We start from the raw sequence: 64,661 nt of genomic DNA, 5'->3' as shown, positions 1-64,661 counted from the left end.
TCGGTTTCCCATTAAGAAGCACCGCAAAATTCACCGAGCTAATACACCCTATAATCAGTCGACACCACCTAGGATAAAAACCAAGCTTTTCCATTACAACATTAAGGAAATCCCACTCCACACGGTCATAAGCGTTACGCATGTCAAGTTTAAGCGCCAATTCATAATGACACCGGGTTTTCCTAAGTTTGAGGAAATGGAACACTTCATGTGCAATCCCAATATTATCGTGAATTTGCCGACCCCCAACAAAGGCATTTTGCATAGGAGAAATTAGATTGGGCAACATCGGTCTTAATCTGTTCGCCAATAGCTTTGCCAAATCTTATAAGAATAATTACATAAACTAATTGGTCTAAATTGAGAAATGGACTTTGGATTGGGAACTTTAGGAACAAGCACTATATGAGTGGCATTAAGACTGCTAGGATTGACCTCACTAGTTTCAAAACAACGCATTAGGGCTTGAACCTCTACTTTAATGGTATCCCAAAAGGATTGATAGAAAATACCTTGAAAGCCATTAAGTCTTGGAGCTTTGAGGTTACCCATTTGAACTACCGTTGCATGAATTTCTTCATCCGAGAAAGGTTCCACTAGCGACATGTTTATACCTTTAGTCACTTGATGAGGAACGCACTCTAAAATGCCTCCCAATCTCTGCTTCCCGTGGAGGAAAACAGGGAAATAAAATACTCATCAATCAACTTTTTAATTCCATATGGATTGTCCTCCCATGTACTTGCATCATTTTTTAGCTTCAACACTTGACTTCGCTAGCGTCTTTGCATGGTAGATTGGTGAAAAACTTTGTATTTGCATCGCCCTCTTTGAGCCATTGTACTCGGGATCTTTGACACCAAAAACTTTCCTCTTGAGCCATGAGCTGGTCAACTAATTTATCTTTCTCAGAAATCTCTTTAATATGCAGTTCCGCTATAAGTCATCCAGCTGAGACATAAGCTCTGTGATTACCTGTGTTCGGCAATGAAAGGTATGTTTACTCCACTTGATGAGTTGAGACCTACAATCATGAAGTCTTTTATTCCATCGAGCTAAGACATTACCATCATAATGCTTATTTTAACAATCTGTCATCACCTGCCTACAAGCCTCATCCTTCGCCCAAAATGACTTGAACTAGAATAAAGACCTCACACCAACCTGTCTGGGGTCACACTGAACTATAAACGGGCAATGATCTGATCCTAATACAGTTTCATGAGTAACACACGTGTTTGGCCACATAAACTGCCATAACTGATTAGCAAGCGCTTTGTCTAATCTTTCTTCCACCAATTCACCATTTCGAGACCCACGCCAAGTAAAAGCCAACCCATTAAAATCAAGATCAATCAGCTGCGCTAAACTCATAAAATCAGCAAGATACTGAGGACGATTGTACAGGATAGCCAAACCCCTCGATTTCTCTGAGTCCTATAGATACTCATTAAAATCTCCAGCACATAACCAAAGAATAGCAGAAGAACGAATATGTGTTCCCATCCACCGCCAAAATTTTACTTTCTCAGCTCGATACGCAGTACCATATACACCGGTTAGCTGCCTCCAACTGGACTCTCCCAAGTATCGAACATGAGCATCAATAATATTCTTGGAAGATAGATAGATTTGAACTTGCAGTGTAGTATCCCACCAAAGGCTCAAGCATCCCGACTTACCAAATGAAGAAACATTAAACCCATAAGGAAAACCCATACGTCTTCTCACTTCGTCAATGCGATGATCTTTCATCTTAGTCTTAGAAAGAAAGATCAGATTAGGTCTATATTTTCGTATGAGCCCATGAAGGGCTCGAACCATTGTGTCCGACCCAAGGCCACGACAGTTCCAAAATATATAACTTATGGTGAGCTTGCGGCTGTTAAAGGATAACCGCCACCACCCTGAGAAGACCTACCTTCCTTACGTGCCAACAATGCTACCCATTCAGGCTCAGACTTTGCCTCCAATAACTGCCACATATCTTGGTACTCCTCTGAAAGATCCTCATATTCATATTTCGCATAAATAACCCATTCAATCAGTAAACATCTTTCTTTAATACTCATACCTCTCAATCTTTCCTCCATTCGTCTATTCTGCTCTTCATAACTTCCAATATTCTTTAACTTTTTCTGTGGGGATGAAGCAAATTCCTAACCCACATCAACAGCCGGACGTTTTAGGCTTCTAGCACATCCTGTAATTCACTTTCACTCTGTCTCCTCAATGCATGCCTTTCCAGGAGCTCTTCTATAATAACTGTTGAAGTGTGCCCCTCCCATCGAGAAGGTGGAGAGCTGGAAGTAGTCTTTAAAGAATCAACCTTGCAGTCTGTCTGATCCGCTAGGGGAATAAGAGCAAACGACCTATTTTCCTGAAAAGTTGGAGTATCATCAGTCTCCCGAGAACAAGGAATCCGATGCTAGTGCTTACGATCACGAATTGTAATCTGCGTTATATCACTTTGGAGTCTCGCACCAAAATGCTTCCACCTGCTTCTTGATAAGGTGAATCATGAACATGCCTTCGTGATGACCCCTCTCCCTTCCTGGCCCTTCGAATAGCTCCCGCATATCTCCGTTCTCCCATCCCTAGAGTAAGAGGTCTATTAGGAGCCATAACATCTCTAACAAGAGCCGTTTTTGTCCATTCTCTAAACCCAGCTGTATCGCCCCTTGAAGGCTCAAAGATGCACTCTGTATTTACATGTCCAATGCGCCCACATCTGTAGCAAAAATCTTGCAATCTTTCATAACGAAATTCCACCCACGTCTCTGTATCTTGCCCTCTGAACAACCAGCAACCAGTTACAAGAGGATTAGTTGTGTTAACAATAACCTTTGTTTAAAGGAAACCCCTAGCCAAGGATGGGTCTTCCAATTCCAGAAAGTCTCATACTTCTTGTACAATGCGTCTAACATTAGCTTCAGATATGAATCCTAGAGGTAAGCCTCGGATTTGAACCCAAAAGGGAACCAACTCCAATCTAAGCTCTTCTAAAGCAAATTCCTGAGGCCATCTGGTAACGGAGAAATTTTGCTTCATGACTACCTAAGGAACCTAACTCAAGATCTTATCAGCGATTGTCTCATCCGGAACAGTAATAATATACAGGTTATCCCGCACCCATTTGATTTCGATGTCTCCAAACTCTTTCTATGAGACGTAGAATATTTCGCACTTCCCATCGATTTAATTGTCTGTTTACCAAAACAGCCTTCATTAATTTAATCCCCTGTTCTATACACGACAAATCCATGGTGTTCTCCAAATGAACCACCAATTCCTCTATTTTCTACTACCCCATATAATCCACTCTAGACCTTTTCATAAGAATGAATTGGATTGAAGGATAAACTAGATAGAGCTTGGAAGTTGCTATCAAACACTCCGTAATATGATAAAGATACCTTTGTATTTGACCTTCACCCTGGATACTAAGCAGTTTATAGAACACAGCAACATAAGCCCATAACGCAGAAATTTGAAAAAAGTACATGGGAATAATAAAATTGAGTGTTGGAGGCAATTAATGCCTGAATTGGTAGGTTGGACTTCCAATTCGACTAAACTGACTAAGTCGGTGGGAGTGCAATTACTACCCATCTTAACTGATATGCCTTCAAAAGCCCCATAAACTTCTGAAAGGAGTATTAATGAGCAAAGGTCTAAATAACCTAACCGACTCACACCAACCGAAACCAAAGTCCCCTCAGCGAACTTCTGCAGTCTAATCAAAGTATCAACTGCAAATCGCTTGGTCAAACCGAAGCCCCACTCAGATTCCCAATCACACCGACTCAACAAATCCTTAAAGAAAGACCGACAGAGCGAGATCAGAAAGATGAAAGACGCAAACACTCAACGATAACAGACCCTTCAAATCCAATCGCCTTCCAGATGATATGAGAAAAGATAGAAACTCCTCCCCAACCAAGAATCGATCAGATTCCTAACTCTCACACAGAAGAGAAAAGCACTCACCACGGAGGTCTCTCACACATGAGAGAAAAATATTACTAGTATTAGACCCTTGTCGTTTTTGCTAGACCTTTATAATATAGATCATGTTTTTATATGGACATGGCATGAGAAGAAGTTATGGTCCTCAAAGCATGTTAGGCCAAACATATATATTAAGTATTTGTCCACGTCATTGCCTAACACTGTTAGTTTCATCACTTGAGGGTTTAGGGTTTTGGTGCCTCACATAAGTCTAATAATTTATTTATGAAATAACCGAAATCGAATATGCAACATTTTTTTAATAAAATGTTGAATTTCATTCCAAACAAAAAGATTACATAGTACGTTAATCAACAACAAGTAGAAAGCGGGATGATAAGCTTGGGCCTTTAGAAAAACCTCTGGTTGAAAACTCCCAAAGCAGGAAATATCAACCAAAGGAAAAAGAGCACCTTGCACTTGTCATCGCTTAATATAACATCGAACTCGATGGATCAACTTTCGAAAGACACATCGACCATGGAGGAGCCTTCTCAGTTCAAAAGACAACCTCCGGTTGAAAACTCCCAAAAGGAGGAAATATCCACCAAAGGAAAATGAGCTCCTCCCATTTGTCATGACTTTTTTTTTTTTTGGACAGAACTTGTCATCGCTTAATATTACATCGAACTCTGATGGATCAACTTCCAAAAGAAACATTGACCATGGAGGAGCCTCCTCAATTTGAAGGACAAAATCATTCTCAGCCACCTTACTTGAAGAGCAGGAGAGACTTTACCGCCATGTAGCATCACATGTCAAGAATATAATGATATATGCTATAGTTAATTTACGTATCTTTATGTTATTGGCATAGGACACAATTGTGACAGCTAAACATACAAATTGTTCTTGAGAGCAGAGGCGGTATTACTGTAGATAAACTTTTTAGTGTGCCGAACACACATGCCGGTACACTAAGAAGCATAATACAACGATGAATTTTTCTTTTTTCTAAGTTTTCAATTAATTATATTATTATATTTAGCATTCTTGATCATGTTCCGGCACATTAATAAATCATGTAACCGTGGCCACCAAATTGCCACAAATATTAGGCATACAAAGTGCCGCATCATAAAAGATGTTAGACTCACAAAGTGCCACGTCATCAGAAACGAAAAAGCGAAAAAAAAAAAAAAAACAAAAATACTGATAGGATATTACGGTTGGTGAGGAAGGGATAGAGCAGGGAGAAGTTATGGCGGGAGCTTCAGTGCATATGCAGCATTTGAACAGCAGAGTCGGTGTTACTATGGCCACCGCGACTACTCCTACAGACACCCAAATCGGGACTCGGGTTCAACTCCCAGAGAAGACCCGCAATTCTCGGGTGTTGGTGCTCGGCGGAACGGGTCGGGTCGGAGGCTCCACTGCCATTGCTCTCTCCAAGCTATGCCCCGACCTCCAAATTGTCGTCGGCGGTCGAAACAGGTAATGAAATTTACCATTATACCCAACACGTACTCACTGTTTGGTTGCCGAGAAAAAAAATATGGGAAATGAAGAGAAAATTACTCCTTTGGGTTCTGTTAGAGGTGAAATTTTCTATTGGCTGGTAGAATTAGAAATGCAAGGAAATCTGGGATTGAATTATTGTAAAATTTATGTTTTTTGAACAAGAATTGTGTCACTGTCTAAATCTGCACTCCAAATTTATAAAAACGCGGGGGAATTTGTAAAAAGAGGAGTGCATGATGAAATTTTTGGAGTGCGGATAACGGTACTCAAATAATTAATTAACTTGTTAAGAAGGCTTCCCTGTCCTGCATTGCCTTATCTAGACCTGGTTAGAATAACAAAGTTTTCCCGTCCAAGCGTCGAGAACCTTAGTAACTCTAATTCTAATGGTGCACAAGCAGTAAATGTCCGTTATCAATTTCTAGATGACATAAAGTTAAACAAAATGAATAGGCAGGTAAAATGCATAGCTGAGAAGATAAACCCGATAAAGAGCAGGACTTGGTGCATTTTGATAATGTTGCAGTGGTCTTGAAAATGCATTACCTTTTAGCATCTTCTTGAGTTCTTTCTCATGTGTGATTACGAACGTTTGCTTTTTGAGATGCTAAAGTTTGCTGGAATTGGGTTCCATTACAGGGAAAAAGGTGTTAATATGGTAGCTACACTTGGGAGAAACTCAGAGTTCTCAGAAGTAGACATTAACAATGTAAAATCATTGGAAGCAGCTCTGAAAGGTGATCGATTCTTCTACTTTCTTTTCAACATTTATTGTCCGTGAATTTACGTTTCAGTATGCTGCTACCCCTACTGGGGTATTGAATGGCTTCACCAAAAAGTTTCGGTATTATACTTGACTGATTCGTTATGTATCATGTAGGGAATATTAAGTATTGGAGATGTGTATACCGTATATATTCTTATGTTTAAGTAAGTATTTATTTTAGTTTTTATTGTCTTCTTAATATGATCCAGTTTGACTCAACAGTTCATACCAATAATTATTTATTCCTTTCTAATGTAGGAATAACTAACTAATCCGATTTCATATGAAAACTTTTAGATTGTCTGTCATAGTCTGTGTATCATGATGAAACCTGTCTTTGGGCCTAGTTTAAAGAAAAAATGATAAACGGACAAATATGTAATTTCTTACTTATACATACTTGACCTCAGTAATTATTTTTTGTTTTGCTTCTTGGTTTAAGACTAAGTCATTGAACATGAATGTAGGGACAAGCGTCCCAAAAAAGAAAGGTTGGAACAAAAAGAAACATCATTTATCTCACCAGTTCCACTTTTTGCTTTTCACTTAACCAATGCTTCTGTAATACTGAACAGCTATGCAATGACATCTGGGATTTCATGTCTTTCTGTTACAATCCTTTCATATTTTATTAACTCAATTTTCAAAATGTGCTGACATGCTCTTCATCCTCACTGGCCTTTTCTATTTTCACTACAGGCCATAATTGTCACATCTCACAATTTTATTTGTGTGTAAGTAGAACAGGCAGATTTTTAACACTGCACTGTTTGTTTCTATTTCATACTGGAAATTGAGAGAAACCCGGAATTTCATTTTATTGGTTTACCGTTTCTGATATAATGGGGATCATAATTGATATGCATGCAGAAGCGTGTAATCCTAATGTGGGTTTCGTAATATTGTATCCAATTTCATTTGAGCAAGTAGCTTCATCTTGTCCTTAAAGTGCAGTTATGAAATTTCATAACAGTGCATAAATATTCATTACGACTTCTCTCTGTAGATGTAGATCTCGTAGTTCATGCTGCAGGGCCATTTCAACAAGCAGAGAAGTGCACTGTATTGGAAGCTGCCTTAGAGACAAAGGTTAGTGAGTGAGTGTGTGTATCTTGGATAATGTATCTTATAAGTTTACTAAAAAGTTGTATGACTTTGATAATGTCTTTCATCTCCCTACAGACAGCCTACGTTGATGTTTGTGATGACACAGCCTATTCACAACGTGCAAAATCCTTCAAGAACAGCGCTATAGCTGCAAATATTCCGGCTATAACAACTGGTGGAATTTATCCAGGAGTGAGCAATGGTCTATCATCAGCACATTTTGTTCTGTAATCCACAAGTTTGGTGGTACACTTTGCTTGTGCATATATTTGATCTGTGTTCAAACAAAAATTTTGCTTGTCCAAGATAAAAACTCAAATACCAGGCTCTTTTTTATAGGGCCCGTAGCAAGATACGTTACTCTCTTTCTGTAGACCTACATGCACGAGCTGAGAAACCCCAAGTACCTATGGTTTTTTGAGTTCATATGAGTTGTACCTTACATGTATAATATAACAGTGAAACCTCATGATGTGTTATCTTACTTTTGAGTTTGTTGATGTGAGTTTTGGAATATCTCGAGGACTACGATACATGATGCCTAGGGTTTTGTTCCACCAAAAACATAAAGCAATTTGTAAGCACGCCAATGGAAAACCATTGGAGTAGTCATAGATTAGAGTTGTGATCAGATGATATTCTTGTGTTAAAAACTGAATCATAGCTACCATTTGTTTTTACTTCGATGCTGACTCCTATTTGTTATAATGGCAGTGATGGCTGCAGAACTAGTTCGTGCAGCTAGAAGTGAAAGCAAAGGCACACCCGAAAGGCTAAGGTAAACCATTCCCAGTACCTTCATATTTTAAGTCCAATCAATTGGCATCGAATTGGATTTTTTCTTGCTAGTATAGATTCTTTATGTAGTTCAAATGGTGCCTTCTACTTACATTGTCTTTCATATTAGTTCGAAATAAATCTTTCCATGGCCACACGTCTCAAGCTGCAACTCTAATTATAAGAACACATAAACTTTAACCAAAATTATAATTAATAATCTATACCCAATGTGTTGTGGAGCTTTCGGCCGTGAGAGGGGAGTGTCTTTTGGCTTCCTTGGGGCGCTGTGAAGCTTAGCTTGCTTTAGCTGCCATGTGATGATTCAAGTTCATGGTAGGCATAGGGTCTGGGCAAAGCAGTAGCGAAGCTCAGGTGGTGATGCAAGTGCGTGGTGAGCGTAGTAGCCCCCTTGGGCATGTTCCTTGTATAACCAAGTGAAGAGCTAGTGAGGGCCAGAATGGAATATATGGGACCAACATTTGCCTCAACTGGCCTCTCATGTCTTTGTTATTTTATCAAACTTGATTGCATGCTTTGGTTAGGAGTTTGTTCAGATACTTCTTGATTGAAGTGAACATATTGATCTAATGCATAGTCACACATATCATAACACGGAGTATTCGTAGTTTTTACTATGCCTAACAAATTATTGCAAATTCCTCGTATCAGATTCTATTACTACACAGCAGGAACTGGCGGCGCTGGTCCAACTATCTTAGCCACTAGCTTTTTGCTTCTGGGAGAGGAGGTTGTTGCATTTAATAAAGGTTAGTTTCAATAGTGTTTAGGAATTGTTATTAGCACTCCAAAAATCTCATTTGGCACTCCAGACTTTCTATAATTAGAAAGAAAAATACACTTGTGAGGAGTGTAGAATGTGATTTTTGGAGTGCTAATAACAATTCCCTTTCTTTTCCCCCCTTTCTATTTGTGCTTCTTTTGAATTCCGTATATTATGCCTAACTGTGATAACGGACTTCTTGACCAGGAGAAAAGATCAAACTAAAGCCATATAGTGGAATGCTGGAGATTGACTTTGGAAAAGGCATTGGAAAGAAAGATGTTTATCTGTTGTAAGTTCTGGGAGAAAGATATTGATGTTAAACGAGCTGCAATTTTATGCATGAGTTTGGAGTCACCAAACCATATGATCAATAAATTATACACAAAAGAAAGCTGTAGTACTAAGATTACCAACAATTCGGTTAGTATGTAAGGTGATGCCAACGGATTTGGATCCTCTCCTGAGTAGAGGGTCCGAATCCTGCTGACCAAGCAACACGGACTGTTGGATCAAAATCCAACGGCTACAAACAGGGGGGCCCTCTAAAGTTATAATAATTGTAGTCATTGGATTTTGATCCAACGTACCGTGTTGCTTGGTCAGCAGGATTCGGACCCTCTGCTCAGGAGAGGATCCAAATCCAGAAACAAGTCTCATACAGTAGTATACACCACTCACCCACATTTTTCCGAAAGGGTGGGAAATCACATTTGAGATTTGTTGATCAATTCTGGTGTCAGTTTCTTTCTTGTTGTCATTGTAATATTTCAATCACCATCTTAACACCTCCTTTTCAGCACAAACGCACTGAAATGGATGATAATCTGCTGGAACTGATAAAATACCCTACTGGAATTCACAAAAGATGGTTAACAAGATTGAAGAAGTTTCATTCAACATGTTTCTTTCAATTTTATCTTCTGGTCGTTGGAAGAAATAGAAACATATGTATGTTTTATGAACCGTAAGAGTCTGATGGGGCCACAGAGTAGTTGATAGATTGCAGAATAGCTCTTAGAATGCACAGTGTTTTGTCCTTGAGATGTTTTTGCATCGGAGTGGGGTTTATTTTTCTTCTTTTCAAGCTTGGTAATTTCTCTTCAGATGAACCAGTTGGTTTCTGTCTAAATGCTCAATTTGGTTCGATTACTATGAGGGTTGATGAACAATTTCTTATTTTCAGGAATCTACCGGAGGTAAGAAGTACTCATGAGGTCCTAGGAGTACCTACTGTCAGTGCTCGATTTGGAACTTCACCCTTCTTTTGGAATTGGGGAATGGCAATCATGACTAGTCTTCTTCCACCGGTACATTATGACTTTAGTATTGCATGCATGTGCTCTGATTATTTAGACTGAAACTGTAGCCTTGGCGTTCGAAATTTTCACCGCTATTATAAGAAATGAGATTAGATGATGATTAAGTAACATGCTTTAACAAAATGACCCTGCATTAATTTTGAGTAACTAAATGTGCTTTTAGCTTCTATAATAAGCCTAAGTAATATAGATAAACTTTGCAGGAGCTATTGAGAGACAGAAGCAAAGTCCAACAGATGGTTGAACTGTTTGACCCCGTTGTCCGACAAGTTGATTCTTTTGCTGGGGAGCGTGTATCAATGAGGGTGAGACAATTGGATGAGGGGAAGAATTATAATTCACACGATCTTTGTCATTGCAATTCACATTTCTTTTTCCTTTTTCTGTTTTTTTTTTTTCTTTTTTTCTGGGTTTGTGGTGTGTTGGGGATGACAGGTTGATTTGGAGTGCTCTGATGGGCGCAATACAGTTGGTATATTCAGTCACAAGAGACTCTCTGTGTAAGTTTTGAACCATCCATAGGTCTATTTAATTTCCTTTCCAAAACTGATCAGGAACCCCATTTTTTCAACATCTGTAAATGTAACAAGGTAGTTGATGTTAGAATTTGTGTTCCAGATCTGTGGGATATGCAGCAGCTGCATTTGTTATGGCAATTCTTGAGGGAAGCACAAAGCCTGGGGTTTGGTTTCCGGAGGAGGTATGTACAAGGGATGAGTAATTTACAAACCTAAAGGCTATACTTTGATGCAATAAGCCTCTTATCAAAGTCTCCCTGTATATAGAATGAAGGCATTGCAATTGAGGCAAGGGAACTCCTCCTCGAACGTGCTGCGCAAGGAACATTCAATTTCGTAATGAACAAGTAAAATATCCGATCCCTTCTTTCTTATATATATGTACACACATGCCTGTGACGAAAATAGATATGTGCATAAAGTTTGTGTATGACATAACTGGTTGCTTCTCAACAGGCCATCATGGATGGTGGAAACAAACCCAAAAGAGTTAGGGTTGGGAATATACGTGTAATACTCAAACGAAGTCAAACTAGTAGTTCAAATTCTTCACCATGTTGCCGAGGTAGGCGTATTAATCGTGTATATGTATATATGTACCGATACGGCGCGTAAGTCTTTGGTCATTACCAAGTAGTTCTTTAGCCATTGTCAAATTAATCGTTCTTTTTTCTTCTTCATATTTGTCGCAGTTGCGAGGCTTCCCCGTCTGGCAGGACAAAAGGGTCGTTAAATTAAACAAATTTTTGGAGATAAGTATGAATATTTTCCCCTACATATATAGCAGTAATCTTCAGTAAAGGAAACAAGTGAAATATAATTTACATCGTATGTGTATTATACTTATTTCAATGTTGTGAAATAAGCAGCTAGAACTCTAATAAATTGCACCGTTTGAAAAATAAAACTTCCTTTCATGCCAGTGTGCCACCCTATAAATACTACGAAAGAAACAACCAAGAAGGAAAAGTTTCGGAAATGAATATCAATATCAATTTCGGAATCGGAATTTTGGAATTTTATTAACGATCATTTATTGTCTGAACATCACAATCAGAACTGTTCATTCTCTTTATTATTATTTAAAGATAATATATGCAAAAAAATTAAAAACATTCGATTTGGAGGTTGTTTAGTTATCCATACGTGTTAAATCAATCAATGGAGTAACATTCTCAAGATGGATTGTCCATTTATTTTATGCATATAAATGGCTAAAAGATCTTTAAATTGGTTTGATAAGCCTAAAATTCCAACGTAAACAAAACAACAAAACTGGAAACTAAACATTTAATGTTTCCCTTAATTGGCTTTAACCTTTCTTTAGACAACCCAAAATAATTCGATAATCTTCCAACACTTGCTCGTTTTAGTGATGACTTGAGTTTCATGAATGCAAAATAAGTCACGGAAGGCAAACTACAACATTCTAGTATGACATTTTTCGTTTCTAAATTAAAAGATGCATGATTAGCTGTCAATTTTATTAACACAAATACTTGCCCCAAATTCTTAAACATAATGATAAGTAGGACTTACAATTTAATACCTATTTAACTAAATCCTATATCAAATTGATAACTGTTATAAATATGTCAAAGTTAAAGAGATAACCTTTACTAGTGACAAGAGCGAAGCAGGTGTAAAGTATTACACTGTAACTATAGCACAAGAGGATGACAAATAAAAGAGGTAGGAATAGATACTGATGTTATTGATCTTTCCTTTCTTATTCTATGTTTTGATTGCAGTTGAGTGCTCTATTTATAGAGCAACTTGCATTATTACATTTTGAAATTTACATCACATGACTTTGAAAATATAATCCTTTTGTTTCCAAAGTCTACATCACGTTTGTGGTTATTGAAAAATCTGTGTGTGGGCATTCATAACAATGCCAATGTTTTCAACACTCCCCCTTGGATGCCCACATATCAATATCAGTTGCCTCGTTAAAACTTTGCTTGGAAAAACCCAGTAGGAAAAAACCATAGCGAAGGAAGAGTACAACTTTATTTGGATTGTTGATATAGTGTTAAATATGCTTATGTTGCCTCATTAAAATCTTCATAGGAAAAACCCAGTGGGAAAAATCCTAATCGAAGGAAAAAGAGTACAACATGCATGTATCATGGACGTTCCTCTTGATATATATCTCCCCTTGATTCCGCATTCTCCAAATTTAGCTGTTTGGTAAGTCGACGTAATCCGATACTTTGCACTATCTTCTGAAATGTGCACTTTGGTAGAGATTTGGTGAACAAATCTGCCAGATTTTCATTGGAACGGATTTGTTTGACTTCAATAACTTTAGCCTTCTGAAGCTCATGTGCATTGAAAAACTTTGGAGATATGTGTTTAGTCTTATCGCCCTTGATGAATCATTCCTTCATTTGGGCAACACAGGCTGCATTATCTTCATGAATGACAGTTCGAGTGTCTGTCTTTGAAGGTAGACCACATGAATTCCAAATATGATGGATCATTGATCTTAACCAAGAACACTCACGACTTGCTTCATGTAAAGCAAGTATTTCTGAATGATTTGAAGATGTAGCAACTAATGTTTGCTTTGTTGAGCGCCATGAGATTGTTGTATCTCCATTCTTGAACACATATCCAGTTTGTGAGCGGGCTTTATGCGGATCAGAGAGAAAACCAGCATCTGCATATCCAACAAGGATCTGGTCATTTGTGGATTTCTTTGAGTAGAAGAGACCCATGTCTGTTGTCCCACGAAGGCATTGCAATACATCTTTGACTCATTTCCAATGATGAATTGTTGGAGTAGAGCTATACCTTGCTAACAAGTTGACTAAAAAAGCTATATCTGGTCTAGTACATTATACTAAATAACAATAAAGCACCTATTGCACTCAAATATGGTACTTTTGGACCAAGGACCAGTTCATCATCTTATTTTGGACGGAATGGATCTTTCTGAATGTCCAAAGAACGAACGACCATTGGCATGCTGAATGGATAAGCCTTGTCCATACCAAATTGTTTCAAGATTTTTTCAATGTAAGCTGATTAGTGGACCAAAATTCCACTAGCACAATGCTTGATATGCAGGCCGAGACAAAATTTTGTTTTTCCAAGGTCTTTCGTTTCAAATTCGTTTTTCAGATATTCAACAGTTTCATTGAGCTCTTCAGGGGTTCCAACTAGGTTCATATCATCGACATATACTGCCACTATAGCAAATCCAGAGTTGGATTTCTTAATGAACACACAAGGGTAAATGACATTGTTGATATACCCTTCTTTGGTCAAATACTCACTGAGACGATTATACCATATTCTTCCAGATTGTTTCAGCCCATACAATGATACCTTAATTTGATTGAGAGCATACCTCGTGGTTTGTTAGTTGTTTCAGGCAACTTAAGTCCTTCTGGGACTTTCATATGTATGTCAGTATCTAATTCTCCATTTAGATACGCGGTGATGACATCCATAAGGCGCATGTCAAGTTTTTCTAAAACCACTAAACTTATTAAATAACGGAACGTAATTGCGTCCATTACAGGAAAGTATGTCTCCTCATAATCAATTCTAGGTCTTTGCAAAAAGCCTTGTGCAACAAGTCGTGCTTTATATCTTGCAATCTTGTTTTTCTCATTGCGTTTCCTTGTGAATACTCATTTGTAACCCACTGGGTTTACACCAGGCGGGGTTTGGACTACTGGTCCAAAAACATTTCGCCTTTCCAAGGAATTTAATTATACCTGGATTGCATCTTTCCACTTAGGCCAATCTTGCCTCTGTTTGCATTCATCAATAGAGCGGGGTTCAAGATCATCACTTAATATGATTTCAGTGGCTACCGCGAATTCGAACATGTCATCGATGATTATTTCATTTCGATCCCACAATTCATCAGTACAAGCATAATTTATGGAGATTTCTTTGCTTTCATATACCTCTGTTTCTTTAGGTACATGTGTCTCATCAAGGACATTTTCTTTTTCTGAAAGTACAGAATCATGAATTATAGATGTGTCATTCATTTTTTCTTCTTGAATGATCTCATTTGGATTCAATTGTGCCCTCGTCTTTCTCTTTCGAGGGGCTGAATCTTTTGAACCTGGTGGTCTACCACGCTTTAGGCGTGCACCAGATGAATCATTCGCTGCCACTTTATTTTGTCCAACAGGGACGTCAATTATTATAGGTGCATTTGCAGTTGGTATAAGTGATTTTGTCACTTTCATAGCATCATTAAATGCATCCGGCATTTGATTGGCAATACTTTGAAGAAGAACGATCATTTTCACTTCATTTTCACATTGAGTGCTATGTAGATCAAAATGAGATAAGGTGGGAACAACCTATGTTAGCTCTTTTCATTCTTCTGGAACGATATTTTCTCCTCTTAACGACGGGAAGACTGTCTCATCAAAGTGACAATCAGCAAAACGAGCTGTAAACATATCATTTTCAAGGGTTCTAAATATCTAATGATAGATGGTGAATCAAAACCCACATAAATTCCTAATCTGCGTTGAGGTCCCATTTTAGTTTGTTGTGGTGGTGTAATAGGTACATAAACAACACAATCAAAAACTTGTAAATGTGAAATGTTTAGCTGATGTCCAAACACGAGTTGTACTGATGAGTATTGGTGGTTAGCTATAGGTCTTAATTGAACCAATGATGTAGCATGTAAGATGGCATGTCTCCATGCAGAAACTCGCAATCTTATTTTCATGAGCAGAGGGCGATCTATTAACTGAAGCCGCTTGATCAATGCTTCTACTAACCCATTTTGAGTATGGACATGAGGAACATGGTGTTCAACATCAATGCCCAAAGTCATGTAGTAATCATCAAAGGTTTGAGATGTAAATTCACCAACGTTATCAAGTCGGATTGACTTAATGGGGTAATTTGGGAACTGTGCTCACAACTTAATTTTTTGAGCAAGAAGTCTTGTAAAAGCTACATTCCGAGTAGATAAGAGACAAACATGTGACCATCGGGTAAATGCATCAACCAAAACCATAAAATATCGAAATGGTCCACATGATGGTTGAATAGGCCCACAAATATCCCCTTGAATTCTTTGCAGATCAGCATCAACATTTAGTTGTGATGGTCTAATTACCAACTTCCCTTAAGAACAAGCCTTACAAGGGTTATCATTTAAGATAGCAATGTGTCTGCTCAATAATGGATGTCCATTAGAGTTAGTAATGATTCTACGCATCATGGTAGATCCTGGGTGACCCAGATGGTTATGCCAAAGCATGTAAACTTTTGAATCAATGAACTTCTGGTTCATGACAGTATGTGATTCAACTGTCTTTATGTATGTATAATACAATCCACTCGTCAAACCATGCAACGTCTCTAATATACGCTTCTGGGTATCATTGGAGGTAATGCATAGATACTCCACATTTTCTGCACTTTTTCTTTCAATGTGGTATCCATTTAATCGTATGTCTTTGAAACTTAACAAATTTCGAGTAGATCGAGTAATGTACAACGCATTCTATATGGACAATATTGTTCCATTTAGTAACATAATCTGGGCTTTTCCTGAGCCTTTAATCGCATCTGATTGCCCTGATGTTGTTGTTACCCTTACTTTAGTAAGCATCAATCTTGAGAAATACTTTCGATCTCGAAGTATTGTATACGTGGTTGCGCTGTCTGCAAGACAAATATCTCTGTTATTTCTTATGTTTTGAGAATGACCATAGTTTTTATCCATACTCTCTGAGTAAGTGAATCACAGTTAAAAGCAAGTTATAACAGGAAATTTAAATGTCACTTTTATTGAATATGAAATGCTAGTTTTGAACTACAAGTTCAGTACATCAAACATAAATGATTTAGTCGGACCGGTAAACTTCATTCCCCTTTTCCACAATGAAGTCCAAGACATCTAGGTGGGTTGTGTTCAACTGTGCTGATAAGTCACACACTGGATCAGGTATATCCATTGGTTTAGCCTGGTCGAGAAAATTGGTCTTGACACCATTTTCCTTGAGGGAGGCTTGATACAGATCCACCATATATTTTGGGGTACGACAAGTACGTGCCTAGTGCCCATTGTCACCACACCTATGGCAGGCTCATTCAGAGTTTCTAGGAGCATTGTTCATATGAGTTCTGCCTTTGTGGCGATTTACATTTTTGAAGCTCGGGCCTGAATTATGCCTCGGAACTTGGTTGTGAAACTGGACACCATGATTCTTGCCTTTCTTGTTCCACCATCCTAGCCTGTGGCCACGTCCTCGTTTATGATTATTGCCACTAGAGGATGTGGCGTTCACTTCGAGGGAAACAACATTCACTTCGGGGAATGGTGCAGATCCAGTAGGTTGGGTATAATGATTTTTCAGCAGGAGCTCATTGTTTTGTTCAACAACTAGGAGTACAGAGATCAATTGGTTATATTCAGTGAAACCTCGCGCTCTATACTGCTGCTGCAAGAGCACGTTGGAGGCATGAAAGGTGCTGAAAGTCTTTTCCAGCATATCTTCCTCAGAGATGGTTTCCCCACAGAATTTCATCTGGGAACTAATTCTGAACATCGCAGAATTGTACTAAGCCACTGACTTGAAATCCTAGATCCTTAAGTGAGTCAACTCATAATGAGCTCTTGGAAGAATCACCGTTTTTTGGTGATTGTATTTGTTTCTTAATGCCTTCCAGAGAGCTAACGGATCTTCAACCGTTTGGTACTCGCTTTTTAGTCCTTCATCAAGGTGGCGACGGATAAAGATCATGGCCTTCGCTCGATCTTGAGAAGATGCATTGTTCTCCTCCTTGATTGTTTCTACAAGATTCCATGCCTCCAGATGGATCTTGACATCTACTACCCAGGTGAGGTAGTTTTTCCCAGCAATGTCCAGGGCAACAAAATCAAGTTTTGCCAAGTTCACCATTTTTTTTTTCTGAAAGAAAACTGAGATGTGTAAGAACTTGCAATAATATGTAATCTGAGGGATGTAGTGTTAGAACTTCTGGTTCTTGCAAATTCTTCATTTTGATCTTTAGGCCAAAATGATAAGCACTCAAAACTTCAGGCTCGAGATGATGAATGAAGAGGGCGATTTTACCGCACCACTCTCATAACATAGAATGGGCGATTATTCCGCACCACTCAAGTAGTAGGAAAATTTAAATATGCAAAGCAGGGTGAGCGATTATACCGCACCACCTAAAATTGCAATGAAATTAAACAATAGGAAAATTTAAATATGCAGGGTATGATGGGCGATAATACTACTCCACCTAAAATTTGTAGTAAAATTAGATTTGCGATCCAAGATAAGTGGTGATAACACACCATCTTGGATTGCAGTAAGATTAAATTTGCAGTTCAAGATGGGCGATTGTACCGCACCATCTTGGATTGTAGTAAAATTAACATAAATAAACACTGGGTTAGTAATCAAGATCTACACCAAACAAGAAATCAAAGATATATGTAACTGTTAGTGATAGGAGCATATTCATGCGACTTAAATGGCTTGTTCTCGTGCATTTACGTTATGTTTCTTTAGTTATTTTAGTACTTTAAGCTATTTTCGTGTGTTTGTAGGTTCTAAGGGCAAAGTATGCAAAAGGATGCCTTTTGGAGCCTTTTGGAGCAAATTAGAGATTGGAATGGATATCATATGCTTGGAGCCAAGAGGATGGACGAAATTGAAGGATTCCTAATCCATTGCAGCCACATGCACATTCAATCATTCACACCAAAACCTTGCACATGCTTTCCCATTTCATTATTCATTCACTTTGCAGCCACCATTCCCCCTTTAATCCACATGCTCTCCCATTTCAGATTGCATTTTCACTCACCACAAACAAGTCACATGCATTCATCAACATATCTAGCTGTCATTCACATGCATTTCATTCATCATTTCCACCCCCACATGTCCCTTTAATCATTCAAACATGCAGCCACACCTTCACCCACATGCACCATTCAAACATACACCCAAACACCACCAGAAATCATCATTGCCGTGGGTACCTATCCCATTTCAGATTGTCATTCCACTTCATTGCACATGCATCTTCATAATTCAACACATGCATTCATTATTTATTTACTTTGCATCCTTTAATTTAATCACATGCACATTCAAACAAACACAATCATTCCAGCCATACCTTGCATTTTCAGATTGTTCCTCCATCATTGCACCACAATGCAGCCACATGCACTTGTTCCTCTAACATTTCAGCCACTTGCACTCCCATTCTCTCCCAAAACCGTGCACATGCATTCTCCTTGCATTTCCAGCCATTCCACATGCTATTTCAGCCACATGCACTCATAATCATTCAACCAACTTTGCACATGCATTCATCATCATAACCTAGCTGTCATGTTCCCCCCATTTCACCTATAAATAAGCATCCATTGCATTCATTCTCATTCACAATCCATTCACCACAGAAATAAGGCCTTTGTGCCAGAAATTCACCCATTCCAAACATTCTTCCATAAACTCATCCATTGCAGAAATGTAGACCATCAAACCATCTTTGTGCCGTGCTCTCCCTTACAATCCAAACACCATCCTTCCATTTCCACCACTCCCCAAACCATTCACACCATCAAACTATCCCTAGACCTTGTGCTACAACGAAGAGGAAGAGAAGAGTGCCTAAACGTTCATACAATTCAAGTTTGAGTTGTTGGAATGTTTAGGTGTTTCTTTGATTTCAAGGTTTAATGTCAATACTCTTTGTTTTGTACGAATGAGGAATGGAAGATAAGAGGGCCTAAACGTTCATACAATTCAAGTTTGAGTTGTTGGAATGTTTAGGTGTTTCTTTGATTCTCTTTGTTTTGTACCATGAGGAACTAAATCCCCCTTGGTTAGGGGGTGATTCGAATATATGTTTATGCTTGCATTTTGATTTGAATACTTCTAATTGCGTTTCATAAGTTGTGGATTCAATTCGTTTAACTGTTTGATTGATAACTTATTTATGTATGTTCATTGAGAGTGCACACTTAATTTTCATGCATGAATATGACGCTAGAATATAAGTGAGTTTCACCTAATCGTTATGAACTTATATTCACAAGTAGTGGAGGTTGCTTATAAACAATCGCGTTAAATGAATTCTTGGCATAAGTTTCATGCAATCCATAGTAACGAATGCCTCGTCAACACTTATAATTTTCATAGAGCGTAATGATTCTTGCTTGTACCTCTTCTATGCATTCATGTTGAGGACTTGTGGGGAATGTTTTGAATTGTCGCATGCATCATCCAATTCAATAACGTTAGGAAGATTTGAAGGTTAATTAGTGCATCACGGTTAACTTGGGGTGTTGAGTTTCATGGTTTATTGAAATGCAATTGGAAATCATTTTATTATGCAAGTATGACATGTATGGAGATGAACCCCTTAGCCATTCTATCATCCATTCATTCCATTCCATCAAATTCGTTTTACAATCTGTTTAGTTTATTAACTTGTTTTGTTATTTCAATTTTCGTATAAATCTAAATCCCCCTTTACTTTAATGTCCAACTTAGTTAGAAATCAATTTAGTTTGTGTTTATGAGTGTTTTGATTCATTTTATTTCCCAATTTCGTCCAAATTCACCAAAGTGCTCAAAACTGCCCAGAAAGTGATTTTAAGGCAGTTTTGAGTGTTTTGGGTGATGTTTGAGTCTTTTGGTTTGTTTTAATGTTTTAAGTGTGTAGTTTTACATTCTTTGAGTTAGTTTAGTGTTTTATATTATGTTTTTACGTTCTTGAGTCAAGTTATTACTTAATTTCGTCCAAATTTGTGTTTGTGCTCAAATCTGCCCAGAAAGTGGTTTTTAGGCAGATTTGAGTGTGTTTGTGTTGTTTTGAGTCTTTTGGTTTGTCTTAGTGTTTTAAAGTTTAGTTTTGCATTCTTTGAGTCTAGTATAGTGTTTCATATTGTTATTTTACGTTTTTGAGTCAAATCCAAGTGATTAACAATCCCTCCTAATCCTCGGTCCAGAACGATCCCTACTTATACATATACTACAATTTGACGAAAAGAGGGTTTAATTTATGCGCGTATAATTCTCGCATCAGTTAGGTTGAGAACTAAAAGCAGGCATGGTGCAAATAGTTCTTCGGGAGGGTATATCCAGTAGTTGAGGCAGAGGAAAAAGATGAACAGTAAAATCTTTAGAGGGAACATTTTTTTTGTTTTCGTTCGGCGAAAAGGAATGATTTCTTTCAGCGAAGAGAGATGAGAAATGGTTATATTTAGAGAGTCGTGCTGATAACGTATTATAAATATGTCAAAGTTAAAGAGATAACCTTTACTAGTGATATGTATGTTTTGATTGCAGTCGCGTGCTCTATTTATAAAGCAACTCACATTATTACATTTTGAAATTTACATCACATGACTTTGAAAATACGATCTTTTTGTTTGCAAAGTCTACATCATATTTGTGGGCATTGAAAAATTTGTGTGTGGGCATTCATAACAATGCCAATGTTTTCAACAATAACATAGAAATAGATTGATAATTTCTTCTTTTATTTATTTTATTTTATTTTTATCAAAACCCTAATGGAATTTCATGAATTATGGTGAAATTTCGACCCTACTTAGTGTGTCGAAACCCTAATTCAATTTCACGAACATTGGCAGTCTCCGTTTGGCATAGTCACATGTCAGGCTTTTGTCTTTAAATTTAACGACAATTCCCTTCAGAACTTAACGTCTTTAATTTTCCTGTCGTCGGCCATCGTGATCTGCTGCCGGAATCACTGCCAGAAACTACAGAATTCTAGATTTTGTCCAAAGCTTCCAAGTAACGAGGACTAAACTTCCCTCGTTTGCCGAATCTTACCACTCCTTCCTATGGTGGTAATTTCAGGAATACACTATCATCTACATTATATTGTTGATTTTTAGAATGTCCATCAGCAATACTCTTCTATTTGTGTTGTGCTATCTTCGGATTTCTCCTTATCATTTTCATCTTTTTGTGGCATCATCCATAAGTTCTAGACCCAAATAGTCTATTCTTCAACTTCATTTCAACACAAAGAAGTTTTGCAAGACTTACAAAGAAATTTTGCAATCTCTTATCACTTCTAAACAGGAATAGGAAGCAGTTGAGATAACCTTTTTTTGTCCTTCAACTTTAACTTGTTGACAAATCAAACATATTTTCACATATTAAGCAATATCATTTTTCATACCTGACCAATAGTATGATACATCTTGGTAGAGCCATGATGCATAACATAGGCTGAAATATGTTCTTCATCTAAGGTATCTAACTTAAAAATAAGCTAGTATAGTTCCATTATTCTCCTTTCCAATTGAACTCCAATTTTTCTCAGCTTAACAAGAATAGGTAGATGAACTTCATGAAGTAAGTACTTATGAATAAGAGCATTAACTATCACATTAGCAAGATCAGGGTGATATTCGATCATACAGTTGTCATCATTGATTAGCTCCATCCATCTTTTTTGTCTCAGATTAAGATCTTTCTGGTCAAACAAATACTTCAAACTATTGTGATAAGTAAAGACATGACTGTAAACACGAAAATTCCTGATGACGAATGAGACAAGAACACGTGTACAAAATATATTTTGTATTAATGATTTTGGGGTTACAATCTCTTTGTAATTTGATCATCTGATTCGATCTCCGTAAGGTGTTGATTTGTGGATGTGCAATTGATCCAAGGGTCGTCGAGGCTTTATCTTGGATGAATGGTTTGAAGTTTCTTTAAGGGCCATTAGGGCTTGATCTTGATGGTTGAGGGAAGTTTCTTCAAGGGCCTTCAGGGCTTGATCTTTGAAGGTTGATGAACAGGTCTTCAAGGGGCTTTTGGGCTCGATCTTGAATAATGGTTGTGCGGGTTTCTTCAAGGGGCTTTTGGGCTTGATCTTGAAGGTTGATGGATGAGCGGATCTTCAAGGGCTTTTGGGCTTGATCTTGAAGAATGGTGATGAACGGATCTTCAAGGGCTTTTAGGCTTGATTTTGAAGAATGGTTGGATGTGTGGATTTGTTGACGTTGTTGATCAAAAGGGCCGTTAGGGCTTAATCTTAGGATGAATGGATGATGAACGGTGAATACTTTCTTCAAGGGCCGGCATGATCTTGAAGGAGGATTTGACGAAGATCGAAGAGAGCTTTCTTGATCATTCGAGATTTGCTTGAGAGCTTTAGTCTCAAAGCTTTAGGGTATTCGTGTGATATCAATTGCCCTCCCAAAATGAATGCCTTGGCTTCCTATTTATAGAATTCCAAAACTTGATTTTTGGATTTAAATAATCAGATGAAATAAATCATTTCTGTCAGGTATTGACACGTGTCCTATTTGATGACTTTTCCAATTTATTTCGATTTTTCGTTGAGTCACACGCTACGTGTAAAATTTATGTGACACATGAGTGTTGAAATTTTAATTATTGGTCAACATTCATTTCATCGAAATTTCGATGTCTACAAATGCCCCCACATCAAGGCGTGTTACATACATGTGCTTGTCACGTGTCGGAGATGCGTTTTGAAGTCCCTTAATGTAGATGTTGATCCAAGGGCCGTCAAGGCTTGATCTTGAAATGGATTGAAAGTTTTCTTCAAGGGCCACTGAAGCTTGATTTTGAATTGGGCTGAAAGTTTTCTTCAAGTGCCGTTGAGGCTTGTTCTTGAATTTTGTTTGAAATTTCTTCAAGGGCTGTCGAGGTTAGATCTTGAATGAAATTGGACCATAAGGAGCTTCACGTGGTAGATCTTTGCGCTTGTTGACTTTCTATAGCTTTGATCTTGAATGGGGTTGGAGGATTTTTTGCTTTCCTCTAATCGTTGACTTTCCACAAGCTTATTCTTGAACTGGGCTGGAGATCTGAGCAAGTAAGAAGAGAGTTCCTTGGTGGTGGTGATCTGATGGCGTTACATGGCAAGGCTTTGACCTTCGGCGACGGTGCAATCGAATGGTTGTTGAAGTTTCTCAAGCTCTTTGATTAGAGCAACAATGCCGAGCTTGGATTTGACTCAGATACCTCTATCTGGATCATGCGGTTCTGCAAGGAAAGGTGCCACGCTATGCTGCATTCTTCTCTGCTTATTTTATTTTATTTTATTTTTTTGCATGGCCGAAGTGGTATGCAGCCTTTTGCCTTTAAATGGTCATTTAAAGCATCACTTCTTAGCGACTCATCCATGCTTGGCAGCTTTAGCATAAAGAGCCGGCATCATATCAACTGTTCTGAAGTATTTTCTGGGGAAACTCGAGACTTATTAACAGTTGAAGACGAGCACTCGAGAGCAAGGCTAGGTAAGCAACCAGGCAAAGGTTCCGGGTAATCAGTTCCAGATCGGAAGTTTGATTTCAGGTTCCGACTGATTGCTTTCTTTCTCCTTGTTTTGCAGGTAAGAGCAAGGGTAAAGGAAAAGACAGGGAAAAAGCATGCCATGAGATATCTTTGCTTTCGACCTTGATGATATGAGATACTTTTGCTTTTATAGAAGTAGCTTTCCACAAGTTTAATCTTAAACTGGGCTGGGGGGTTTCTTCTGCCAGAGTTGCACCAAATGTCTGAATTTACTCATTTTATCTGGAGCTGAACTTAATTCAAGGGTGGTGGACACTTGAACTTGAATCGGACTTGTGATTTCTTCAAGGGTCGTCGAGGCTTGTTCTTGAATGAAATGGGACCACGAGCAGCTTCACGAGGTAAGTGATATTCGGCTCCGTTGGGGATGAATCAACATTTATAGTTCACCATGCTTTAGCGAGTCGACTCAAGAATTTAAAGGTTAAAACAAGTCTATCAAATCTAAAGTACATTCGACCCTGATGATATGAGATACTTTTGCATTTGAGGAAGCGGTTGATGAACCGACACGTTTTTTTTTTTTTTTTTTTTTTTTTAGCACGTTTGTCTCCACATGCTTCGATGCATCATTTTCACTTACCTTATCTGTTCTCCAGGCAAATGTGGTATCTTCTTAGGAAGTACATCAATAGTTGAAGATGAGTACTTGAGATCAAGGCTAGGTAAGCAATCAGGGAAGGTCCAGGCAGTCGGTTCTAGATCGGAAGGTTGATTCAATGTGCCGGCTAATTGCTCTTTTTCTCATTGTCTTGCAGGGAAGAACAAAGACAAAGAAAAAGACAGGGAGAAAGCATGATATGAGATACTCTTGCTTTCGACTCTGGTGATATGAGATACTTTTGCTATGGTGTGACTTGTTTACAAAGGTATTCTCGAGGAAGAATAAAACCTGAGTATTTTGAAAGGCTTTGTTAGGAGTGCATTCTCGGAGGTGAGGAAGGGTTGGGCATTTTGTGCAGGTCTGCCTTGCTATGGAGGACAAAGGTCGACATATATGAGTTTCCCACCAACCAGTAGTGGCACTATTCTTTTACTCTTGGCGGCAACCGTTGGGTAATTGAAACAGTAAAATTCACGCGTTTTCAACTTTGTCAAAAATCTTTGACAAAGTTGCCTGTGATTTCTGCAAAGCTGAGGTTGCGTGTGAAATGTGCTGACAAATCCGAAAAAGCCGATCTTTTTTGAAATTCGGAGAGCGGTGCCTCTTCGATCTCTGAGCAAGTGGCCTTGTTGCCTTTTTGATTTCTAAACAAGCGGCCTTGTTGCCTTTTCGATTTCTGAACAAGCAGCCTGGCTTTTGAAACTTGAGGAGAGGTGCCTCTTTGATTTCTGAATAGGCCCTGTTGCCTCTTCTTTTTATAGAGGCATTAATCGTGTTCAAAAACACACTTAGAGAGTTGCTGCCAGTAGGAATTTCCGTCCTTTTGTATTTCTAAAAACTCGATTTACACGACCTCTTCTTCCTTCATCATTCCTGCAAATGGCTTGCCCATCTGACCGTTGTCTTGATTTGAATATTGGGGAATATGCCAACATGCCTTTTCAAGACAACATATGACACCCATCATTCGTATCCCCCAACGGTCATTTTACAGTTGGGGACTCTGTGATGAAGAAGGACATAACCGCTACGGTGGTTGCTAGAAATCTTCTCACCCCCAAGGATAACAGGATCCTTTCCAAGCGGTCTGATGAGCTGGCTGTTCAAGACTCTTTGGCTTTCAGTGTTCAGTGTGTGAGCTTTGTATCAAACATGGACCAACGCTTTCTTACTCGAACTCGTCAAGTTGAGTCACTTATGGCTGAGGTGGCGAGTCTTAAGCAAGAGATTAGAGGGCTTAAGCATGAAAACAGAAAGTTGCACATGCTTGCCAATAGTTACTTAACGAGCATGAAGAGAAAGCTTGACCAACTTCAGGAATTCGAAAGTCGGATTCAGAGTGACCATCAGATGTTTGTGGCTTTACTCCAGAGGCACCTATTGCTTTCGTCCTTTGGAGTTTTACCGAGTGTTGAGGCTCCAAACAATCAATCTCCGCCTCCTCTTCTTCCTGGAGTTCCGCCGAATGATGAGGCTTCACATGAGCAACCTTTGTGAAGGCTCATTTCTGTATTTTTTATTTTATTTATTTATTTATTTATTTTTTCACATATGTAATCACATATCTGTAATTTATCAGAGATATCAATAAATAAGCTTTATTTTATTCAGTGTAACGTGCTAAATATAAGAGAGCATATATATATATATATATATATATTTTTTTTTTTTTTTCACATGGTGCCGGTGCACCATATTGGAAGATATTCTAAGGTTAGTCTAAGTCAAATCCCAAACCCTAGTCGGCAGACATAGGTGTATGTATGGTGCATTGCAGTCCAACAACTAAGTATGGTTGTCATGGTTGTGTATGGCTGTCATAGTTGTCATTCTCACTAATTCAAGGGATTTCTACCTTGCTTTAGTTGTTAGCTGATGGTCCTTACCTTTAGTTGTTGGTAAAGCATAAATCAAGGAAGTGTTGTCCCTTGATTTCTGCTTCGGTTTTCTCCTTTTTCCTTCCGCTCATATATATGAGCTTTCCTTGTATCTTGTTCGATAATAATGAGAAATAGACATTCAAACTTCAATATGGTATCAGAGCAGTGATCTCTATCGATCTGCTTCTGAGTACCGTCTTCCTGTTTCTCCTTCTTCTCTATCATGGCTAAAGGGAGCTCCATGCAAGGCGAAGAAGTAAACTCGCATGCTGCGTCTTCTTCATCTCATCTAGACGTTGATATTAATCCAAATCAACGTCTTAGTTCGGTCCTACTAAATGAGTTCAACTATCTCCAGTGGGAGAGGGCTGTCACACTTGCGTTAGGAGGACGATCGAAGCTTGGTTATGTTAATGGCGCGATTCCAGCGCCTAATATGTCCTCAACATGTTACAATGATTGGCTGTGCAAGGACCAGCTGGTCATGTCATGGCTGCTCAATTCTATGGATCGAAAAATTGCAGAAATCTTCAGTTATGCGGAATCTTCGTACGTTCTCTGGAAAAACCTCAAAGAGATGTATGGGAATTAGAATAACGCAGCTCGAGTGTTCCAGCTAAAGAAGGATATTGCTAGTTTACAACAGGAAGGGAACTCATTTGTGCATCATCTTGGCAAGTTGACCACCATGTGGAATGAGTTGAATGTTTATCGGCCACACACCATTGATGCTGCCGTGCTGATCAAGAGAGCTGAGGAAGATAAAATCTTTCAGCTTCTAGCAAGTTTGAGCTCTGAATACGAAGATCTCAGGAGTCATGTTCTCATGAATCCTGAACTTCCTTCATTCTCAAGTGTGTGTGTCACTATCCAAAGGGAAGAAACTCACAGAAAAATCATGACTGTGGAATTAAAGTCAAATATACCAGAATCTAGGGTATATTTCTCAGACCACAGGGCTAGTGAAGAGAGAAGATATAAAGGAAAGAAACCTATTGTGAAGTGTAGCTATTGTGATACTGGTGGACATGTACGAGACCATTGCTGGATTCTCCATCCTGAACTAAGGCTCAAGCACTCGAGGGATAGCAACAAGAGCTTCACTAGAGGAGCACACAACTCATCACCCAAGGCAAACAATACCATGACTTCTCATTCCGAGGAAGCACAGATGTTCACATCTAATCCGGCCATGCTGATAAATGAATTTGCTGCCTTCCTTCACAAGAAACAAGGTGGTGGGGAGAATGAAGGATCGACCAGTCAGGTTGACAACAAACCAGCTGCTCTACTTGGACAACTTGCTGGTTTTTTGGCTGGGAAAGAAGGCATGACACAACAATATATTCTAGGTATCTTGCGATCCTTCTCGACTGCTCTTAAAATAGGTAATATGCATGATTATTGGATTATAGATTCAGGAGCCACTGACCATATGACCAACAAGTCCACAAATCTGTATGATTTTAAAAAACTTTCATGTCCATCCCAAGTGTCAGTTGCTAATGGCAAGGGTGCCATAGTTGAAGGGAAAGGAAAAATACGTTTGATCTCTAGTAATGTCGAGTCTGAGGTCCTCTACGTTCCTTCATTCCCTTTTCAGCTTTTATCTGTTGGAAAAATCACAAACTCACTAAATTGTACTGCCATCTTCTATAAAAAAATTGTGACTTTTCAGGACATCACTACCAAGAAGACGATTGGTGAAGGTTTTTTTCTAAACGGTCTTTACTACCTTTCCAAGCATGTTCAAACTCCCAAGGCTTTTCAAGTCACCTCAAGCCTGATTCAAGAACAACAACTTTGGCATCGACGCCTTGCACATCCTTCTGATAAAGTCCTATCTTTTTTGTTTCCAAAACTGTGCAAGGTTACAAGTTCTTGTGATGTGTGTCATTTTTCTAAATTCACTAGGTTACCTTTCACATCCTCCCTATCTAGGGCTAGTAATCCTTTTGAAATCGTGCATTCCGATGTTTGGGGACCAGTTTTAGAGTCTTTTGATGGATACAAATACTTTGTAACCTTCGTGGATGATTTCACAAGGATAACTTGGTTATATCTTTTGAAGTTTAAAAGTGAAGTGCTGGAAGTTTTTCAAGATTTTCATAGACTTGTAAACACCCAATTTGCTTCAAATATTCATGTCTTACGATCAGATAATGGCTCCGAATATATGTCCCATAACATGTCTCATTATCTAAGCACACATGGCATATTACATCAAACCAGTTATGTTGGAACACCCCAACAAAACGGGGTAGCAGAAAGGAAGAATAGAGACCTGCTTGAAAAAACTAGGGCACTGATGTTTCACTCGAATGTGCCGAAAAATTTTTGGTCTCAAGGTGTCCTTACAGCTGCATATCTTATCAATAGACTGCCCAGTAAGGTTTTGAATTTTAAATCACCTTATGAGATTCTGAAAGGCAGACAGATAGATTTGTCACACTTACGGGTGTTCGGATGTACATGCTTTGTTCACATTCAAGCACAGAAACGTGACAAGCTAGAACCACGGGCTGCAAAATGTGTTTTCTTAGGCTACTCTTCTACTCAAAAGGGTTACAAATGTTACAATCCCACAACTAGGAAGATGGTTGTTTCAAGAGATGTAAGATTTGAGGAACCAATGCCTTACTTCACCCAACACCTAGACTACTCTCAAGAGGGGGAGAAAATGCTTGACTTGTTTCCAATACCATATCCATATGAAGAAGAAGCAACGGATGTCTTAAGGGACCAAACACTAGATGAGGTCCATTCTCAGCCAGTGACCCTTGATGAAATTATCTCATCTGAACCCTCAAGAAATCCTTCCAATCAAGAGACTGCTCAACTACCAGTGGCCCAACCTCCCACAGTTCGTCGAAATCTTTCCCGTGAGAGGAGACTCCCATCCAAGTTAAATGATTATGTAACTTATAAGTCAGGTACCCCTTAACTTCTGTTATTAATTACAGCAAAGTGTCACCTTCATTTGCTGCATTCCTTAATACAGTTACTGAGACCTATGAACCTCAAAGCTTTCAAGAAGCTAAATTACATAGCGAATGGAGAGCTGCTATGGCAGAAGAGCTTCAAGCTCTTCACGAGAACAACACCTGGACCATCATGAAGCTTCCTAAGGGAAAGAAGGCTGTAGGAAGTCGTTGGGTGTACAAGGTCAAGTTTCATTTAGATGGCACGATTGAAAGACACAAGGCTCGATTGGTTGCTCGTGGATTTACTCAGACTTATGGAGTGGATTACAAAGAGACCTTTGCACCTGTGTCAAAGATGAATACAGTGAGGGTGCTGTTATCTGTTGCCATTAACAATGCATGGCCTCTCTTCCAAATGGACGTTAAAAATGCTTTTTTACATGGGGAACTAGAAGAAGAAGTTTTCATGAAAATTCCTCCGGGTCACCCTCAATCAAACAATCTAGACTTGGTGTGTAGACTTCATAAATCCATTTATGGACTCAAGCAAAGTTCTCGAGCATGGTATGCCAAGCTCAGTCATGTCCTAGAGGGAGTTGGTTTCTCTCGGAGCAATGCAGATTCCTCTCTATTTGTGCGATCGGGCACATCTGGTAAACTTGTTGTGCTTATTTATGTCGATGACCTAATTGTTACAGGTGATAATTGTTGGAAATGTGCCCTAAAACCAATCATATGATGATACTTTATGGACATTTCACATGTTAAACTAATCTAGTTTAATATTAAGGGCAAACATTATTGTTTGAGCCGTCTCGTATAAATGTTATATGCTTAAACGATAAGTCCAAGGAATATGTGATTGGAAGAATGCGATCTAAAGAAGTTAGATTCATGAGACCATTCTTTCGTTGACACATCCTAAACGTTCCTGATCATAGGATTGTCAATTGGGCATTGACAGTCCGTTAAGATCAGTACGTGCTATGTCTTCTCTCAGGGAGAGTGACAAGTCTCGAGTCATTGGTGTGTGTGACATCAAGACAAGCATGTAGGTGCTCAATAGAGAATGAGTTCACTGAACACGATCAACGAGGGGTTCTCATATTCATGTCACATGAGAACTCATGGTTGGGATAATGCAAAGTAGTCATTTGACCTGAGGCATCACAGCTGTCTTGTGGTTAGGTCCTTAATCTTTGATTATGTCAAAGTCACTCCATCAGGAGGGTGTCCACGACATCGTCGGGGTTAAGCCACTTAGCCATGGAGGCAAGTGAATGCGCAACAAGGGATCTCTAACCTTCAAACTGTTTGAGGGAGAATATTCTATGATATGATTTAGAATCTCTGGCCAGAGTATGAATGAGATGTTGGAATGCGTTCCAAATCACATTCAAGGTAATCATATAAGCACAAGACTCACATTGGATAGTAGACATGAATAAACTATCAAACCAAACAATGTGGTCAAGAGTATTGTATTAGAGAAAGACCGTATTTCATTTGTAATCCTAAACTGAATAGGTTCTCCACCTCTTCTGATTAGCTTGGGTAACCATGACATGCTGCTAGGCGTCAACCATGGTTTGTGGAAGCCCTAAAAGTGTATTATCACTAACGGGAGAATTGAAAGTAAGTTTCAATTCACAATCGATTAGAAAGAGTTTTAATCGCCCACTGCCTCGCTAAAAGGAACCTAATGGATCGTTCACCGAGTAAGGTAGAGTTTGAAGAAACAACGGAGATGAGTAAGAATAATTAAATGGTTTAATTATTTATCTAAGGCTAGGATTAATTAATATGTTAATTAATCAAACGAATAAGTTCGTTAAAGACCTCGGGTTAGTTTTTGGCTGCAAGGCCCAATGGGATTTGAATGTCAAGCCCATTAACTCAAGTTGTATGACAACTTGAATAAACAAAGGGCTTGAAAGCCCAATAAACCCTATGGCCGGCCATGTTAGAAGAATAGGGCATTTGGTCCATTAGGTCACTTATTTGAAGGGACTATATAAAGGACTTTATAGCCTAAAATTCATTAAGGGTTATTTTTGGGGAAAGGATGAGAATACAAGCTCTCTTTTCTCTCTAAAATTTCGGCCACCTTGGAGGGATCATCTAGCAATCAAATTCCTCCAAGGTCACTCATTTCTTCTTCATTATGCCTTGGTGATGAATCATTAGAGGTTCTCAATTTTGGGAACTTGGAGAAACCTTTTCATCCATCCAAATCCATGGATCTAAGATGCAAGGAATGAAGGCCCTCTCTTTGGGTGATTAGCCTTTGCTTATGCAAAGAGGAATCTACAAAGGTATTGATTTCTCAACTCACTTTGTTTTGAGTTGAGTCTTGGTTCACCTATCTACTAGGCTTTGAAGTTCATGGGTTAAGTTTTGTTTTTGAGTGCATATAAACATGATTCCGCCTTTTAATTGTTAATTGCATGTTGTTGATGTTGCTCAAATGAACTTGTTTTTCACAAATTCTCCTTCTAGTGGTATCAGAGCCTAAGTCTAGTAGTTGGTGAATCCTTTTGGGTTTTGTAGTTCATAGTTTGTGATTTGAATGTTGTAATTGTTACAAGCTTTATTCTTGCTTCTTTGAATGTAAATTTTGTTAGAAAATTTGCCATCTCAAATGTTGTAGATGTAGTTCATATGAGCATGAATTTTGGAGCTAAATTTTGGTGCCATGTTTTTGGGGAAATTCGGCCAAATCCAAAGGGTGGATTTTTGGGTTCTTGTTTGACTTGTTAAAAGTGTTTTAAAGTGACTTTTGGAACCCCTATGTACCCTAGTATGGTTGTATGTTATTTCCCTTAAGTTTGAGTGGTTTTGGTATGTTTTTGGGTGAAGAATGTTCATGGAGCTCTTATGGGTTTTCATGGATGTTCTTCATTGTTCTTGATATGTTCTTGCCAAGAACAAAAGGTTTGGTGTTTTGATTCAAAGTTTTGATTTATTTCATAAAGTTTTTGTTTTGAAATATTTCTTATGTTTAAATATCTTAGATATTTGTTTTGAAAAATTAAAGAAATTTTAGTGGGTAGGTGTGTAATGATTTATTCCATTTCACCCACCCCACTTACAAAAAACTTAGAAATTTTTTTTAATACTTTGCTTCAATGGCCGGCCACCCTACTCAATTAGGGTCCTTGTGGGGCTTTTATGCAATTACATAAAGTTTTGATACTTTTGTGTATTTGTAGTTTGACCCAAAAGTTTACGTTTTTACGTAAAGGTCCAAAATCACTAAAAGGACAAATTGTTTTGCTCCTTTAATGAAGTTTTAGCTTTTGTGGAAATTTTTGGGTTCTAGTTGTAATTACATGAAGTAGTGGACTTTTGTGTTTTTACAAAGTGACCCCAAAAGTTTTTGTTTTAACATAGTGACCCAAATTGTTGTGGTCATTGTTTTTGGCCCAAAACAAAATGAGAACAAAAATTGTTTTGTCTCTTTAAATGAGAATTGGATTTTCATTTCATTTAGCTCCATTTAAATCAATTCTATGGATACAAAAACCAAATGAAAATGTTGCATTCATGTTTAATTAGTTAAAGCGTTAATTAATTAAAGAAAGGGTGATTATGAACCTTAGCCTACGATAATTGAGCTATGTGAAAGGCCGTTTCAAATTTGTTTGAACCGTGGGAATGTGTAGATTAAATTTTGGTTGTAATTTGATATGATCAATTGTTGTAAAAGAGCATAAGCTCTTCTTTACTTTAAAGTAATTTGATTTGATCAATTGTTGTAAAAGAGCATAAGCTCTTATTTACTTTGAAGTACTCCTTTCTTGTTTTATTCGATATGCATGAAATTGGAGTAGTTGGGTCCAACGCCCAATAAGACAACACGCCTTAATGTGATTAAACGCGTAACTAAAATCAATCACCATCCCTAGACCGAGATTCAACACTAGGCTCGTGTTGAATCGAATCAAAGGTTCATAGTCATCCTAAGGCCCTAAGGCAACTATATAGTCCATCAATGAATGCAAATCTTATGTTAGTAGTACCATATAGTCTTGCTTTAAAAACCGTTTTAAAAGCATAGTGGGAGTATTATATACTACTAAATCAATCATATGGACCAATAGTTGTAATAGGACCAAAATGTTTTAATTGGATTAAAATGTATGTTTATATGTGATGAGACCTAAAAACCCTCAACCAAATGATTATTAAGTTGATAAGCGAGAGATGCTTTGAATATCTCTTCGTAGGCCTTCCACCGTGGTGGGCTCCAATCGTTTGTGACTCATGCACCGGCTTCACCCTATAATGGGGAAGTACAAAGTATGTGCTTACATCCAGGAGGAGTCCATAAACATATGATGAGGTGAGTGTAGACAACGAGTATGACCAACATGATATAATTCTGAGGTTGTGCTTCAACCTCTACATAAACTAAGCATGGTGGGAATAACTTAACTAAGTGCAATGGTGCCAACATGATATAATTCTGAGGCATTTATTCTCTAGAGGCCAAACTAGATGGGTAATTACAAGAGTTGTAAATGACTAAAGTGTTATTCTCTCATCATTATTTTTGCTAACCAACATGATATAATTCTGAGGTGGCCTTGGTAATGGTGAGTCTCCCATACCCCGCTAAGAGTTCAACAAAACTCTCGAATTCCGATGAGGGATATGGAATTTGCCAAAAATAGTGGGTGTTGCTATTTTGATTTAAAGACCCGGATCAAATAGCTTAAAATCAATCAATTTATATTCGTTATGTATTTGTTTACCAATATATTTGCAAACGCTATCCAAAAATTGACAAAGAAAAACCGAACGCTTAAGTTTCCGAACTTGGTACCACAATCCCATAGATTGTCTTGAATGGATTGTAAAAGTGCCCAAGTAGTCTCATCCTCACAATCTTCCTATTGATAATGTATCAATGGAAGAACATGTTAGATAAGTCTATCATGAAGAGGACAATGCAAACTCTAGTGCTTGTCTCTTTGTTACACGAACAAGGAACTTGAGAAGTAAGCACAAGGGCATGGACACTTTATGTGCCATGATTCTTCACTTACAAATTGTTGTATGAAGAAATGAGAGTTGCCTTGAACAACTCTTGAAAGTTTGTTATTATGTTTAGAACATAATGGTTGGTTGACAAAAATAGTCCATCAACATGGACTTATGATGATTTTGAATCATTGAATGTTGAAGTGTCAAAACACTTAACGAGACGGAAACTAGGCAAGGACTTCACCTTTGTGTTCCTATCCTAATGGTTCACTAAGTTTATTGTAAACTATATAGTGAACAATAACCGCACGCTCTCCAAATCGTTTGATGTGTATAACACATTTGAAATAAGTTTCAAGAGAGATAGTGGGAGTTTAGGGACCATGACTATTGTAGTCAAAAGGGAAGTCAAATGAAGAAGGCAAAATAACTCCAAGGGAACAAACTTTCTTTATGAAAGGATGGACATTGGAAGGGGTATTTGCAAGAAATGTCTTGCAAGTGTCAAGAACACACCTTTCGAAGGTGTTGTAAAATGTTCTTGAATAATTCAAAACAGTTGGTTCTTCTACTTGAATACATGATTCTGTATTAGCAACTATGTTTTACAATCGTTGTAAAAGTGTGGCTAATAAGAAGTAGAAGATAAATGAGAGAAGAGAAAGTACTTCACATTCGAAACGTGAATCAAATATAGATCTCTGCGAAAGCGGATTGTACTTACTTCCTCATATGAACTACCAAAGAAATTGGAAAAACTAAAGATTGTCTTTACGTCCCAATTTTAAGGAACTTAATTCCGTCACTATTGTAGAGATGGATGAATGTTTTGTTTGACAAAACATTGTTCTTTATTAATGAATGATTAGATTATGGTAATCTAATTAATTGTCTCTATAGTAGAGATGATGTGGTAGTGTTAACTGTTTAAGAATATAACGATGCTTAAAACCCAAAAGGTTGCAAGGTAGTGACTAATCCCAACTGAGTTGTGATACCTCTAAAACATAAATTACGAGTTGGTAATAGATGGATGCATTGGATCGTTAGATCCGGATCCAATACCTTCTTGTTATATTGTATAGAGGCGAAATGTTCGAATCTTTATTCTTTTGGAAAGAAGAAAGAATCACAAAGTTGTTAAGGAAAATTCACTTAGATGTTAGTGGCACTTGTCCACAACATAATACTACTCATGTTGTATGACATTCACCGAAGATCACTCTCGGTTGGACTATAGTTTACTTTGAATAAACACAAGTCCGAATACTTTGCAAAAGGTTTCAAAGAATTCAAGAAATGTAAGTTGATGAGTAAGACGTCTAAAGAATTTACCTCCTTAGATTTGATCCAAGGAAAAGTAACACTTTAGATGAGTTTCCTTGAAAGATATCAAGGAAAATAGCATCATAAGATAATGTATTTCTCCATTAGGAGAAGAACGAACTTGAATAAGATTTAGTTCGTTGGATGTTATCTATTACCCATATATAGGATATATATACTTCTAAAACAATATGATTGTCAATTAGAAGATCTTCCAAAATTTTCATAACTCCATAAGATGTAGTTGGAAAGAAAGACAAATCTTAAACATGTTAAGATTTGGGGTTGTGTGCTAATAAGCAATATTTGTTTGATATGATCAACAAATATAACAACCTAGTTCCTACACCACAAGCTCCAAGGTAGTCGAGAAGGATTTATAAATCGTCTCAGTTGAATGGTTTGAACTTTATGACTATGTCATAGAGTTACACCTCTTAATTCGAAAGAAATAAGAATGAAAATCCTTATGACTACACTTAGTGGGAGCTATAAGCATCTTATGAGAAAAAGGATCAAATCGTTTGATTTCTCATAAAGATGTAAATGAATCTTTTGTTTACTAGGTTTACAAAAGATTAGTGGGAGTTAATCATATTCCTAAATTTGAATATATATACATGATATATATTAATTTTGAAAATGAAAGGAATTCTTCATCGTTAAAGTTATGACTTTAAACATTCTATAATGATAGAATGTATATGGGAGACATAGTCTATATACATGGGATGGAAATCTATAATGATTTCAAGATATAATTGGATTATATCAATCCCTAAAATAGACAAGAGATGCTAGGAAGTTTCTCATATGATGATAAACTTCAATTAGAATGACAATTCTAGTGAGACTAGGAAGTTATTCTTCTCAAAGGGAATGTACCCTTTGACTCCCAAAGAAATAAATAGAATCCTTTATGCATACGCAGAAAGGTGATTTATGTATTTCATATTGTATGAAAACATTGATATCAGTTGTACCTAGAACGGTACAAGATGATATCAGTGCAAGCCCAGGATCAGAACCATGGCAACTGTCAAGTGAATCCTTAGGTATTTAAGAAATACTAATGATGGATTCCTCAAGAATGAGGAAGAATTAGAGTAACGTAATGGAAGCGTAAATGTATTAGATTATGAATCTAATCCATCATAGAATATCTCTTCATTATGAATGAAGTGATAATGAGATATCTCTTTATTATGACTAAAGAGATATTTGGGTGGAAACGTTAAAAGTAATGACTTTAATGTGTTCCATCATGTATGCAAAATATATTGCCATATAGAAGCTTACAACATTGTTGTTTGGATGGGAAAGTTCATTTATGAACTCTCCATTCGGTTCCAACCAGAAAGTGTATGACACTAATGGGGCGATAGCTCAAGCCAGGGAATCAAGGTCTCATCAAGGTCCGAACTCAAATGAGAGACTGAACCACATGATTGAGAATCATGTATAATGGTGACGTCGTTATTCTCAAGGTTGCTTCTATGGATAACATATAGATATCCATTGTCTAGGCCTACTACTCAGCCATTTATGAAATGACTACAGAAGAGGTATCATCACTGATGACTAAGCTGATTGGCTCTAGTGCAAGTGGGAGATTGTTGGAAATGTGCCCTAAAACCAATCATATGATGATACTTTATGGACATTTCACATGTTAAACTAATCTAGTTTAATATTAAGGGCAAACATTATTGTTTGAGCCGTCTCGTATAAATGTTATATGCTTAAACGATAAGTCCAAGGAATATGTGATTGGAAGAATGCGATCTAAAGAAGTTAGATTCATGAGACCATTCTTTCGTTGACACATCCTAAACGTTCCTGATCATAGGATTGTCAATTGGGCATTGACAGTCCGTTAAGATCAGTACGTGCTATGTCTTCTCTCAGGGAGAGTGACAAGTCTCGAGTCATTGGTGTGTGTGACATCAAGACAAGCATGTAGGTGCTCAATAGAGAATGAGTTCACTGAACACGATCAACGAGGGGTTCTCATATTCATGTCACATGAGAACTCATGGTTGGGATAATGCAAAGTAGTCCTTTGACCTGAGGCATCACAGCTGTCTTGTGGTTAGGTCCTTAATCTTTGATTATGTCAAAGTCACTCCATCAGGAGGGTGTCCACGACATCGTCGGGGTTAAGCCACTTAGCCATGGAGGCAAGTGAATGCGCAACAAGGGATCTCTAACCTTCAAACTGTTTGAGGGAGAATATTCTATGATATGATTTAGAATCTCTGGCCAGAGTATGAATGAGATGTTGGAATGCGTTCCAAATCACATTCAAGGTAATCATATAAGCACAAGACTCACATTGGATAGTAGACATGAATAAACTATCAAACCAAACAATGTGGTCAAGAGTATTGTATTAGAGAAAGACCGTATTGCATTTGTAATCCTAAACTGAATAGGTTCTCCACCTCTTCTGATTAGCTTGGGTAACCATGACATGCTGCTAGGCGTCAACCATGGTTTGTGGAAGCCCTAAAAGTGTATTATCACTAACGGGAGAATTGAAAGTAAGTTTCAATTCACAATCGATTAGAAAGAGTTTTAATCGCCCACTGCCTCGCTAAAAGGAACCTAATGGATCGTTCACCGAGTAAGGTAGAGTTTGAAGAAACAACGGAGATGAGTAAGAATAATTAAATGGTTTAATTATTTATCTAAGGCTAGGATTAATTAATATGTTAATTAATCAAACGAATAAGTTCGTTAAAGACCTCGGGTTAGTTTTTGGCCGCAAGGCCCAATGGGATTTGAATGTCAAGCCCATTAACTCAAGTTGTATGACAACTTGAATAAACAAAGGGCTTGAAAGCCCAATAAACCCTATGGCCGGCCATGTTAGAAGAATAGGGCATTTGGTCCATTAGGTCACTTATTTGAAGGGACTATATAAAGGACTTTATAGCCTAAAATTCATTAAGGGTTATTTTTGGGGAAAGGATGAGAATACAAGCTCTCTTTTCTCTCTAAAATTTCAGCCACCTTGGAGGGATCATCTAGCAATTAAACTCCTCCAAGGTCACTCATTTCTTCTTCATTATGCCTTGGTGATGAATCATTAGAGGTTCTCAATTTTGGGAACTTGGAGAAACCTTTTCATCCATCCAAATCCATGGATCTAAGATGCAAGGAATGAAGGCCCTCTCTTTGGGTGATTAGCCTTTGCTTATGCAAAGAGGAATCTACAAAGGTATTGATTTCTCAACTCACTTTGTTTTGAGTTGAGTCTTGGTTCACCTATCTACTAGGCTTTGAAGTTCATGGGTTAAGTTTTGTTTTTGAGTGCATATAAACATGATTCCGCCTTTTAATTGTTAATTGCATGTTGTTGATGTTGCTCAAATGAACTTGTTTTTCACAAATTTTCCTTCTAGTAAACTTGTTGTGCTTATTTATGTCGATGACCTAATTGTTACAGGTGATAATGTTTCTGAGATTAGTGCTCTTAAGCAATATCTCAGTCACAAATTTGCTATCAAAGATCTCGGCACTCTTAAATATTTCTTAGGAATCGAGGTAGCACATTCCCATAAGGGCTGTTTTCTAAATCAGCGCAAGTACATCATTGATCTTCTTCATGAGGCAAACATGACAGATTGTAAACCTGCTCGGACACCCTTGAATAGCAACCTGAAGCTGCAGTTTCATGGTGATCTCATTCCTAATATAGAGTATTATCAGCGACTGGTTGGCAAGCTTATTTACCTAACTATCACTCGTCTTGATATAGCATATGCTGTGAGCCTTGTTAGTCAGTTCATGCATGCTCCAAACATAGATCACATAAAGATTGTTCACCGTGTGCTCCGCTATCTGAAGGGTTCCATTGGTAGAGGGATCTTCATGCGCAATAATGGTCATACTCAGATCTCAGGATATACAGATGCAGATTGGGCAGGGAACTCTCTCGATCGCAAGTCTATCACTGGTTTTTGCACATTCGTAGGAGGTAATCTTGTCACCTGGAAGAGCAAAAAACAAAGTGTGGTTGCACACTCAAGTGCAGAAGCGGAATATCGTGCTATGGCTTCAACGGCATGTGAACTTACTTGGCTCAAAACTCTACTCTTGGATCTAGGGTTTCCTCATCCGCAACCTATGTCTCTTCATTGTGACAATCAAGCAGCAATGCACATCACATCAAATCCTGTCTTCCATGAGCGAACTAAACACATTGAAGTTGACTGTCACTATGTTAGGAATCAAGTGCAGTCCAAGGTAATTGCTACACATTTCGTTCGCAGCCATGATCAGCTTGCAGATATCTTCACCAAAGGACTGTCATTTACCACTTTTCATCACCTCCTATCCAAGCTCGGATCAATTGATCCCTTTGATCCAGCTTGAGGGGGAGTATTGGAAGATATTCTAGGGTTAGTCTAAGTCAAATCCCAAACCCTAGTCGGCAGACATAGGTGTATGTATGGTGCATTGCAGTCCAACAACTAAGTATGGTTGTCATGGTTGTGTATGGCTGTCGTAGTTGTCATTCTCACTAATTCAAGGGATTTCTACCTTGCTTTAGTTGTTAGCTGATGGTCCTTACCTTTAGTTGTTGGTAAAGCATAAATCAAGGAAGTGTTGTCCCTTGATTTCTGCTTCGGTTTTCTCCTTTTTCCTTCCGCTCATATATATGAGCTTTCCTTGTATCTTGTTCGATAATAATGAGAAATAGACATTCAAACTTCAATACACCAAGATCCTTTTTTTATTATATTTTTATTTTTTTTGTTTTCTTTGCTTTCGGTGGTGCTGATCCACCAAGATTCCACCTTTTCTTCTTCTTTCCAGACTGGTGTGTCCCCTTTCTTTTTTTTTATATATATTCTCCATATGGTGCAGGGAGGAAATGCAGAGGAGCTTGGAGTAACAGGAGGTAAGAGACGGAGAAGGTCTTTGGGTGTGAGTTGACAAACTTTGGTTTTGTCAATCACATTCAAAGGCAGCAGCAGAGGCAAGCAGATGTGAGTTGACAAACTTTGGTTTTGTTAATCACATTCACAGGTAGCGGCCATGGCGGAAGTGTAGAGGTAGCCAGAGCTTGAGGTGGTGCAAAGCGTTGAGCTTCACGATTGGCTAATAGTTTGACAGCGGTCACTGAAGATCTTTGAGCTCGAGGTTGTTGGTAGCGGCGAGGAGGCTTGTAGAGCAGGAGGATGCAGCTTCAGTGGAGGTGCATTAAGGTAGTGCAAAGTGTTGAGCTTCACAACCGGCTAGTCGTTTAACAGTGGTCACTGAAGTTCTTCGACGACTTTGATCATGACGGCCAGAGTGACGAGCTTGAGGTTATTGGCAGCGGCTAGGAGACAGAAGAAGAAGCTATTCCTTCTGTTCTGCCATAGAAGATGAACCTCCGAAATCCAAAGCTCCACCATTACCATCACTGAGCACAGCCACTGACAACAGCCATTACACATCGCCTCCTCCGTTCGATCAATGAATTCAATCAGCACACTGGCATCATATCTTTTCACAAGAGGGCGGAAGACAGGGTCATCCAGAAGAGCCTTGTTAGTTGGAAGCATCAGAAGACCCTCACGCTTTCCTTCACCAAATCGTCACCATGCTCCGACCTCTGCAACTCCATAAGTTTCTTAATCAAACCCCTCCTCTAGCATCGCATCAATAGCCCCCTCGATTGATTCGAATTTGATTTCCGTCTAAGGCGTTGTGCACAATATGCGCTCTAAACCCAACAGGTTCACGATTCTTTGCTAAATTCACATCCCTGCAAGATTTGAAGCCTTTCCTTCTGCAAAATCAACAATTTTGCAATCTGGGTTGCAGTAGAGTTCTGATTTCGATGCGTCTTTCACTCTATCCGATGGAATTATCCTGGAGAATCTCGTTGGAAAGTTCACGAATCGAAGAATGGTTTTGGGAACAGCGTGACTGCCGTTGGTGTTGTTGAAGCGTCTGCACTGCCCTTCTTTGTTAGATTCTCACAATGTTTCTTCAAGAACTTACGGTCCTTCGCCATTTGCTTCAATGTTGTCCTTACTCTTATGTTCTGAAACTAGACTTCCATTTGTCTAGGCCAAAGCCCAAGCTGTTTGGCCAACGCCAATTTTTTGCTTAGGGTTGAGAGTGTTGAGCTGCTTGAAACTCTCTTCGAGAATGGTGGACTAATCTGAGTTTCTTTCTGCACGCCTCGTTATTTCCATCGTCGTCGTCCGGGGCATCCGAGTGGTCCTCTTTTTCTCCGCCCTCCACATCGCACTTGGCAATCTTGGGTTTGGATTCAGCGTTCAAGGTGTGGGTGGTCTTATTATTGGCGATGTCGACTTCGAGCAAGTTGTGGTTCTCAAGGCAGCTGGAGCTGTATACGTAGTCGATTGATTGGGCCTTGCAGAGCTTGCCGAGGAGGCCGTCGATCCAACTCGTGTGGCATAGATCAAAAACTTGAGCGGCTTCTTGGCACCATGGGGATTAAAGAAAGAGACTGATGTGGCTGATGATGATGTTGTGTTGGCGAGATTGACTGTGCCAATGTGGAAGGAGCTCGATGAAGAAAGTGGTGAGGATAGGCTATCTTTTTGAATTCTTGAGGCCTTGAGCTGTGGTGTACTCCATTTGATTTAGTGGATATTTTGTCATGGGCCTTGAGGTTTAGAGGGTCCAAGAGGCCTCCAAGAGGCCATTCTAGTTGTTTGGGCCGAGAATATATATATATATATATATATTTTTTTTTTAAAAAACCGTATTTTATTTTTCTTTTTTATTTATTTTTATTATTTATTATTTATTTGTTTTTTTATTATTATTATTTTTTTTAATTTGTTTACTTATTCAGTATATTGATGAATTTCTTTGCTTGTTTCGACGAAGGTTCTTTTGCTCGTGCTTGGAGCTTGTTCCAGTGCGTCACTTTTACCGTGTGGGGTTGTGCAAAAGACTGCAGCGAGTTTATGCTGTGTAGTGCCTTTTGGTGATGACTTTCTTCGGTGGTGACTTCGTTGTGCCTCTTGCCATTGCTTGGAATGACTGTTTTGTAGTTGTCTTCTTTGCTGTGCTTGCTGCACCGTTGTCGTTGCATTGTTCGCTGCACATCATTACACTGTCCGTCGTCCTGCTGCTTGGAGTTTGTTGCAGTGTATCACCTTTTGCTGTGTGGTGCTGTGCAAAAGACTACATCGGGGTTTCGCTGTGTAATGTCTTTTGGTCACAGCTTTCCCTCGGTGGTGACGTTGCTGCTCATTTTTTTTTTTTTTTTTTTTGGTAATAAGGCTTTGTAACCAAATCCTTCCTTTAAAGAAATAAAGTATCCATATTTTGAATTTGCTCTTTATTCTTCAAAGTGTTTGTTTTTTTTGTTGATGATGATTTTGCCATACACAGTTTATGCTCTTGCAGGCCAGAAGCGTTTGTTGTCGCCTTTTACGCTTGTGTGGACAAGGAGCTTTTGGTGCCGTTTGCAGTTTCAGCTCATGCAGGCAAAGAGCTTTTGGTGCCGTTTGCAGTTTCAGGTCATGCAGGCAAGGAACGTTTGTTGCCGTTTGCAGTTTCAACTCGTGCGGGCAAGGAGCATTGTGCTGTGTACAGTTTAGGCTCATTCAGGCGATGAGCATTTGTTGTCGCCTTTTAGGCTCATGCGAACGAGGAGCTTTGTGAATTTGTCAAACGATCTTGGAGAGGCATTCCTTGCAATCTTCATAGCAAAGAGTCTTGATCGAGTAATTGAAGAAGTCTTTGGGGAAGAAATCACGCACCGTGATGGCAACAGACGATCTTTGTGTCACAATTTCATCATCTTCAACACTTTCATGTAGCTTTGGAGGTTGACGAGAGCTACTTTGCCCCCTTTCTGATTGGTGAACTTGTGGAGGAAACGTATGCTTCTTGTACATTTTCTTTGAAGTGACATGAGTCCATCCTTTAACTTCACTTGACTTGACTAACATGGTTTTGGAGCATGCCCCCCAATAGTTGAGGTGAAGATTTTGAGTCGAAAAAGCCAGAAATGACGGTGGTATAGTTTGACTTCACCACATCGTCAAGATCTAGCTCGATGATTCCTTTTTGAGCCAGCTTCATGATGAGATTTTTCAGCATAAAGCACTTTTTCGTCGAATGACTGATGAAGAGGTGGAATTTATAGTACCTTGGACGGTCAATACGATTCATCTTTTCCAGCCATCTGCACTCAGGTAGGTCGATCACCTTCTTGTCAAGTAAGTCTTTCAACATGGCAACCACATCAGAGTCGGGGAATGGATAAGTCTTCTCCTCAAGCTCCTTCAAAGTGTGTCTACGCATCTCTTGATCATGAAAAGCTTCGGTTTGAATTGCCTTGCCTCGTGTAGAGATTTTGACTGGAGTTGTGCTGATCATCATTGCTTCCTTGGTGGGTTTCCACGCAGCCTTATCCACCTTTGGCCCCAAAACTTTGTAGTCGGCGATCGATTCTTTCTTTCCATGATGGGCGATGCTTAACTCCATATCATGGGCACGGGTGGCTAACTCCTCAAAGGTTCTTGGTTTGATGCCTTGAAGGATCTAGTGTAGTCCCCACTGCATGCCTTGAACGCACATCTTAATGGCGAAGGTTTTAGAAAGCTGATCTTTGCAGTCCAGACTTAATGAACGCCATCTATTGATGTAGTCGACAATAGGTTCATCCTTCCACTATTTCGTACTGGTCATCTCTAGCATGCTTATAGTGCGGCGAGTGCTGTAGAAGCGGTTAAGGAATTCCCTTTCTAGTTGATCCTAACTGTTGATAGACTCAGGCTCGAGGTCGGTGTACCAGTCAAAGGCGTTACCTTTTAGCGAGCACACGAACTGCTTGACGATGTAGTCTCATTTTGTCCCAACATTGTTGCAAGTTTCAATGAAATGGGCGACATGTTGCTTTGGGTTTCCTTTTTCGTCAAATGGCATGAACTTTGGTGGTTGACACCCTGACGGCATATGCAAGCTATCAATCCTCTTGGTGTATGGCTTTGAGTATAGCAGTGCATCTCGCGAAGTATTTCCTACCTGTGCTCTGACGGTGCTGGCAATCATATCCTGAAGCTGCTGGATGGAAAGAGATCCCATGAGCGCCATTGCTTGGTCTGGCTCCGGCTTCTCAACGTTTTTCTCCACTAAAGGCTCATCTTCTTCGTTGGTTTCTCTATTTAGTGGCTCAACCTTCGGGTCGCGGTCAACTTTTTCGTCATGCTGCGCCTTCAATCGATTGATGAGTGCGGTGATTTGCAAGTCTTTCTCCTCCGCGATCCTTGTGAGCCTTGCAATTGCTTCACTTATTTGAGCCAGTTGTTCTTCAATAGAGGTAACATCGATGGTCATGACTTGTGCAACCAATAGACACGACTTTTCTTCAGACATCCAGGGTGTTGACGAGGAACCCCATTGGCCATTTTGGGATGTCATCTTGTGCGCCTCAACAGCATGCTTCAGTGCCCTTAGCAAGGTCAGGTTGATGACGGACTCGCGCCTTTGATGCTCCCCTTGCTGGCTTAGCGGTACCAACTTTGAAGCGGCATGTTGAGGAGTGGTTGTGGCGCCAATGGATGCTCCATTCATGGTGGAAGTGCTCAGGCTTCTTCCCTTGGTGGTTGCAAGAACAGTTTGCTCCTTGCTTGATGCCATTGATTTTGGAGGTGGGCTTTGGTTTTCTTAAACGGAGAAAAAGATGAGAGGTAGATATTGTCCTACCGGGCATGCCAAATTTGTAAACACGAAAATTCCTAACGACGAAAGAGACAAGAACGTGTGTACAAAATATATTTTGTATTAATGATTTTGGGGTTACAATCTCTTTGTAATTTGATCCTCTGATTCGATCTCCGTAAGGTGTTGATTTATGGATGTGCGATTGATCCAAGGGCCATCGAGGCTTGATCTTGGATGAACGGTTTGAAGTTTCTTCAAGGGCCATTGGGGCTTGATCTTGAAGGTTGAGGGAAGTTTCTTCAAGGGCCTTCAGGGCTTGATCTTTGAAGGTTGATGAACGGGTCTTCAAGGGGCTTTTGGGCTTGATCTTAAAAGTTGATGGATGATCGGATCTTCAAGGGCTTTTGGGCTTGATCTTGAAGAACGGTTGGATGTGTGGATTTGTTGACGTTGTTGATCCAAAGGGTCGTTGGGGCTTGATCTTAGGATGATGGACGATGAACGATGAACACTTTCTTCAAGGCTGTCGGGGCTTGATCTTGAATTGGTGGAAGTTCTTCAAGGGCAGTCGGGGCTTGATCTTCAAGGAGGATTTGACGAAGAATGAAGAGAGCTTTCTTGATCCTTCGAGATTTGCTTGAGATCTTTAGAGTTTCAAAGCTTCAAGGTTTTGGTGTGATATCAATTGCCCCTCCCAAAATGAATGCCTTGGCTTCCTATTTATAGAATTCCAAAACTTGATTTCTGGATTTAAATAATCAAATTGAATAAATCATTTCTGCCAGGTATTGACACGTGTCCTATTTGATGACTTTTCCGATTTATTTCGATTTTTCGTTAAGTCACATGCAACGTGTAAAATTTATGTGACACATGAGCGTTGAAATTTTAATTATTGGTCAACATTCATTTCATCGAAATTTCGATGTCTACAATAACACGTAATGCTGCCATATGTTTAATGCAAAGACCATCGCTACTACTTTCAGGTCATGGGTTGAATAGTTCTGCTTATGATGTTTCAGCTGTCTAGAAGCATAAGCTATCAGTCTCCCATGTTGCATCAACCCAAACCTTGATGTGAAGTATCAACATAAACTTCAAATTCCTTGCTCTAGTTAGGAAAAGCAAATACTGGTGCCTGGGTGAGAAAATACTTCAATTCTTGGTAACTACCTTCACAACCTTCATTCCACTCAAAAGTTACTCCTTTCGTGTTAACTTAGTAAGTGGGGCAACTATAAAAGAAAAGTCTTCCACAAATCTCCGATAATAGCTTGCAAGACCCAAGAAACTTCTTATCTCTAACATATTTCTTGGTTGCTCCTAATTAACAACTGCATAGATCTTTTACGATCGACAAAGATTCCTTAAGCTGAAATAACATGGCTCAAGAAACCAATATTATCCAATCAAAACTGACACTTGCCAAACTTAGCATAAAGCCTTCTTCGTCTTAACCTTTCCAACACAAGTCTAAGGTGTCTAGCATGGTCTTATTCACTTTTAGAATACACGAGTATATCACCAATGAAGACTATCACAAGTTTGTCTAATATGATTGGAAAACTCTATCATCAAATCCATGAAAGCTGCAGGGGCGTTAATTAAACCAAAAGGCGTAACGAGAAATTCATAATGACCATATCGTGTTTTAAAAGTAATTTTTGGAACATCTTCAGCATGAATCTTCAATTGATGATATCCAGATCTTAAGTCAATTTTAGAGAAAACTTGAGCTCCTCTAAACTGACATAGTCAATGCACAGACGCATGCTCTCATCCTTTTTCTTCACAAACAACATAGGAGCACCACACGGAGAAGTGCTTGGCTGCACAAAACCTTTGTCCACTGACTCTTGCAACTGAACCTTCGGTTCCCTTATTCAGCTGGTGCCATTTGATATGGCGTGAGAGATATTGGATCAGTTCCAGGTAAGAGATCAATGGTATGTTGGATTTATCCAATATAAATCAACCTTTAAGTGGTCTACTACATGTAATAGGAATGTAATATTGGAGAAATAATGTTAATTGTGATTCGATCTCTTAAAGATATTAATCCTATATCATGTGTCTTATATTGGAAATAGGATTGATGGAATCCTTAATTGACTATAATTACGATACTTAACTTAGAGGCTAAGAAAGTAAGTTTAGGTTTCCTTTATGGATGGAAACTCTAGCTTTTAGCCTATATATATAAACACCGGTCCCTATAAGCCCTAGAACACACAACATAATGCTTCCCATAGAGTAGTTGTATTTGGCTAGGTGTTTATAGAAGATCTTGGTGTTGCCGTGCTCTACTACTTTTGTGTTCGATTTCCATGGTCACCATTGGAATCAGGTTAGTCACTCCTTCATTTGTGTTTTAATTGTATAACCTTATAAGACTAATAGTTGGTATCAGAGCCATTGGTTATATAATTAAAACCTATTAAGATTGAAGTTTGATTAAAGTTGTCGAGAAAATTGATGAACTGAGCTTTAAAATTTTAAGCAACGTGTTGAGAGTAAATACAATTGTCTTGAAATTTTGTGCAATTTGTCAACTCACATCCCTTCAATTGCCGTGAGTAAAGCATACATAGCAATGATAATTCTTGAGCAATTGTATAATTAATATATTGTCGTTATGACCTACTTCCTGGGACTGCATGCTTCTTGCAACCAATTGAATTTGGCTCTGATCATTCATGTCAATTGCTTCAAGTCGTAATACACCCATGGCCTAATTAATTTACTTAAGAGACTGAATGCAAACTGCATAATCAATAAGTAGATTTGGATTTTAAATGTGGCAAGCCTGCTATTGTTAAAGCTTTTATCGTATTCGGTTCTGATAAAGGGATGTAAAGAAAAGTTTGATTAGTTAATTCATTGGATTAACTATGATTGAAAACCATGGAATATTTCAGAGTTTTATTTCAATTTTAATGCTAATATTTTGGTTGACCATGTACTACTATTGTATAAGTTGAAGCAATGAAGGTTAGGGTTCCTTTTTACACATCCAGCGGCTGCAGCCTACCACCTCAAGGGCTTCAAGGCAGGCTCTATTATATTACCTCGTGATAGACCTCCTATGTTAGGTGTGTCCAAGGTGGACACCACAACGGCCCCACACGGATCAATGCCTAAGATCACAAGTTCACATGACTGAACTCGGCAAAAGTATAGGTTACATACAATTATAATCTCAAGTTTTTCTTGTAAGCATATGTAGGTATTTACATTTGTTCTAACCTTGCATTGGAGAATTTCTTGAGATTCTTCAGTCGAACAAGCCCAATGAAGAGGTTGGTATATACATCATTATATGAAATTCTGGTATGATCTTTCTTTTGGTCTTTACAATAAATTATATAAGGAATGGTTGTGTTGGATTCATAAAGTGTTCAATTGTTCCCGTAAAATCCAACTATGTCGTGACATCTTTCTGATTGTAGGAGACGGAATTAGTCATATCCTATAATTTATCAATACTATTGGGATATATTGTGCCTAAGATTATGAAAACATATATTAAGGTTATGTTTTAGGGATGCATATCTTAAGTTCTCTGCATATCAACTTTATACATGCTTGTCAATGAATATAATGTATTTCTTATACATGAAGGTAATTTAATATAAATTTTGGCAACATAATTAAGCAAATGGTGTGTTGGTTCAAGCATGTATGGGATGATGCAATTTTAAACATTGCCGTCCGCTTGGAATGTGGTGCATTATAGTTTTTGGTTAATCATGTGATTATACATATGTTTATAAAGAAGTAGTGAACATATGAAGGCATGAGGTATGTATTTCATTCAAAGTATGTGACTAAATTGATAAGCATGAATTTTCAAACATGTATTATTGTTTATGGTTTTTCCTATGCGTAAATAATTTAAACAGTGCTTTGATTAGTAAATTTTTATGTGCCATAAGGGGAGAAGAAAAGAAACTTTTTCAAGGCTAATGAAAGGCATATATTGGAGATGTTTTCTATGGAAGAAATTTTTTTTGGTTGTTCCTTTTATTTAATTTGGTATTTACAACATGATTTTAATGCTATGTTTAGTAGTTTTGTACTACGAAAAGAAATATATAAAAGGAACGGAACCTGTTTGATTTGAGTGATTTAGTTTTAATTTAAAGGAATGTATTGTTCTCTCACATTACATAAGGTATTTCTAATTGACTCCGTAATGATCAGTATTGACATTCTTGTAGAGAAAACTTGTTCTATATGTGATTAATATCCTTCAAGTATGCTGTCAGGTTTTTTGAGATTAATTTAATGTCAAAGGGAGTCATGAAGGAATTAGTGCCATTTGTTGGCAAGACTCAAAGCTCGAATTAGGTTATAATAATTTTGTCACTTACAGTTAATTAATCCATGTGACTTCTTGTATTGTTTCAGGGCTGAGTTGATCAATGTCTTGTCAACTAAGCAAGCCGTAGTGGCTTAGTTGATGCTGGGATTATGGGTTTTGAGTTACTTCGATCAACATTGCATCTTAATTAGAATAAAAGCGATAATCTTCAGCCCGCAGGTGTGGATTGTTTCTTTTAGTTTAATTATGATGGCATAGTATGAGTTTTATTTCATAAGAGGAAAGCTTCATCTGCCCATAGTTGTTGAAGTTTTTCATGAAGGTACTCTTGAGAAATAAAATCTAGTACTAGAAATTAGTTAATTTTCTGCCTATAGGTGTAAATTAACCTAGTTTCATGAAGTTTATTGGGGATCAAGTTTCATGCCATCAGTTGCAAATATTTCCACTATGAGCCCCATAATAGGTTGTGGTTTTAAGGCATGGAAATCGGTTGCATCATGACGTATTTTGTGTCTCTTCATGAGACTTGTTGATGCAAAGTATTGGACCCATGAAGGTTAATCAAGGATTGCTAAGGTACGCATTGTTTAAGTCTTATGCTTGTAAATCTTTTCAATTTGAATATGATGTCAGTTTAGAGGATGAAATTTGACTACTAAAGTTTCCTTTGGACATCGAAATTGAAATGATATGAAATTGAATTTGTTATGGATGCATAAATTCATGATAGATGCACACAATTGTTTCTAGCAGATTACATGACTTGATTTAAATCGGGTGAATGACACGTCTAATGGTCACCAAATGATCTAAATTTTGGTTATGTTCAACATATAGATGTCTACTATGTGTCTGCAAGTTTTCGTAATTTTCTGCCATGTATGTTAATTATGGTGAATTTACTAGTAACTCATGCTCTTATAGACAGTTTTACTGGCAGATTGTGTTGGTCTTTTTGAGATGTGACTTTAGACAACTATTTTGACCCAAAACGGCTTTATATTTTTATTTTATGAAGATTAGTATCTGTATTTTGTTCAGTATAAATTTGGTAGCAATCAAGCTTATAAATTAATTATGATTAATTCTAAAGTAAGTGTAACTCGTTGCTGAAATTCTGTTTGACAACTTTATGTTGGTTGTAATGTCTATTTTATTGTATCCAAAATATAAAGCAGTTTTATTTAGGTACATCTTTGAAAGAGTGTTTGCCCAAGTGGGATAATTAGTCAACGAAAATTGGGCTTCACACTCGTTAACTTATTTGCGAGTATAAACTCTAAAAACTTAGTGGGAGTTGTTCTAAAATTTTGAGCATTAAGTGGACTTGCATGAATCTATTAAAGCGTTATTCTATCTTCCATGAATTTGTGTTACTCGAATGTCTATAATATGTTTAAGTTGCACGAATGGATACTTGGTATATGCGTACATTTTTATGTTATTTGCAATCATTTGGATTTCTTGGTTTTTGAGGCTCATAAGGACTTAGCATAAATGTGGAATTATTAATACATAGAAGATGGTTGTTGGATGAATATCTTTTGTGTAACAGTGGTGAATGCTTTCATGCTTAGTTGTGCCTTTCATTGAGGTAATATGCATTCATTGACTGAGTAAGGTTATTCTCCCAAAGGCATATTTTCAAAGGTATGATTTAAATATTGATTTGCAAATTAAGTAACGATGTTACAGATCAATGAGAGCTTGAGTTTTGTGTTAGTAATGCCTTACATTTGCAAATTACCTATAAGGTATGTATACAATCCATGTATTTAGTTTAATCTTCAGTTGGATTCATTAAGTCACATTTTTGTGTGCTAGTCATTTATCTGATGAAATATATGTCGGATTTGTTATCAAACTGCATACTAAATGGCATGGTATGGTCTATGCGTCAGTTGTGAGGATTTTCATCTGCCCGCAGGTGTTGGAAATCATCATTAAAGTAACTGGTAAAGTGCATAGATCAGTGTCAAAAACATGTTAATTCATCTGCTTATAAGTGTTGGATTAGTTTGTTTTACGAAGCTTTTGGGTATTTTACTTGGACATGTGCCTATTTGGTACCTTCAGCTGTGTCCGTTGGCTTCAAACATTGTCTATGTGCTTGTTATTGGAATAATGAAAGTGATGCGTGATTGTTTTGAAACGTATTCACGCCTGCATGTTATGGTGGTTTCATTAGATGAAGGATATCTACATTGGTAGATTTAAGGCTTCAAAGAAGCATAAAGTGTAACTTATGAGTTACAATAAAGTGGACCTGAGATGATATAAAGTAAGACATTTTGGTTATTTTAAAGTTTCATCTCTTGATCATAATTTGTGTTTCATGTGAATGAGGATCTTAGCATGTGTGATTATGAAGGTTCTGGATTGTGTCAACCCTACAACCTTGTTAGTTCCATGTTGAGAAATGCACTTGACAGAAACTGCATTAAGGACGAGATGTAATCACTGTTACATGGCCACTAAAGAGACATTAGTCTCCAATCTCAAGTATAAACATGAATATTACATTTTGTAGACCAAGTGGGAGAATGTTGGATTTATCCAATATAAATCAACCTTTAAGTGGTCTACTAAATGTAATAGGAATGTAATATTGGAGAAATAATGTTGATTGTGATTCGATCTCTTAAAGATATTAATCCTATATCATGTGTCTTATATTGGAAATAGGATTGATGGAATCCTTAATTGACTATAATTATGATACTTAACTTAGAGGCTAAGAAAGTAAGTTTAGGTTTCCTTTATGGATGGAAACCCTAGCTTTTAGCCTATATATAAAAACATCGGTCCCTATAAGCCCTAGAACACACAACATAATGCTTCCCATAGAGTAGTTGTATTCGGCTAGGTGTTTATAGAAGATCTTGGTGTTGCCATTCTCTACTACTTTTGTGTTCAATTTCCATGGCTGCCATTGGAATCAGGTTAGTCACTCCTTCGTTTGTGTTTTAATTGTATAACCTTATAAGGCTAACATGGTAAACTCCATCTCTTGATCTGGTGGCAATTTAGGAAAATCTGTAGGAAACATCTGGGTATTCATTAACAATGGGAACATCTTCAACTTGGGTAAGACTTTCGTTCTTTACGGTCACAAGAGAAAGATATCCCTGACAACCCTTGGAAAGAAGCTTATTAGCTTGAAGATAAGAGATTAGGCTATTAAGTAGAATAAGAAAACATGAGAAATTGAACTTAAACTAAAAGGTCCATTTTTTATTCAAGACACCCTCACAAGGGACATTTTGGTCATTTCAAACTTGTTGGGAATAAAATACATTTATTTAAGATACTGGTTGTAACACGAAGATTTTCTGCATTGTAGCTATTGGATGTGAAAATTCTCACCTCAATTTCATGAAGAAATTTAGAAAGCGAGTAGAGAGAGACGGTTACTCTTCAATATATGGTGTGTGTTGTGGTGAAGGTGTGGTGTTTCAGAAAAGAAGAAAGAAAGAGAAGGCGTCGAAGTTGAGAGAGAGCGTTGGTTGAAGTCGAGAGAGAAAGGGAGATGGAGTCGTTGATTCAAGAGAAAAGAGAACTAAGGTTGAGTTTAATTGAACTGTTGAGATTAAATCTCAAACAGTGTGACCTTATAATGATTTATAATCTTATATATATATATATATATATATATTGTATATTTCAAAGGGAAGTGTTATTGGCACTCCAAAAATCTCATTCTACATTCCTCACAAGTGTATTTTTCTTTCTAAATATGGAGTTTGGAGTGTAGAATGAGAAATTTGGAGTGCCAATAACAATTCACATTTCAAATTAAAATTATATATATTCTTATATTTGGTTCGGTTTGGTATTACGAAGATATTGGATCCCAATACCCGTATCTAACTTTCGGGACTTTGTTTGTTTCAATTACCAAATGGTTTGGTTTTTTTATTAGCGTGATCTGTATCGATTCGGTCTATTTCGGTTTTTTTTTCTTTTTCGCCCTACGTTGAATCATCTAAACCATCATATGCAAAGAAAGAAAGAGAAATTAACTTCTTTAAGCTTAAGAGTCTACATGTAATCTGCAAAGGCATAGAGGAGAGAGGGCGGGAGAGAAGGGTGAAATGAGCATATTTATGCGACTTTAGTAGTCTGTTTCCTTGCATTTTCTTAGTTAATTTCCATTTATTATAGTGATTTAGTTTATTTTCGTGTGTTTGTAGGTTCAAATGGCAAAAGTGGCAAGAAAGTGCATTTTGGTGCATTTTGGAGCAGTTTTGGGTTTGGAATGGATAGCTTATGAATGAAGCAAGGTGGATGGATGAATTTGAAGTCAAAAGAGGCTAGGAACATGCTACAAATCTGGAGAAACAAATTCAAGACAAAGAAGATAAGGAAAGAGCAAGAAATATGGAACCTTATCTAACCTTATCTTATCCAACATTATCCACACTAACCTTATCTTACCTCATCCTATCCTAATCCTATTTCATCTTAATTCCAATTGCAAGGGGGAGTTATTTTCAGTTTAGAACGCATAAAAACCTGGTTCTACAAGGCCTACCTCTTCTCCTAAAAAGGGGTCGTAACAACCCTTCTAGAAGCTTTAGAATCTGCCGCAGGTTGCATCCTTGTTGGAGTGGGTTGTTAATCCTTTTTCTACACGAATTTGTATCATATCAATCCCTCTCCAATCATGACAATGTGCTGCATCCCTGCCTTATAAATACCCCATCATTCTGCCGCAAAAAGAAGAACACACAGAACAGAGCAATTGAGAGATTTTTAGAGAGTTTCAAAGGTGTGCCGCATCAAGGAGAAGGAAAGAAGGGAGAAGCCTTTCTGCCATGCCTATGCCCAAGCTTTTGGGAGTGCTGGAGCGTCTCTGGGGTGTCTTCTATCCTTGTTTTAGTTTTACAATTATGTTGATTTCGTTGTTAATTTCTGCAATTATGTGGAACTAATTTCTTTTTAGTTAGAGGTGAATTCAAAGCCATGAACATATATGTGATATGAATTGATTCCTCCAGTTATTGTTTCGTGAAACATGAATGCAATTTACTTATTTGTTTTATTGAGAACTTATTCTTGTGTGTTGATTTAGGAGGCCTACTTAGTTTGCATGCATGAATTTGATGCTAGAATATAAGGGAAATTCACCTAATCGTTATGAACTTATATTCATGAGTAGTGGAGGTTGCTAGTCACGATCGCGTTAAGTAAATCCCTAACAGGAGTATCATGTTGTTCATAGTTACGAATGCCTTGTTAATGCTTATGATTTTCATAGAACTTAATGATCTTTGATATGTATCTCTATTATGCAGTTCATATAGGGAACTTGATAAGAATAATTTGGTTGCGTCGCTGAGTCCAATTTAATGAATTTAGGAAAATCTGAAGGTTAAGTTGTGCTTCTCACGGTTAACTTGGGGCATTGTCATTTATGGTTTAAAGAAATAATAACTGGAAATCAATTTGTGTTGCATATGGTTCATGTGTGGAGAAGGACCTTCTAGCTAGCCTTTCACCCTTAAAACACCCAATTTCGTGTCTAACCTATTTAGTTTATGCAATTTGTTTAGTTTAATTAATTTCGTCCAAATTAATCTCCCCTTTAATTAAGTGCGTTAGATTAGTTAGAAACGTGTTCAAATTTGTCCAATTTAGTGTTTTGATCTGTTTGCTAGTGTTTTGAGTTTTTAGTGTCTAGTTGAGTGTTTCTAAGTCTAGTTTTGTGTTTTTGAGTCACATTTGTGTAGATTAGCATCCCTAGTTAATCCCCGGCCTAGAACGATTCCTACTTTCATATACTACAACTATCTTAATAAGGTTTGATTTGTGTGTTAGTTTCTATCACATCAAAGGGCAAAGAAAAAGAGTGAGAGGATGGGGAACGAGATGGAGAAAGAGAGATGTTTGTACTTCCCATAAAATGGGGGATTGGATTACATGTATTTAATACAATCATCATCAGACGATCAGATATAACTCATGTGGATATGTATTTAATATGATTACAACTTAATTAACCGTCAAGATGATGATTGTATTAAATATATATAAGTATGGTAGCCAAATTTGTAAAGTTGTTAGATTACGTGAATTTTAAAGTGCCGGCTTTTCTTTTAGTGCCCGCGTTGGCTGCGTAAAATATTCTTCGTTCCATGTAGTGTTTCCAGGCTAGAGATGCCTATTAACTTACCACATTCTATAGCACTATTGTAAAAAACGCTATATTGCAATGCTACCAATATGATAGAACATAGTAGTGTACAATACGTATAGTAATGTTAATTTTATTGCGAAAGCCTTGTTTACATGATTGTACTGTATAATACCACCATAATAAAGCTAACACTGATTTAACTAAGTTTACACTATAAGGGATTGCATAATTAAAATCTGGAAAGTTAAGTCATTATGATATTTATTTCATCATATATACGTTCTCGATCGTCGTCTACGAAATCTCTTGAAAAACTGGGAGATCAACGTCCCATGCGGTGCAGAGGTTTCAGACACTACGTACATACGTGCATGGACCTAGGATTTCATCAAGAAGTTCATCAATTTCTTCTCCCGTCACAAGTTCATCAGTTTCTTGGTGCTGATGTGTTACGGTTTGATCAAATTCTATTGGATTGGAATCACCAGATGGGCCCGCCTCGTCATCATTCGCCATCTTGATTTTGTAATGCTTCCTCGTCGTGATCTTCAACTTGCAGCTATTTTGCTGCATCTTTATCTCTGTACCCTTCTCGTCGTTCTCGATCTTTATCTCCTTGCCCTTGTTCATCCTGCGTTGCTGACCGTCCACTGTATGTACCTAATTTGTTGGTTTTCCTGACTTCAGCATATCAATACATACAATCAGCCTTCTCAGAAAAATAAATTAATTAGAATAACACTTATAGATGAAATAATTTTACTTATACCTCAGTTAAATACATTAACACATGCATGACTTGTTCACAGATATATATATATATATATATATTATATAGAGATACATACAGACATCTATATAATTCTTTTCATCCTTTATGAGGGAATGCACAGATCTCGCCCTAGCGAATAACGTATACATAGAAAACATTAAGAGAAGAAGAGTTTGAAAAATAAGCGGTTGTGGTTGTACCTTGTAAACCTTGAGGTTATGGATAATGGTTTATATGAGGAGGGGCTTTTGTTTTACGAGTATATATAGAGTAGGAGGGTGATAAAAAAGAAGTAACGATATATAATGGAGTCTAACACAAGGTAAGTTTCGGGAAAGACACTGTTGCTCGAAATATGCACACTAATAAACTTAAGAGGTTAACTTTTATTATTTTTTTGAAGTAAGCTATACGTACTGTACAGTTTTGGGCTTAGTACTATTGATCAATTAATATAGTAAGCTATTATGTCAATTAATTTTATTAGTTATTTCAATCCTATATATAACTTTAAAGATGATTCAGGAAACTAAAACTTTTTTTTGGGCATTTTTATTTAAAACCTCTTACTTACAAGTGAAGATAAATATGACCGGATCATAATACTATGTGGCAGAGAACAGCTTAATAAGTGGTCATGTTCTTGCTATGTTATAGTGATAAGTTGTAGAACTTTCGGTAACAAAAATGCGTATGTTTGAAAAAGTAAAAACTAGTTAACAAATTTAAACATGCGTCATCTTTTAATTGAATTGTTTAATTATTGAACATTGTTATGTGACATAACAACCCCGTTACAATTTTTGTAAGAATATGAACAAGGGTGATTTTGAAAATTACTTTCCCCTTATCTTTGATAGGGCAAGCATAGACGCGTTAACCGTAAGCCACGAAGGCACCGGTAAACCAGCGTTCTGTATCTCCTTCACAAGCGAGCAGCACCCCACTAATCTCGGTGATCATGACTCTGTAACCATCAATGTAACCTTGATTGTATTCTTGCATGATATCTTCTTGATATTGCCATCGAATCTTTGCGACATCTTCTTCATTATGCTGAGAAGACTCCAATTGGATTTTCTCGACTCGTCACACTTCCTCTCGGACTACGTCCAAATTCAATTGAAGAATGAACCTGTTAGCGTCCCACGAACTCCACTCTGATGCCAACACCCTTTCCACCTCTTTTAAACGCATCTTCAAGGTCTCCCTCTCAGTGTTTCAAGTCTGCCCTGCGTCCAGCAGCAACTCAAGCATATCCTTTCTCTTCTGAAAATCCCGCTCATCTTTGATCCTACTGCCAAATTCGCTCTTATAAGCAGTCTTAAGTTTGAAATTCTCGTCTGGTTGGGTTCGAATCAAAGCTTCAGTCTAGGCATTTGCCTAAGGAAAAGTTACACAGGGGCAATCATAAGAAAAAAGAATACATAAATAACTAGCAGTATGGAAGGTTGAGTAAGCTAACCGCGTATATGCTTTGGTAACACTTTTCCCTAAGGTCATCCGCAGTCATAATCCCTTTGGAATCAGCAAGAGCGACAAATGAACAAATCAAAGCCTGAGCTGTCATGCGTCACGGAGACCACTTGCATCTGGAGGGAGCGGTTTTGACCCAACAGCGGGCCTAATCACCAAGCGAGGCACCTTGATAGGTACTCCTTCACCAATACCAGGAAAAATGGGTGGCCTATGAGGCGCTTAGATGTTTGGATCCTCAGCCAGAACTTGACTACCAGGGGGTAGCTGTAAAACTAGAAGTTGGAGGTGTAGACAGTTACGGTTGCTTCCCCAATAGCCTTTGATCTGATGCTGGTACCTCAACCAGAATGGACTTGTCCCTCTCTCCACTAAAGGTTGCGGGGCTTTCTGTAAATTTTCTCTGGTCGAAGAAGTAAGGTCAACAATTTCAGAACTTTATCATGGCAGACTCCGGGATCGCTTGCCAACCTTGTTTTCTTCTTGGATGCTTTGGCCGAAATCAAGATCGAAGCCACTTCCTCAGTTCCTTCTCTTCCTCTTCTTTTTCTCTGCCCCATGGATACCTTTAGAACGTTTTGAAGGCTTTAATGCATCTTGGGTTGGAACCCACACAAGTTTAGGAATAAGATGGTTAGAGTAGAGGTCGATGATGTCGTATCTCTTGTACACTCTCTCTTTGCGGTGCGCTCAGCCACTTCCAACTCCAATGTGGAGTAAGAATGATTTTGAAGGCCTTGTCTATAAGTTTAGGGTGACACCGGCCGGCCAGGATTATGATCATCAATTTTGTATGGAATGCCATTTTCGGGCTTACAAGGAACTCTCGGCTCAGATATATCCATATTCGAGTTCACTTCCACCAAAAAGATGTCTTTGTAGTAGTCCTTGTCATGACACGGAAGATTGATGATGTAAGTAGGCCGCTGAAGCGTGGATCGAGTTTGAAAGAAGTTGTAAGTATCAGAGTTCTTCTGAAGTTAATAAAGAACGCGAAATTCAAACAAGCCTAACTCGGCATGATACCACTCATTCAAGAGGCAGGAGATAATGCGAACAGAGGTCGGAGTGAGATTGTAAAGACCAATTTGATGTGTAAGAATCTCCTTCCACAACGACGACAAATGGAATTTTAACCCTAAATCAAAATAAAAATGATGGATTCTAGTACAAGGACGAAAGGGGTCAATAGGTGGGGGGAAGTTTTGTGGCCACATCATCCGTATCTTCCCACCAGACTCGACATCCGTTAAGGAGATGACTGTGACCTATAAGAAAAGCTTATTTTCACCCTTGTTACGAATCCTAACCATGGGAGGTTTAGGGTTATCTAGAACCGCAGATTCAATAGTTGGGGTGTAGGAATTGGTGGCAATGATTTTGTTTGAATATGAAAAGGATAACAACGACAAATTGAAAATTTGAAGTGTTCTTGAAATAAAAAGGGAAAATTTGGGGATTCAAAGAGACAATGCAGGTTGTGGTACGACAAGTATTTAAAAGGGATATTTCAAATCATCTTGTCGTCGAATATGGACCGGTTCATTTCGAGATTAACGGACTCGATTGTTATTAAAGGAGATTTATCATTTTTTATGCACACCCAACAAACTTAATACATGATCATAACAGGGTTAGAAGCACGGAGTTCAAGGCAAGGCATCTAGGACTAAAGACGCAGCCACTTCAAACCCATAAGTCACATCGTTTACAAAGAATTTGTAGACTAAACGATACGTATTCCAGCTTACTGCGATATGCATGATTTTTGTTAACAATTCATCCTTAAGGGGAACATGTTGCCTTTCATACAGATAGTTAGGGCTAATTGTGGGACCATGATTTTTCAAGGCCGGAGTAAAATTGATCCGAATACTGTTATCTTAGAAGTTCGGTCATGGACTAACTAGCTTCGGGCAGAGTTGTATCAGACGGAGTAAGGTGCCACCATTACTTTACTACGGGGCACTAGGCGGAGTCTTAGCAACTCTGCTGGATAACCATACTTGTTCCACAAGACATGCGATCTGATCTGGATATAGACACAATTGGATCCTATAAGTCTTGGAGTCCCTATAATCTAGGGATAGATGTGCGCCGTAAGTAATCACAACTTTTATGGAGGTGCAACATCTATTTACTCGATATCATCTAGGATTTTCTCGACTTGGAACAAGGATTCTATCCTAAAAATGTTTCTCCCACAATATAAATACACCCACCTAGGGTTCATCTACGATAACACAATCTGTACACTTTGAATTTTCTTGTCCAGTGTTTGAGTCTAAAATTATTCACTGACTTGACCGTTGAAGAGCCTTTGGCCAATATAACCCCCTACGGCTTGCTCACGTAGTTTTTCTGTTTTGAAGGTTGCTCAAATTTATGCCCAACCGCCCCTCACTGAGGTGCACATATTTTGTTACAACAGTTGTGAATATATTCCTTCCTTGATCCTGCATCTTTGCATGTATTTAGGCTTCGCTTGGGACTTGCGTGACTGTTGGGTTTCGAGACTCGATTGGGCTTGCTCATGATATTTTTTGAGCCTCAACATTAGCCCCTTTGATTGTTTGGCCTTTGAGAAATCTTGAATGAGCTAAGCAATCAAACTAGACCCAAATGAATATTTTAAACATAGCTTTTATGATGGGACTTTTCCCCTTCATGTGTGGCAGCAATAACTTCCTGCTGTTGTGTGCCTTTGTTTCTTGTACAGTCTAATCATCCCAAGAGATTCTGGGTATTCCTTCACCAACTGCCTTGATAACTCATCCTTTTTAGGACAAGTAATTAATTTGTCCATTCTCCTTCTTTTTCTTCTTTAACTCATTTTTCATTTTCAAATCTTTCTTTGCTTCATCCTTCTCCCTCTATCGCTTAGCTCCCCTTGCGCTTTAGATTCCCAGTGCTCCATGCTTGTGCTTTGCTATGTTTGACATTAAGATCTTCTCTCAAGTAAAGAAAAGCTTCACTCTTCTTTTGTATTTTCCCTTTTTCTTGTCGGTTTTGATGGTGAATTTGAACATGCTCTGCCTTTTCTCTATCTTGTGCACCTGAGAGATTTTAAGTTTTTGCTCTTCATAGGGGAAGGAGCGATTTTCCCTGGGGAAATTGAACTCATGCCCCTTAGTGGTTTTTTATTTTAGGTCTTTGTATGCTTGCCCATTGTAGATTTCTTTTCGCTTTTCATGTAGCGCGATTGTTACTTAGCTCAGCTTGACTGCTTGCTGGTGTATACTCGAATAAGATTAATGATTTGCATTGTTTAGCTTGGCATGATTTCGTGATTTCGCATAGTATATTCCGTGTAGATATCTGTGTAGCATGTTTTCCCTGGTCGGATCTCTCATATCTCATAACCTTTTAGCACGGCATGCATAGGGAAAGACATATGCACTTTTTGTGATAACATGTATGGGAATTAATCCTATGTTAAAGTCCGAGGCTTTAGTGTGTATGTGCTTGAATCTTAGAAATTTGCCTTCCTTGGGCATACTTGCTTTGTCTTCTTAGGATAACTCTCACTTCTTGTTTTGTGCTGCTTATTTTCTATTTATTTGTACATTCTGCCTCATGTCATGTGACAGGTCATGGAATTTATGGTTCGGTGTTTGTTTTTTATACGTGTACTATGGTTTCAAGTTCTTCCAAAACCTTGGTGGATGAATTATTTTCAACTGACGATCGGCTTTAACGTGGCAAACCGCTTCCCTTTTTTTGGCTTTCAGAATGATGTCTTCAAAGATGTGGAGCCTTCCCTTGATTCGGTGCCTCTTATTGATCCCAAGTATATTTCGAGGTGTTGTACTTAACATGGTCGAATCCTTGTAGTTCTAGTATATTTCAAATTTTCTTGCAAGGAAGCCACTGGTTAGGCTGATTGGGTTGATACTGAGTTAAAACTTGTCAATCAGTGTGCCACCTTGAAAAAGGCTAGGGTTTAAGATGCAGTGTTGTTGATTAAGCAGCATTTGTTCAGTTGAAGCTCGATTTCTTCCGCCACGTCATCAGATGGTGGAACATAGAGACTCATTTTTTCATTTGTGCATAAGAAGAGTTTGCTCTGCCGTTGGAGGATGTGGAGAACCTCTTGCATCTTCCTATTATGGGAAATGTGGACCCATTATACTATGATATCTATAGTGCAAATGTCGAAGTTTTTAATGTCTTGAAGAAAGGCGTTCCCACTTCACCGAGTAAGGTTCTTCGGTTCAACGAGTGGATCAAGCACTTTTGCTAGAAAAATCAAGAGCCGAATTGAAGGTTTGAGGCTATGTTGTGTCTGTGGCTAGGCTTTTTATCTTCTGTGATAGCAATGATACCTTTAATCATCAAGTGATCCCATGGGCCTTGGCAATTGTGTGTGGTCACGTAGTTCCCTTAGCATATTTATTCCTTGGTCTTTTATAACATGAGTTGGATGAGCATCACATTCTGGATGAACAAGTCACCGGAAACGCTTTGCTAAAGAGTTTTTTGTGCACCAGCATTATGCAGATTTTCGGGAACACATCATAAACTTGAAGATTAGCCCTTACCTTTGCAACGTTGCTAAAAGTTGCTTTGTCATCAATTCTCTTTCTGATGTGCCTGAGAGATTTCCACTAGCTTGTTGATGGTTCGAGAAGATATTTGAGAACAAGTAGGGTTTTTTGGAACTTCTGGACGATGTGAATAACTTCGTTTTTCGTCCTTATGTTATAGTCTCTGAAAGCTTCGAGTCTATTAAGTTTTTCACAGTGTCGTGTATGTCAGGATGCTAGTGTGAAACTAATCCCTTTGTTTGAGAATTTGGATTTTCCTTCCCTTACTAAGAAGTCGTTAGCTTTGTTGGCTCCGTCAGTGCCTTTCTTAGGAAAAGATAGTGAGGAAAAGAGTGACGTTTATGCTTATTTCTGAGTTTGTCAACAGTTTGGCTTTGAACATCGCGTGTCTTTATTGTTTCCTTTTATTGATGTTGCTTCTGCAAATAAGCTATTTTAGAGCATCTTCATCATTTCCACTATATTACCAACTGATGCGAGATTTATACGCGCACAAATTAAACCCTCGTTTGACAATTGTAGTAGAATGGATAAGTGAGGGATCGTTCTAGACCGGGGATTAGGAGGGCTTGCTAAAACCTTCTAAATTGACTTAAAAACATAAAAACACAATATAAAACACTATTTAATGCTCGAAGAAAGCAAAACTAAAAATAAGAAAGATTAAGACTAAGACTTCAACGAAATAGGGGGGAATTGGATTTGGACGAATTTAAACTAAAATGAATACTTGGAAACAAAACCAATTGTAAATATGGATTTGACGGAAATGAATGGATGGGAAGCTAGCTAAGGGTTCTTTCTCTACACATGATATTTATGCATATGAATCAATTTCCAGTTATTCCTTCATTGAATTATGAACGACAATGCCCCAAATTAACCGTGACATCACTAGTTAACCCTCAGATTTTCCTTATATTATTGGATTGGATGGCATCATTCGACAACCCAAAACATTCTCAAAAGTTCCCTACATGTCATCATAATAGAGATACAATCGAAGATCATTAAGAATAATGAAAACCATAAGCATCGACAAAGCATTTGCAACTATGACATCATGTTACTCATGCTAAGAATTAAACTTAACGCGATCGTGACAAGCGACCTTCACTACTTTCAAGTATAAGTTAGTAACGATTATGTGAAACCTTCTTAAACTTTAGCCACATATTCATGCATGCTAATTAAGTGTCGACCCTCAATCAACAAACACAAATAAGTTAATCATCAAATAGTTAAGCCAATTGCATTCACGAATCAAGAGTTCATAACCGGAATTCATCAATTCATATCACATAAATAATCATGGTATTGAAATCACCCCTAGCCAAAAAGGGTTTAGTTCCTCATAACTTTGAAATCAAAGAAACACCTAAACATTCCAACAACTCAAACTTGAATTGTATGAACGTTTAGGCACTCTTCTCTTCCATTACAAAACAAAGAGAATTGAATTTAAACATTGAAATCAAAGAAAAGCGTAAACATTCCAACAACTCAAACGTGAATTGTATGAACGTTTAGGCCTTCTTCTCTTCGTCTTCGTTGTAGCACAAGGACTAAGGGATGTTGTTGGTGTGTTGAATGGATTGGGGGATTATGGAAATGGAAGAAATGGAGGAGAAAGGGAAGGGAATGGTGCAGAAAATGGAAAGACTCACGGCTAGGGAGAAGATGGAAGTGTTTGTGGTGTGTTGTGTATGAAAATGAGATGTCCATGAATGAATGAATGCAAGGGTATTTATAGGAGTAGTGGAGGGAACATATGGCTATGTCATTTGTAGGTGAAGTAGGTGGATGTTGTAGGTGAAGTGGATGTTGTAGGTGAAGTAGGTGGATGTTGTAGGTGATAAGTGATAAGTGATATGATATGTGGTTATGATATGATAAGTGGTTAAGTGGTGATGATAAGTGATAAGTGATTAAGT

General features: G+C 38.1%; 1 protein-coding gene across 3 annotated transcripts; it reads left to right on the top strand.

Moving 5' to 3' along the window:
• The first annotated feature begins 5,177 nt into the window (after positions 1-5,177).
• Positions 5,178-11,663, top strand: LOC103955887. 3 transcript variants are annotated; one of them, XR_007254782.1, is made up of 14 exons: positions 5,178-5,445; positions 6,112-6,209; positions 7,251-7,327; positions 7,421-7,547; positions 8,060-8,123; positions 8,795-8,892; positions 9,114-9,198; positions 10,093-10,216; positions 10,432-10,533; positions 10,664-10,728; positions 10,847-10,928; positions 11,014-11,093; positions 11,203-11,311; positions 11,439-11,663. XR_007254782.1 is itself a non-coding variant. In XM_048574798.1 (13 exons), the coding sequence occupies exons 1-13, from the start codon at positions 5,213-5,215 to the stop codon at positions 11,258-11,260; spliced, it is 1,299 nt and encodes a 432-aa protein (XP_048430755.1). In that variant the 5' UTR covers positions 5,179-5,212; the 3' UTR covers positions 11,261-11,426. The 3 variants fall into 3 exon arrangements, 1 of the variants encoding a protein (XP_048430755.1); XR_007254781.1 differs by having other exon boundaries at positions 5,179-5,445; positions 7,245-7,327; XM_048574798.1 differs by lacking the exon at positions 11,439-11,663 and having other exon boundaries at positions 5,179-5,445; positions 7,245-7,327; positions 11,203-11,426.
• The last annotated feature ends 52,998 nt before the right edge of the window (positions 11,664-64,661 follow it).

The sequence above is a fragment of a genome, unplaced genomic scaffold, assembly GCF_019419815.1.
Source record: "Pyrus x bretschneideri cultivar Hongxiangsu unplaced genomic scaffold, Pyrus_bretschneideri_v1 Contig75, whole genome shotgun sequence".
Taxonomy (NCBI): Eukaryota; Viridiplantae; Streptophyta; class Magnoliopsida; order Rosales; family Rosaceae; genus Pyrus; species Pyrus x bretschneideri.
Note: the sequence above shows the minus strand (reverse complement) of the source record. Positions and strands in the feature narration are given on the sequence as shown.

Bases quoted from the DNA above. Each gene is read 5' to 3' on its own strand.
- LOC103955887 (XM_048574798.1), top strand. From the start codon at position 5,213: ATGGCGGGAGCTTCAGTGCATATGCAGCATTTGAACAGCAGAGTCGGT. The intron at 8,893-9,113 runs GTTAGTTTCAAT...CTTCTTGACCAG, and splicing joins GGTTGTTGCATTTAATAAAG to GAGAAAAGATCAAACTAAAG. The intron at 11,094-11,202 runs GTAAAATATCCG...GCTTCTCAACAG, and splicing joins TTCAATTTCGTAATGAACAA to GCCATCATGGATGGTGGAAA.